Here is a 72,089-nt window from a genome sequence, read left to right as displayed (position 1 = left end):
TGGATGGGTGGGTGAGATTTGATAGGTGTAGGGAAAGCCTATCAGAAACAGGTAATTCCTAGGCCATTGAAGAATAACAAATATTACAGCCCAGCAGGTCCGATTATGTCATTCTGGATAATAATGTGCCGCTGAAACAAGGGGACCCCCAAAATAAAGGCATGCCATCATTAAAATGTACTTACACAATTTCAATTGGAAAACCTTGAGAAGTTAGACATCATTCGTTTTCCAATGCATAAACACATTTCTGAAATTATTCTGACAATTTTTTTGTGAACTTCAATAAAGTAAATTCATATTGGGTCTGAGTTTGTCCCAGTCCCTCACATGCTGACATAATTGCTGATAATTGTTTCATATAAATTGGTATTAGCTGTAACAAACTGAACTCCTTCCCTTCCATTTATTCCTTTCCTCCTGTGTGTGTTTGCCTCAGGACTGTTTTATGCCGCAGCCTCAGACTATCTAGCTCTGTCACCCAGCTCCTTCTCTTTATATCCTTGTTTTTCCCTCTCTCCTAGTTCTCCTCTATTAGGCAACTTTTGGAGCAGTTCAAACTCTGTCCCTTCCTGCAGGTACAGTGTCGTTCGTTTACTCTGACATGTCATTTTCCAGTGTAAAACTAAAGTAATTATTCTGCTGAAGCAAAGGTTATAGGAGGACACGGCTAATATCATAATCTCATTTTGTAATGTCAGCAGAGCAAACAGCACGAGTAATGTGTACACTACAACTTAACCATTGGCCTCCAGCTCGATATCCCTCGCTGGTGAACTTGAAACTTGTTTTAGGACACAAAATCAAGTCTTAATTAAAAACCTATTTTACTTCCCATTTCGAGAGGCATTTGTAAGTCTTTCTTAAAGGCAGTTTAGAGATGATTCAAAAATAAATTACTCAAACTGTGCTTGATGGAAGACATTGGTTGTTTTAACAAACAACTAGAGAAGTTGCCTGTATTGAATAAAAGACTGGGTGTCTCGCAGTTGAGTTGAATTAAGGCTTCTGTCTTTTTAATTGCAATTTAAGGAACCTCGGCTTGCTGAAGTTCCATGAAAATACTACATTTTAACTTGATTGATAGCTTTTCTAATTGTACGCAAACACTGTGTCTTTCTGCCCCTTGAGATCTTGCTAAACCAATTAGATTATTTCTTCTTCCAGACAAGCGTAAGAAATATTTGCTTTAGTAAACTCAAACTGCCTACTGCTCCATGTGCTTCTGTGTTGGATTTGTTATCTCTCCCTCCGCAGAGTCTTCTCCATGCATGCGCCAAACCGTACATGCAGCCTGTTGCAGTTGCTCATGCTAGGTTTCTACTGCTGTCAGCTCTTAGCTTTTGAAACGACCAAGCCTTTTTAAAGGAAGGATAGCAACACAAACCAGATGTTCTTGGTAAAATAAAGGTATTTATTGAAAAACTCTAACTAAAAGGATACAAAAGGTAGTGCTCTTGTAACAGAAGAAGGGCCTGGTGGGTGATCTTAAAAACAATGCTCGGAATAGAACAAAAACAGCGCTACAAGGTACTATTTATTACCAAATAAAGAAATACAAAAACAAACAATACAAATCCCATTTAACAAAAAATACATTCAAAACATTACCCTTGCACCTACGGTTACTAACTGTGCAGTAAAAGGTATGGTAATAACAAATAAAACACAATCTCGCCCTAATGTCTAGTACTTAATTAACGAGGTAACCTAGTTACCAATGAAAATACAACACGGGAGGTGTGTGGCGTCTGAATCAATGTCAGCGCCCACAAGGCCCAGATCAGTGCAGTATGTATAGGCTCAGTCTGCAGGTGCGTGCTGGAATTGTAGGGTTGAGCCAATTAGCGCACCAATCAGGATCCTCAACTTTTCAGGTGGGAGGGACTGGACACACGTCACCATAGGATGGGAGTGAATTGTATCACAGGGACAGCACGTCCAATATCGATCCGATACCAAGTTAAAACAGGGGCCAGTACTGCCGATACTTTTTACTTAGAAAAGCAGCTTATCTACTTTTGAGTAGGGGAGAGCAATGCGTCATCATTTATGAAGTGAATGCATCACTGCGGTATCTCTCCGTGAGACGGCGGGGGTGCAGCAGCCTGTCGCTGAAGGAGCTGCACAGTGAGGACAGGGTGTCCTGGAGGGGGTGGGACACATTGTCCAGCAGGGAGGACAGCTTGGCTGCCATTCTCCTGTCTCCCACTACCTCCACAGTGTCCAGAGGACTCCTGTCTCCCACCACCTCCACAGTGTCCAGAGGACTCCTGTCTCCCACCACCTCCACAGTGTCCAGAGGACTCCCCAGGACAGAGCTTCCTTCCCAGTCTGTTCAGTCTCGTCCTGTCAGCAGCCGAGATGCTGCTGCCCCAGCAGGCCAAACCATAGAAAATGGCTGATGCCACAACAGAGTCGTAAAAAGTCTGAAGGAGTGCCCCCTGCACCCCGAAAGACCTCGAACATTGCTTGAATGTAAGGCACAATATCCAGTTTATATGATTCTTATTTTATTAATTATCCCTCATTTCATACAGTCCATATTAATTAGACAACTAGTGTATGGGGTAATACCTTATTTTCTTTGTTGTATTTTTTCAACAGGATGTCTCAGCGATGTCACCACTCCAAAACAAGTTTTATCAATGATTTTATTGTCTTTCCTTCGGTGTAGCCTTTTCTTAGTTTGTATCCTTGTGAAATTGTTCCTGTTTAATTCATAACACTTCATTTTGGACTATTCTCTCTGTGATTAGGACAGTTTGGGAAGATATGGGCCTGCAGGGAAGTGTAACTCGCCAGCAACCAAAGAAGAAGTGGGACAATCTAAAAAAAAGATAAAAAGTATGTGAGTTTTACAAGTTAATAAACACACCTGCTGACATTTGTTTAGCTGCTGATTTTGTTTGTATTGCCATGATGGTTTTACTCTACCTTAGGGTTGCAAATGCCCAGGGTCAGGCGGGGAGTGAGTGGGAAACCCACTGCTGCAACTTGGCCTTGGTTGTCCTAATGGATGAGATATTAGGACTAAGGCCCTCCATCTGCCCACCTGTCCTAATATCCTCTATTCCAGAGGACACGCCTCGCCAGAACACCTCATTGGAGATTTCTCTTTTTCCATTGTTTTCTTCCTGGGTATAGTGACGTATTTCGGGTATAGTGACGTAACGTCCGCGGGGCCGTTACGTTTGGACCAATCCGGACTTCCTCACATACACACACTCGGCGGGACGTTACGAGGCTCGCTGTTGCGAGGAGCGGGACAGTGTGAGCTGGCTCACTGGTGTGGGTTCGGCGAGACAGCGAGACACCACGGAACTCAGCCAGGGCACACACACACACTCCCAGCCAGGCTGCGGGTGTGTGTGTTGCGCAAGTTCCACGGGATGGGCCGTAGAGGTGGAGGGCGTGCCTCTCCCTCCGTTTCGCTGTCGCGCTGTGCTCCCTCGCCTGTAGGGAAACCCGTGGAGGAGCGTGCTGCGGGGCCTGAGGAGGGGCCAGCGGTAGCAAATGCGGCTAGGCAGGACTCTCTCCTCCTCCAGGCGGCTGAAGCGCTGGGTGACCAAGGAGATCAACGCAAAGAGCCCCTCCATGGACACGGGTGCCCCGAGGAGATCTTCTCTATCCTTTTTGGATATGGCAGTGACTCCTAGCCACAAGTGACTGGACGCCACTGTGGCCAAAGACATCACCCGCCCTGCTGCGGTGGCAACGCCATGGATTAGATTATTCATCTGACCAATAGTATGGTCCGGAAATCGCTCCCGTCCTGCTGCGGGAGGGCTGGGGCGTCTGCCTGAGGGTTTATCAGGGAGACGCCCAAAACGCCAAGATTATTGGCCACAGCCGCCATCTGTGTACCGAGCCTGAATATCTTATCAAAATATTCCAAGGTGTCTCGGTCCTGGGGCAGCGGATGGGCCCAACTGGCCGCCCGTGGAATCAGATGGGCAGCAAGGCTCTCATCAAGGGGGGGCACACCGGGACACGCCGTGTCCGAGCGGCCCACCACCTTGATGATGTCTGTCATTGCGGCTACCGGATGCACCGAGCCGTAAAACCCCTGTCTCAGGCGACTTACAGGCCTCGGTGGCAGCGGTGGGTGGAGCGGTAGGCCTACGCGCTCCGCCGCCAGGGTCATCACCGCTGTAAAGTCCAGCCGCGCAGACCTGAGAGTTGGACCTCCGGACAATGAGGCGCCCTCGTCGTCCTCCTACTCCGGGACCGGGGCCATCTGACCCCACGGAAAGGAGAACCGGAATGGCAATTCCTCATCTTCCAGCTCGCCCATCTCGACGGCGTTGAGGTCCTGATCCTCTGGCTCTTCCTGTGGGCCGCATCTCTTCAGGAAATGATCCCCACGGTGCTGATGTGTCAGCCGCGGGATCACCTGACACGCTGTGCAGGCCGGTGACGGGTCCATGCCGCTCACGGCGTGGTCCGGTCCAATGCAGAGGAAGCAGAAGGGGTGCGGATCAGCCCCTGCGATCAGGTTTGGGCACTTCGTGCAGGTCCTGTGTTTGAGGATTGACTCAATACTCTTTCTTTCTCGTCTCAATGCTCAGTGGATTTCACTTCCGCCGCTGAAGAGAAAGGGATGATAGTCAGGAGGCGAGGCCTCCTTTTATACGGTGAGATGTGAGCGCATTCAGGTAGGCCCGCCCCGAGGCCGGCTACGTCGATAGAAGTCTCAGTAGGAGAATGCTCGCAGGATAAGGTAGTACCCATAGAGTCCAGTAGATGGCGGAGCCTGTGGGAGATATAACCAAGTTTCGACCTGTGGTTAATAAAACATTCTGATTCTAATGCACTTCGTATATTTAACACAAATGGGCAGCTTGCTGGAGGACAAACACAGACGCATAACTACTAATATAAATATAGAGGAAGAATAAAGAGGATAAAAGAAAAAAGAAAGATATAAGGAAGGAGGAATGAGGAAGGGATGGAGGGGAAGGGGAGAAAATAAGAAAGTGAGCGAGAGTCAGAGTCTCATAAACTGCTTCAAATTGGTCATTAGTGTAATCGGGGGGAAAAGCATTGCACAGGCTTGCTCCATTAAGGGGAATGGTGACTCCCTCCCCCTCTCTCTTTCTGTCACTTCCTCTCTCATCATTTCTCCTCTGCTCCCTCTCCCAAGACCCGTCCATCTTTTTAGTGCTGCTCGAGCAGAAAAAAGGCAGACACTTGTCGTTGTAAATCTCCCTACATCGTCAAAACTCTGGGTGTGGGTGTAATAGGTTTATTGGCATGGGAATGTGGTAGTGCTGCCACCAATGCATTGCAAACATTTTGACAATGATATGACAGCCCGAGGAAGACGTATACATCTCCATAGTAAGGAAGCTCTGTAATGGCAGTAATTACCAGAGGTGGGAGTAAGTCTTAAGGCCCTGACACACCATGCCGAAATCAGCCGTTTTCGTTAGTCGGACGACGAAGCGTGCCTTGTCGCCCAAACTCAATTTGGCGCGTCCCGCACTGTCTGCCGTGTCACGCCTTATTTGGCCTTTCATGGCCGACGCACGGCCTATTCAACATGTTGAATCGGCCAAAGGCAGTCGGACAAATACATCACTCTGATTGGCTGTTCAGCTAGCAAATCAGTGCACGAGAAGCGAAATGGTTGCTTGAGAATGTCTTCCACAAGCAACACTCCAATGGCTGATAGCTCCAGTACCGCACGAAACATGTTTTCGATGGACGAGAGTGAAAATGGAACGCACACGCTATTTGTTGTTTGTTTATATCACGTAGTCTGTTCTTCTTCTCTGTCTTCCGGTTGTTGCCTCTTTTGAATGACGAATACACACTACCGCCACCTGCTGGTAAGGAGAGTTATTGCCACTCACGCAGGCGCAGTTCGTACGTACTCGGCTGAATTATTTGCGGTGTGTTCCAGTGCCACACATGGTCAAGACGCAGGAGAACACGGCAACGCAACAGTCGGCGTCAGCGAGTTCTCTGGTGACTGCTTGGTGTGTCAGGGCCTTTACATGTGCAAGTCATGAGCAAGTCTCAAGTCTTAACTTACACGTCTCAAGCAAGCCCCAAGTCACTGTGGTGAGAGTCAAGCAAGCAAGTCAAGTCATTGCTCAGGTCAAGCGAGTCACAAGTCATTGCTCAGGTCAAGCGAGTCACAAGTCATACGAAATTCTGATGAATAACCCCAGTTTCCGCATTTAGATCAATTACAATTAGGGCTGTCAAGTTAACGCGTTAATAATGCATTAACGCAAAAAAAAAATAACGGCACTAATTATTTTAACGCGATTAACGCATGTGTATATTTTGTCCTCGGCCGCCCCGTAGTTTCAGAGCGCATCGAGTTTAAAATACCATCTACAAGCTGAAGCTGACAGCCCCGCTCCTGCCGTCCGCTTGCGGCAGACCACACTTCCACGCTCACCGGCAGGCACCGACTGGCCATCGGGAGGACCGGGAGGGTGTGTGTATGTGTGGCGCGAGAGAGAGACCTTACGTGTATTGTTGCTGTTGTTGTTAGCATCTGGTGCTAGCTAGCTGCGCTAACGGATATAAGGAGCTGTTTAAATGAAAACAGAGGAGTGACATTTCGCCGACAACTGCGCCGAGCACTTGACTTTATGCAGGTAGCCAGACAGTGGGACATTGTACGAAAAGTCAGCACAATGATTGCAGCATCCAGGCAGCTCCCGTTCGAGCATATGCCTTGAGTTGCACATAGCTCCAACGATCCGATCCAACACACACACACACACACACACACACACACACACACACACACACACACACACACACACACACGTATTGTATTATTGTATGTCATGGTTTGTGAAACAAGCAGGACCCAAATGCAGATATAAACTGAAAACTTCCTTTATTTCAAGGCTATGATATCTCTATACAATGACAAACAGAACACTCACCGCAGAACTAGTCAGGGAACACGACGAACCGACCAAGACAGAAAGACAACCCAGAACTTAAATACACACAAGACTCAATCACACAACAAGACACAGGTGAGGAGGGAGGAGAAAACACAGGGGCCCAGGTGAACATAATCAGACAATTAGACACAACAGGAAAACTAATGACAAGAGGAAAGCACAGGGAAAAGGACCAGACAATAACCCAAAGGAAAACATGACATGGAAAACAGCAAAAACACCCAAACCTACAAAACTATAAACGTGACATAACATGAGAATCGTGACACAACCCCCCCCTCAAGGTATGGATTCCAGACGTCCCAAAAAAACTAAAATCCAGCAGGGTGGGTGGAGGGGGTCTGGAGGACGGGTCTCGGGCGAACGGCCCGGGGGCAAGGCAGAGTTCAAAAAGGGGAATTCGGGCGGACGGCCCGGGGGCAAGGCAGAGTCCATGGAGGGAATCTCGGGCGGACGGCCCGGGGGCAAGGCAGAGTCCGAGGAGGGGTGAAGACCAGACAGCTCCGGAGGCCGGTCAGGAGCCGGTATCGGCAAGATCCCCCATGGAAGAGGACGCAGGACCGGCAGGACCCCCGGCAGGAGAGCAGTCGGCGGAATCCCCAACGTGACAGGACATGGAGTTGGCAGGACCCCCGGCGGAAGAGTAGTCGGCGGGACCTCTAACGTGGCAAGACATGGAGTTGGCAGGACCCCCGGCAGAAGAGCAGTCTGCGGGACCTCCAACGGCTCAGGACATGGGGTTGGCAGGACCCTCGGCAGAAGAGCAGTCTGCGGGACCTCCAACGTGACAAGAGATGGAGTTGGCAGGACCCCCGGCAGAAGAGTAGTCTGCGGGACCTCCAACGGCACAGGACATGGGGTTGGCCGGACCCCCGGCAGAAGAGTAGTCTGCGGGACCTCCAACGTGACCAGACATGGGGTTGGCCGGACCCCCGGCAGAAGAGTAGTCTGCGGGACCTCCAACGGGACCAGACATGGGGTTTGCAGGACCCCCGGCAGAAGAGTAGTCTGCGGGACCTCCAACGGGACAAGACATGGAGTTGGCAGGACCCCCGGCAGAAAGGCAGTCTGCGGGACCTCCAACGACACTTGAGTGGGTTGGTTCGCCAACAGAACACGGGGAGCTGGCGTCGGACAGACAGCCAACCGGAGACGAGGTGCTGGAGTCGGCCGGTACGCCGACAGGACTCGGGGAGCTGGCGTCGGACGGATAGCCAACCGGAGACGAGGTGCTGGAGTCGGCCGGTACGCCGACAGGACTCGAGGAGCTGGCGTCGGCCGATGAGTCAGCAGGTGACGAGGAGCCGGAGTCGGGACCATGGTTACTGGAGCCGGCACTGAAGCCGGGACCATGGCTGTAAGATCCGGTTCTGGAGCCGGAAACATGGCTGTAAGGTCCGGTTCTGGAGCCGGAAACATGGCTGTAAGGTCCGGTTCTGGGGGCGGAACCATGGCTCTTGGGGCTTGAGCTGCTAGCTAGGCCTTGCGACTCCTCCTCTTAGCAGCCGCCTGAATACTCCGTGGACCTCCATAAGCCAGACGAGTTCCAGAATATGACTCCTGGACAGGAGCAGGAACTGGGGCAGAAGCACGGGTTGACTTCAGCCGGAACCCACCAAGGCGTATGGTGCCAGGTTGGGAATTGGGAGGCCGGGAGCTAGCATGCCTGGGGCTAGCAGGCCGGGAATCACACACAGGGAGGATCTTTGAAATCCAGCCAGGTAAGAACTTCACCATACCTGGTTTCTCTCTAGCCATCTGGCGCGCCTCCGACAACACAGCCTCCCGCTGCTGAACTCCGGGTGCTCTCTTCCATCTATCCGAGCAGTTAGCCAAAAAAAAGGAAACATTTAATAATTCCGACTCGAACGGATCTGCTGGGCCCATTTCTTGGTCGGTTCGTACTGTCACGGTTTGTGAAACAAGCAAAACCCAAATGCAGATATAAACTGAAAACTTCCTTTATTTCAAGGCTATGATATCTCTATAAAATGACAAACAGAACACTCACCGCAGAACTAGTCAGGGAACACGACGAACCGACCAAGACAGACAGACAACCCAGAACTTAAATACACACAAGACTCAATCACACAAGACACAGGTGAGGAGGGAGGAGAAAACACAGGGGCCCAGGTGAACATAATCAGACAATTAGACACACCAGGGAAACTAATGACAAGAGGAAAAACACAGGGAAAAGGACCAGACAATAACCCAAAGGAAAACATGACATGGAAAACAGCAAAAACACCCAAACCTACAAAACTATAAACGTGACATAACATGAGAATCGTGACATTGTATGAGAGAGGTTCAAGGTTGAATTGAGGCGAATATTTGTAATGTTCAGAGGTTGTTGTGTTTAATATTCATGAGAATATTTGTCATTGTTCAAATGATAATAAACATTTGCATAAAGCATTTGTCCACTCATATGTTGATAAGTATGGAAGCCCATTTCCGCCACTTGAAAAAAATAAAATCCCCATGAAAAGTCATAATTATGAGATAAAAAAGTCGAAATTATGAGATAAGAAATTCGAAAGTATGTGATAAAAAGTCATAATAATGAGATAAAAAGTCATAATTATGAGATAAGAAATTCGAAATTATGAGATAAAAAGTCATTATGATATAAAAAGTCATAAATATGAGATAAAAAGTCATAATAAGGAGATAAAAAGTCATAATAATGAGATAAAAAGTCATAATTATGAGATAAGAAAGTCGAAATTATGAGATAAAAAGTAATAATAGTGAGATAAAAAGCCATAATAATGAGATAAAAAGTCATAATAATGAGATAAAAAGTCATAATAATGAGATAAAAAGTCATAATAATTAGATAAAAAGTCATAATTATGAGATAAGAAAGTCGAAATTATGAGATAAAAAGTCATAATAATGAGATAAAAAGTCATAATAATGAGATAAAAAGTCATAATTATGAGATAAGAAAGTCGAAATTATGAGATAAAAAGTCATAATAATGAGATAAAAAGTCATAATTATGAGATAAAAAGTCATAATAATGAGATAAGAAGTCATAATTATGAGAAAAAAATCCATAATTATGAGATAAAAAGTCATAATTATGAGATAAGGAAGTCGAAAAAATGAGATAAAAAGTCATAATTATGAGATAAAATGCCATTATGAGATAAAGCAGCTCTTTGGCTCGAGTTTTCCTATTTATCTTGACACGGAAATGGATTGTGAGTACATTGAGGACTACTTTAAACGTGGATTTACAACAGATGAAATACTGAATTTGCTTGCTGATTCACATGGAGTTGTACGAAGCAAACGCACCCTTGAAAGGATTTTTAGCAAGAAGCAGCTCTGGCGTCGAAAGAATAAAACCGATGTGGCTGAGGTGGCAATCTTCATTGAACAGCAACTGGAAACATCTGGTCAGTGTCATGGTTACAGATGGATGCACCAAAAATGTTGGTTACATGGAATTCTGACTGACAGAGAAACAGTGCGAATACTGCTACAGTTATTGGATGGTGAAGGTGTTGATATCTGAGGTCAAGAAACAGACTGCGAAGGCGCATCTACCACAGCTGTGGTCCAAACGATGTATGGCACATTGATGGTTACGACAAGCTTAAGCCATTTGGAATTGCTATCAGTGGATGCATTGACGGGTTTTCAAGAAAGATGATATGGCTTGAAGCTTACAAAACAAACAAAGACCCCAAGATCATCACTGGCTACTTTGTTGATGCTGTTATCAATGCTGGTGGGTGCCCTGCCAGACTCAGACTTGATTTAGGAACAGAAAATGGCCATATGGCTGAAATGCAGCAGTTTTTGCATTTTCCTGAGAACCAAGCTGAAACAGACAAGTTAACCTTTGGTCCAAGCACTGGAAACCAGCGTATTGAACCATGGTGGCTGACCTTGCGAAGTGAGTGTGTCCAGTTTTGGATGGACCTTTTTGACAAACTGAGTGTAGATGGCTACTTCTCAGACAACTTCTTGGACAAGTCCTTGATCCAGTTCTGCTTTCTACAAATAATACAGGTACTTGTCACATTATGAAATAAATAAATGTTGAATGTGGTCAATATTTTTGAAAGAGCCACAAATGACCATGTGTAAAATAGAAATTGCCTGTTTTCCGTGGATAGAGTGAATAATAAGTTATTGTTTCTGGCTAACAAAAATATGTGGGTATTCAGAGTATCTGTGTCAAATAAGTAGGTATTTAAGAATTTTTATTTGCGGGTTTATCCACCACATTTGAATAGCTGTTAAGATATAACATTAGTTGCACTGCTGCAATTTACATTTTACAGGTATTAATATGATTGTGCCAACCTACCATTATAAAACTGGAAGACAAATCTCACAAATATAACAAACCATGGGTCAGGACTATACTTGACTAAGGCAGTAATCACCACTGCCCAGTATTTTTATACTTTCTATTTGACTGAATATGATTTGCCTCCTAGGAAGAACTTAATGAGGTTGTATTGACTTGGAACAATCACAGAGTCCGTCAAGTCCATAACTCACGATCACCCCATGGACGTCCCTCCATATTGCATTAAGTCCCTCACCTGTATGGAGGCAGAGATTGTTTGCACCACGTGGACCTGGAGAAAGTTCAAGTCCGCCTTGATGAGTGTGTGTTCAAGGACTTCCCATGTGATGAAGATGTGTTCCATATCTGTGTGGATCTAATGTCAGAGTATAATCTGAAATTAACAAATGATGTGTTTGAAACTGTTAACCTGTATATCACACTCAGACAACTGATAAACAATGAACTGGATCATTAACTTTCCTGGGGCAGTGTCACAATTTATATTTCAGAAATGTGTTTCCTGTTTCATTCCAGGACAAATTGAAATATATATACTGATTGCAATTGTCAGAATCATAATATACTTTAACCTGTGATGAAGGAAAATATAATTGTAGCTGTTTGAGACACGTCAAAGATGTACCAAATATTCTCAGTACATATATTTTTATGTACACACAAACAAAGTCATGTGTTGCCCTTTGATTGACTATGTGTAAAAACAGGATACAAATGCAAAATACACACATGTATTAATATAATTATTTATTCAATTATTTAAACAGGTAGCATACAAAATTGCTGTTTTCATTTTGACTGGATATAATTGTTTCCAAGCAGCTCTTTAATGGCTGAGTCACTGAGCATGTCCTGTATCATATCACGATAAGAAGAACATCAGTTTAAAGGCAGCAGGTGTTTCCCTTTTCATCCTCTCTCCTTCTGCATCCCTCCATCCTCCCACTGCTTTCACAATGGTGTGCTAAGCCAGGGAAGAGCAGGCAGCAGAGAGAGTGAGACAGAGCGAGTGACTTCCGCAAACACTCCTCTCTCTTTTCTCCCCTTCCATTTATCTGAATCCAACCAATCAGCTGGCAGACTTCAATAAACCTCTGAAACTAAAATTGCTGTTTTTATTTTTGACTGCATTTTAATCTAACGTGCTAAAGCATCAGCAGCCTTTAATCGTAATCCATCGATACGTTTATGAGTGGTTTAAATGCCAAACTGTCTTTTGGTAAATAACAAGAACAGCACCTGAATAGAATAGTGCTTAACAAAGGAAGATATACATTGTTGTCTGAAATAACTGATTTCAACTCACGTTATTAGTGAAGTCTAGCAATAGAAACCATCAATCTTAAACTACTTCCTTAACTGAGGTATTCACAGAAAGTTATCTGCATTGAAACGTAAACATGTTCTTAAACTGAAAACAATGTTCAACAAAAGTTGCTAAAAGCAGTAAAGAAATATTGACAAGATGTTGATGCGGTGGCACTCAGTAAGGTTAAACAAGCTGTATTACTTCCTTCACAATAATCTGGAAAACCTACAAATTCTAAACGTGAACCTCTGATTGCAGTCTCGTTGCTGTAAACTGAAATCTTTGTATCTTAGACAATATCCATTACCCACACGTTGCTATCTAAGACTTTGTTCATTTCATGTCGGAAATCTGGGTAGTGGTCGTCACTGACTGGCAACTCCAAGTAACAGCCAGATGTATGAGCAACAGGTCTTCTTTGAAATCCCTGAAGTTGTGTGAAGCTGACAGTGATGCTCTTTCCTGTGAACAAATTTGATCCTGTGCAAAATCTGAGGAAAAGGGAGAGGTGCTGGGTGTCTGACTCTCTAAGATATGCACTAACATACTTGACCATTTCTCCTGGGCATTCTGTGTACTGGGGTAAGTCATTGATCTCATGATCTTTCTTGATGTTGGTTGTAGCTCTTCATAGACTCCTGCAATCCCTTTCAGCTCTGATCTAAGAGGTGCAAGTGTGTTGTTCCACTGTTCAATCACAAAAGCAGGCTCTTGAATCAGTTTTTGGTGAGCAATCTCCTTCAAGATTTGCTCAAAGTTATCTGCTGTTGGAAGCCGCCGGCAGTTGTGGATATCCATGATTTCCAACAATTCTTCTTGGTCCACACTAGGCATGGGCGGTATCATTTTTTTCCTACCGTCATAACTTGCTGACATCATACCGTGGTATACGGTATATGACGGTATCAGTCCCAATTGAAGGGGTAATTTCTCCCCCCAAAAATGTTTTTACTCACTATATCAACAGCCCCACCAAAAATATTTTCCACCAGCCGCCACTGACGGTATGACTTGGGTCGACTTGATTGTGGTGGCGTTCGGCGGAAAATAGATGTTTCGAAAGGTATATTATATGTTCGGTGTAAAATGCAGCCCGAGCGGTGGACGCTTGCAAAGTGCCGCGACGTGCGCGCAAGTGCAAAACAAGGGCTGCATACATGACACATTGTGCAAATGGCACATTTTGAGATCGGATACAGGACGCGTTTGTAGATGTCCGACGTTGTTTCCATAGTGAGCTAAGTTAACAATATATCACAGCCTGTCCTCCTACAAAAAACGACCAAATAGGTCGATTGTTTAAGCAGCTTACATTACGACCCATAGCCACGTTTTAAAGTGTAGCACCTCTAGTGGTCGTGTAAGAAACAACATGCTCCCGTTTATTCGTTTATTCACAAATAACCCTCTCTGGAAAATTCTAAATTGTAGAATAGTTTGGCCATTAAAATGCATTTTGATTAGATTTCTAGCGAGAAGTGTATATTGTACTCTTAGAATCCACGTCCAGTGGATGTGTAGGATCTATAGTTTGATAAATATTTACGAAGATGATCTGAGGTCTCATCAGGATAACTTGTATGCAGCTTCCATGTAAAGTTAGCGTGGGTTAAAACAATTTTTCCGGTCTCGAAGTTTTCATAATAAAACCGGATATATTCCCCTCACTGTCAAATGATTACACAGTGATATCTGCATTACACATCCACTAAAAAACATCAGTTTATCCTTGTTGATTACACAATATGAATTGGTTTAAATTGTGTACAATGCTTTTGTGTTTATAACCTGCGATTCAGAGAAACAAAATAGTTTTTTAGGAGTTTAGACACTACAGTTTCCGAAGAGACTACACTACCCAGAATCCCCAGCTATCGTTTGGGACTACAAAATCCGCCTTGCTTTACAAACCCCGTGATTAGTCATCAAGCCCTGTGATTGGATGTTGGAGTGGCAGTGCGACAAGGTTACGCTGAGCGTCAACAGCTCTTTGAAATGGAACGGAACCACGGCATACTTTCCAAAACTGGAATTTGACGAGTCCAGCCCCCGGGTCCAGGGTTATGGCTAGAAAGGATCCGTCTAGTGTAAATATGACGTCACGTTCTCGTTGTAACTCTCGTTGTAATCGGAGCGGCTCGGAAACACATCTACAGCAGTAACATGATGCAACATAGACATTAATGCAGCAGCAATATTAATAGAGAAACATCAGACATAATAGTAAAACACTGCAATGGAACATTTTATTGCACCAGGAGCTATCTTGGGACTTTTACTGCGACAACGTTGACTTAATTACCTGTGAATAAAAAATAAACCATAGTGTTGGTGATCTACAGTGTTGTCATTCTTCTTTGAACACCAGCAAGACCGCTAACACCCTATTTCAGCAATCACACTCCCTGTAATTGACATAATTAATAGATAGTTTAGCTTCTCATCATCATTTGCTGTGGCCCACTGATGTTAACGATCGTAACTGAAAGGCTGCCTGCCAAACGTAAACATTCAGCCACGTGACATTCAGCCAAACTCTCGCGAGAGTTTTACACAAGACGGATCCTTTCTAGCCATAACCCGGGTCCAGCCCATACAGCCATGGTCCAGCCCCCTACTAGCTACACATGCTGGCTATTGTGTGTTTCGCAACATTATATGTGCTTAATAAAGAAGAACGTCTTATAGAAGAAGTCTTATAGAAGAACGTCTTATAGAAGGTGACGACTCTTTATAAGACGTTTTCGTATTTCCCACAATTAGAAGTTGCCAGTATTAAACTGTGTACACCCTGGAGGTTTAGGGGATACGAAACACAGTGGTGTTATCAAATTTAAAACATATAATTAATAAATGGGTGAATTAATATACCCACATGACACCTACTGTAAGGTCAGAAGAGCTTTATTTAACAGCTGGTCTTATGTCTGTGACCCCTCCTGTTGTTCATTGATAAGCCTGAAACATGCACTTGTCAATGTTCAGAGGCAAATTTTGCAAATATGGCAGTAGCCATCGATCATGTTAAGATAAGATAAGATATATTTTATTGATCCCAAGTTGGGAAATGTTTTTGTTACAGCAGCATACTACTTTCGTTCTACTCCACTACAATTCAGAGGTTAACCTGGTATTTTTACTCCACTACATGTATTTTAGTTACTTTGCAGATTCTGATTAATGATGTGAAATATAGACAACCCTTAAATTAGATTTTAGTTACACCTGAATCAAATTCAGGGAAGGTGATTGTCAAGTGCCAAAATAAACTATGCAATATATTGGATGTTAAGTACTTTGTCAGACTTCATATTTATCTGTGGATAACCCCAACGTTTTTTTCTTATTCAAAAGAAGACCTTAACTTAAAGTAATCTTTAATGTTTGAATAAAGCCTTATTAGTTTGTCTGTTTTGCACATCCTCCTGTTAATATCTTTGGATGTCCTGCACTAAACTGTTTTATTGTAGAGATCACTACAGTATCTTCAAGAAATATAATCAAAAAGCGTTTTAATGGCCAAACTATCCTACAATTTAGGATTTTACAGAGAGGGTTATTTGTGAATAAACGACCATCTGTAATGTTTGCATTCAACGGGAGCACTAGAGGGCGAAAACTTTAAAACGTAATTATAGGACTTATTAAGCGCTTGAACAAACGACATATTTGGTCGTAATAATTGGGCCTGAACAATCGGCCTATTTGGTCGTATGAGTTGGAGGACTTGTTGATATATCATCATACATAAACATTTTCCGGGAGTAAATACTTGACTTATTGAATAAAGTTTGCTATATTCACTAACTAGTTTGGCAATATTATTCCGTGCATGTGTTAAAAACCTTATTTCCATTTGATTCATTGGATTACTCGCGTGAATGTTTAGCACGTAAATGCTTTCGTTTTTAAAACCGTCCGACCTCGACTACAAAACCATCAACCAGTTGCATAGGATTAAAAAATGTCAACACTCACTCACCCCGTCTTAAACATTCCCAAAGAAGTGCATCTGTCTCTCGTTGTGCTGGATGAAGTCACTGGCGACGAGTAAACCCAAAATAGTCCCAAACAGGCGCAGAGGTATTTTTCCTTTTAACTAGTTGTCCGAGTTCGGGGCCGGCAAATGCTGCCGCCATCTTGCTCAGCTCAGCTCTGTGCTGAGCTCTGAGAGCGGGAAAGACGGACTGCCCTCCCCTGCCCTCTGCTGGCGCGTGCTGTGCATTACAACCAATGTCGTCCCTGTCAAAACTCTGTGTCAGTGTAATAGAATGAAACGCATCTGTGATTTGGCGCACAGTCTGTGACGTCACGGTATTGAAAATCATACCGACGGTATTTCGAAATACCCTGGTATACCGTAATACCGTCATACCGCCCAAGCCTAGTCCACACCTTCAAAATCTGAACGACAAGATTCAAAGTTCACCCCTCAGACTCTGACACATACTTGAGAAAGCTGTCCACAAGAACACTCTCAACAAAGCCCAAAAGAGCTTGCTCCAGAATTACAGGTGAAAGTTTAACAGGAAGGTACTTCTCTTTTTGCAAGCCAAATGTGATTATTCGGCCTACACTTTCCCATTCTTGTTTACCAAAATCATGACGCAGGTATGGCACTTTGAAGCCATTTCCCATAGTGCACTGCTCATAAAAGTCATTCCAAAATTTGGACAGTATATCCCTCATAACACCTCCATAGTCCATAGCTTTTTCAAGCATTCCATCGGGAAGAATAACTTGGAAGTGAAAGTCATTCTCCATTATATTTTCCTCAGCTTCATCAGCTGCATGCTGGGAGTGAAACAGATCCGCCTCACGTGCAGTATCAGAACTCTGCGGACAAGAAGACAAACATACAGATTGTTAGAAGACATGCTTCATACATTTAAATCAAACAGTTCACTTATAATCACTGTGAAGTAGGTCACTCACTTTGGCAGCGTCTTGAAGGCCGGCTGCTGGACTGATCTGTTGGAGCCGCAGTCACACCTGAAGTCCAGCTCTGTCTCCTGAACACAAAACATGCTGTCAGATACTGTACACACAAGGACTGTGTGTGCGTGTGTGTGTGTGTGTGTGTGTGTGTGTGTGTATGTGTGTGTGTGTGTGTGTGTGTGTGTGTGTGTATGTGTGGGTGTGGTGTGTGTGTGTGTGTGTGTGTGTGTGTGTGTGTGTGTGTGTGTGTGTGTGTGTGTGTGTGCGTGCGTGCGTGCGTGCGTGCGTGCGTGCGCGGGCGGGCGGGCGGGCGGGCGGGCGGGTGTGTGTGTGTGTGTGTGTGTGTGTGTGTGTGTGTGTGTGTGTGTGTGTGTGTGTGTGTGTGTGTGTGTGTGTGTGTGTGTGTGTGTGTGTGTGTGTGTGTGTGTGTGTGTGTGTGTGTGTGTGTGTGTGTGAGCATACTTGCCAACCTTGAGACCTCAGAAATCGGGAGCCTTATAAAATGCAAAATTGGGGGGGGGGGGGGGGGGGTGCTAGTGGATCGCCAGAGCTGTTAGATTAACATTAACATGCTTAAATGTTAAATAAATGGTAATAAAGTGCACTGCCTTGCAGCCTGTAGCACCATCCTGGATGGAGCATATGTGTGGGCTGGACCTGTATTTTACAGGAAAGGAGTGAGCAGAGAGTAGAGTAGTTGTCGATTCTTGTTCTGTTTTCTGTGACTATCTGCCTCACCCTCTCAGACTTTGAGTTGCGCGCGCTACTAAAGAGACGTGTTACCATGGAAACCAAACAATGGTGTAGCTGTATTAAAGTCCTAGTGGAAACAGTCCTGAGTAAATCTGATTTTGTTGAGGTGTGTGTGGTTAAAGCGTAGCAGCCTGCGGTCGCTCTTTAGCTGTTCTAATGAAAGTACACACAGTGAAGGCGTTGCGTAAAAGGCACAGTTCTTTGCGCGCTGGTGCTGCACTTCTCAGAGGCGGAGTTACACGTCCCGCTGCCTTCTGGTGCTGTAGCAATTTCATGAAGTGGAAGTGAATGAGAGTCCGAGTTCGAAATATATCTAAAATAATGTATGCACTGCCATTTTCCAACATAAACATTACAGTCTGCAATGAGACGGTTGTCTCCTGTGTGCTCCACTTCCTACTTGGCGCTCCAGTAACTTTGTTGTGCGAACGAGATACAGTATCTTTTTTTCTCAGACTCCTTTTCATTGGGGCTCCCTACAATAAAAAAACAAATGCAAATATTTAATTAAAAACAGTGAAGGCCTTCCGAGTCATCTGTCTCAAGTCATGAATACCAAGTCAAAGTCAAGTCTTTTATCAATGTTAGTCAAGCAAGTCTCAAGTCCAAAAATATGCGACTCGAGTTTGACTCGAGTCAAGTCATGTGACTCGAGTCCCCCACCTCTGCTAATTACTCTATTGTAAAATATATTCTAGTCAAAGGAAGTTCCTACATGCATGCATTATTTAGACCCTCCAGAAAAACGCGATTCTGCGATCGCAGAATTTACCGCATAATCAGCTAATCCGATTTTTAAAAGGCAGCATATTTATCAAAAGGCCGCATAATCCCCGCATTTTTCCTCACAAAGTTGAGAAAAAAAAAAGTGAACTCGTCTTGACGTGAAGTAGTGATGATGATGACGCGACGTCATCAGCCTCATCAGCCATCATCACAGAAGGTAAACAACACCGTAGAAACTCACACGAGAGAAAAAACACCAAGATGAAAAAATCTGATCCATCTCATTTACCGACGAACATTTCTGCTAAAGACCGGGAAAAGCAGTACCCCGATGTCTTTCACGAAAGTGGGGGGAAACTATTCTGCACCCCGTGCAACTGTGTGTTGGAGCATAAGTCTCAGAGAAAATCGAAGGTGACGGCCCATTTTATTTAATTCAAACATTCGAAAATGTTTTCTGCTGCTGCGGACAAGAAAGCCAAACAACTCACGTTCACCGAGGCATCAACCTCCAAAACCCTTTCGAGGGCTACAAGAAACGAAGTGAGTAGCCTACAAGATTGAAGATGGTCAGATAACGAACGAGTAAATGAAAACAGAATGAGGCGTGAGTGAGTGAGTGAGTGAGTGAGTGAGTGTGATTAAAGTAGCCCAATTGCTTTTACAATACATACAAATTGAATGTGTTTAATTGAATAGGAAAGGGGTTTAACGTTAGTGGCAGGTTGTGTGTGAGAGAGAATAAATAAGACAGCCCAATATTTAAAAAAAAATCTATTATTTTTCGCAACTTTCCTCATATTTCGCAACTTCCCGCAATTTCACCGCATAAAATCACATAAAAACCCTGCATGTTTAATCGCATAATCAAGGATTTTAGCCCGCATAATCAAGGATTTTAGCCATAGACTGTACATATAAATGGACTTAGTGTCCGTGACGTCACCCATAGGATTCTGCAGAGTTGCCGAGAAGCCCTTAGTAGGCGGAGTCGGCCACTAACGGCTTGACAGCGAACTGGAAGTAAACAGAGCTAGCTCAGGCTAAGAAGCTAAGCTAACATGAAATACATGCATACCAAGTTACTGCTAACAGTGTAGTTCCCTTATATAAATGTTACATTCATAATCAAATGAGACAATCTGCAAGAGAATTAGCTATATTTTGTTATTCTTAATGCTTGTCATTCACACGTTAAGAAAATAAGTACCGATACATAGCAGAACAATTGTGGCGATGTTCAGCTTCATAAGCCTTGTTCAACATAATTTATTTAGCTAATACTACAATAGGTGAACCAAGTCTGCGTTTCGCTGCATTCCTTGATCTCCAGTTATAACGACGGACTCCACCGCCCGGACCTAACGGAGCCGCTGTGGGCTAGCTCCGGGACGCCGGCTGGAGCTAGCCCCCTGCAGCTCTGTTAGCTCCAGCGGCCACTACTGGGATAATTGAGTCCCCTATTAACATTTGCTCCCATTTAGCATTATGGGCGTCATAGCCATAGACTATAAAAGTCTTACCCAAGGCTGAATCATAAACTAAAATGTATATGTATGTATAAAGGGTTACGTCCTTAGCTGGCTAATAAGTAACAAGCTAAGCTACCAAGCACACAAACACCTGCAAACGGGGTTAACATGTATAATATTATCATTTTAGACTTCTTGGAAGTACTGTTAGTACATTCAAGCGCACAGCACAACATTTTAATTGTCTGGTATTTGTAACAATATTCCCTAAAAGGCACCATCACCACGAACACAGCTAAAGCTAAAGGGTCAAGTACAGTACTATGACTAACTAACGTTGTAGCCTCTATGGTTGTATCCTAGCAGAGTGGACAAGTTATTGTTAGCTGACAGTGAGGGATGTACATGTCCATCAAAGTGACCACGCCCTAATTTATGCAAACACTTTAAGACCTAATATAAATAAAAGGGTTGTGTTAGAAAACAATTCACTCACAGATTCATAATCATGAAGGTGGAATCTAACTATATCGATAATAATATTTATTGCATCCATGGGTAGAAACATGTTTTTTTGGGCATTTTAAGTTGGGGGTATATGGAAATTGCCCCTTTCTGCAGTCACTCCCTAGCGGCCCATGTATGAACTGCAGTGTGTGGCACTTCCGTATTGGCATCCCGGCTGTTCCCCAGAGTTCGCCGCTTGATTTTAGCCCGCATAATCAAGGATTTATGCCCGCGTTTTTCTGGAGGGTCTAATTATTTACCAAGACGTTACTGGAGCGAAATAAACCATCATCATTCTTACAAAAAAGCTAAACAAATAAAATGGGACAATGAAGTTCATCAAAACGACCAAATAAGTCAGTGCAAGCAAAGTTGAACTTTAAGCTAGCTGGCGAGCTAACCGCTAACTCATTACGCGCCAAGAATCCTTCCACTTGATAGTTACAGAAATAAATTGGAGAGTGTAACCCCATCAGTGGCGGTTCCAGACCAATTTGACTGGGGGGGCCACTGGGGGGCCAGTTATTTTCTGAGGGGGGCACAATAAATGCAGGACGAAAAAGAGAACTAGACAGTATGAAGTAATAGTGCATAAGAAAACAATGCAATACAGTTATTGGTATTTGTTTCAGTACACTTATTTATTTCAAATATATCTTATAGTTCAGGGGTGCCCAACCAGTCGATCGCGATCGACCGGTAGATCGCGGGGAGATTCCCAGTCGATCGTGAGATGTGTTTAAAAATAGAACAACAATATTCTGTTTTATCGTAAATCTTTTCTGTAACATAATCTTCCTGTGCCAGAATAATGCACTTGAACGCATCAAAGCTTTGTGATTGGCCAGCGTGACCCCATATATCGGGGCGCAGCTGGTGGGCAGTGGACAGTGCACTAGTTCGCTGAAGTTGACCGTGTCAACAGGAGTGACACTCCGCACACAATGGCAGAAGCAAAAAAGCCCAAAATATATAATTTTCACTCCGAGTGGGAGGATAATTATTTTTGTATCTATTCCAATTCAAAGTCCATCTGTCTCATCTGCAATGCGAGCGTGGCTTTATCAAAGAAGGGTAAATTAGGAGCGGCATTTCAAAACAGTGCACAAACGCTACGAGACGGAATTCCCTCCTAATTCTGCCCTACACTCCCAAAAGGGGAGGGGCCTGAAAGGACAGCTAAATGCACAGCAGTCCATTTTCACCAGGCCCAACAACAAGAGCAAGGCTGCTACCATAGCATCTTATTGTGTCAGTCACGTTCTTGTGAAACACATGAAGTCTTTCAAAGACGGCAAAGTTGTGAAAGAAGCATTCCTGGAGGCTGCCGACGCGCTTTTTGGGGACAGTAACAAATAACAGTAGCATTTCAACAGGTTTTTGATATAATAAAAACTCAAGTTAGATACCGTTATTAATCAGCTGTAACTTTTAGTTTGTTTGAACTTATTCATTATAATTATTGTACACAATGGTATAAGAATGCAAACATTAAGATCTGTTCTGTTTAAATTGATTATAGTCTATTATCAATTCAGGTTAAGAAACTAGTGTTGCTTGCATCCTATTTTAAAGGCATTTCTTTTTATAATCTACTAAAATGCAACAAAAAAAGGGTTTGATTCCATTAATTTTGTCTTTTTTATAGCACTTTGGCAGCAGATTCCTGTGTAGCTTCAGATCTGAGTTGTCTTATTAGTAAGCCTAATTTATACTTTTGTAGCAACACTATTTGTATATAATGGCAAAGAAAGGGTTCAGAGTATTTTCTTTTTTTCCTGTGTCATATGTGGCAGCACTGTTCAATGTTTCTTGAAAACATTACCCACTGTAGTATGTGACGTGTGAATAAAGTCCAACTCTGTATTAGTGTTGTCACGATACCAACATTTTGGTTTAGATACCGATACCAAGTTAAGAATTGCGATTCCGATTATTTTTCGATACTTTTTCTTTTATTATTTTCATGATCAATAAAATTATAGTTTATCTGTTAAGTGTTTTCTTACAACATGGTCTCTTCTTTATACTTGAGTTTATTTGATAGTTAACTTTATATTTTATTAACATGTAATAGTTCAGTAATATAAATAATTATTGAATAAATGTACATTGCAGATGTTAGCCACATTGGTAAGTTAGCTAAAAAGATAGCCATATTAGACAGTTATCATTGCCATTAATTGCCTCGTCAAACTACAAAAACGTTCGTTTGTCACAAAATAAATTACACTTGTTTGACTTCGATTTGAGGACATTGGCTTGAGCATGATGTAATTATGTTATCTATCACATTCGCTAACCTGCCTGTCTTTAAATTCTTTAAACAGCTCTGGATGCCGGTCGGCGAGGTGCTTAGCCAGGTTTGATGTGTTGGCTCCCTTGGTTTGCAGGGATCTAAAACATGTCTTACAGACAGGCCTCGTGGTGTCCGTAGGCTTGCCCTCACTGTCAGAGATATAGCTAAAATACTTCCAAATTTCGTTTCTGGTGTCTTTTTCCCAACAAAACGAGGCGCAGCAGCAGTTGCACTCCCACTCACAGCCATGCTTCTCGTTTTCTCACATGCTCTGGCAGCTAGCGCGTGCACGAGAGAGGGGAGGGACTTAGAGCATGCTTGAGAGGGGAGGGACTGCAGGCCCGGCTGCCGGGCTGCATTGCAGGGAGTGGAAGCAGAGCGCTGAATACACACGACTCTTATTAAAACAGCGCTTTCCCCCATCATTCTTAAAGTACCGATACTAATGAAACGGAGGAATCGTAACGTTTTTAACGGCAGGGTATTGCGGTACCTTTCAAGTATCGGTACACCGTGCAACACTACTCTGTATCAACAACACTGTTGTGTAACTTCAGTTAAATACTTGTATGTGTGTAGATTAGAAAGAGGTAAGATAAATGATCTGCAGTATTTTATGAAGTATTAATCGTACAAAGATCAGTTTTATACAAGTAGAAGTGTGTATTTACCTGGTAGTAGGCGGTCAGTAATGGCTACGCCTCTCTATTTGGACTGGTAGATCTCGGCAGACTGGCAACTTTAAAAGTAGCTCTCGGTTCAAAAAAGGTTGGGCACCCCTGTTATAGTTATTACTGTTAGCTTCAGCTTAAGTTATAGTACACTTTTTTGCACTAACACCATATCATATTTATATAAAAATAAAGGCAATGAACAGTTACATCTCTACTTTACATCTACAATTACACGGATACAAGAGTTTAAATCACCTTCAATTATCGTGGTAGTCTCTCGAAACGTAGTTTTCAATGAGTCTTTCTTGGATGCAACAGCCTCTGATGATCCGAGATGAAAAGTGTTTCTTTTTCGCGCGCTTCAGCCGGACAGTGAAAGTGAGTGCACCGCTCTAATGGGTCCAACTAGAATGACGAATAACGTTAGTTCCTCCTATTCCGTCATTCAATAGATCGTGTAATAAATCATAAATTTTTTCATCTTTTTCACTTTTCATTTTTAGGGGGGCCACAGGGGGGTCAGAGGTCAGTGTTAGGGGGGCACTGGCCCCCCTGCCCCCCCTCCTAGAACCGCCCCTGAACCCCATCAGAAGGTTTCAATATTAGCCAAATATTGGGTCAAAAGAACCCATTTGTTTTCTCACAAAAGTTGAACACATAAAAGGATTCTTTAAGAAGTTCTGCTAGTGACGACTGACAAGATAATGAGGGTGTTCAAGAGTTGCTCACATGTTATTCGATGCATTATGTACATTTCCCTTGGTTCAACATGAGTCATCAAAAATTACACAAAGAGAATAGAGGGCAATTTCGCTATACTGTAAGTACTGTATATGAAATACATTTATATAACAAGAAGTAACTAAACAATCTAGATTATTGTGAACATTGAGTACACCACTGCTCTTTGTTTGATGCTATAAATGACAATCTCTGTATATTCAGAAACGTTCATATTGATTGGGTTTGATATAAGCTGGTTGCTTCTTATTGGTGTATATACATGTGTAGAAAGAACTTGCATAAGACTTAATTCCCAAAGTATTCTATTTTCCCAAGGTTACAACAGAACCAGGCAACAAAGATGTTCAATCCGCCGCCCTTTCTTCCTGAAATGACATACAGAAGGAGGGAGCATTGTCAGAATGTATCGCTGTGGGGAAGTTAAGTCCATTCCTGTTTAACCCCTGACCCCTAGATTCCACCGGGTCCGTCTGCGGCGCGTTACGGCAGCGCCGCGGTTTTGGTCCGGCCTCCTCCGGCATCATACCCTACCGCGCGCGTTTCAGAAGCATTTCAGAAGCATTTCAGAAGCGGAGCGTCTTGCCTGCCGGCTCGCAGTTTTTGTTGATTTGGGCATATTTCCTGGACAGGCTACTTTGTACAGACAAAGTTAATAATAATTGTAATATTCCAGATATAAACGAAATTAATCGAAGATGTGTTGCTGTATTTTAGTTGTAAAAAAATTCATTTATTATCATAATTATTCTATATATATAATTTACACAGTGCCTGTGAACCGGAAAAGAACGCTGACATTTCTCCTCCTACTTGAAAGACTACGGAGGGATAGGATCTGCAACATTAGTTTGTGTGTGTGTATCTATGCTCTGACCGTTCCAATTCCTTCCTGCCCGACCTTACGTTACGGCTGCGCCACGTCAAAAATAGGATTCATCCTAATTTTAGAGGAGCCCTGCGCCGAGGCGCTTCTGGGACGCCTCTGAGCCGTAACGCGCCGCGTCTGGTGGAATAGCACCCATTGACTAGAGTGGCCGCGATCACCGCGATCGCCGCGAGCACCGCGGCGCAGCCGTAACGCGCCCGTACCTCGCCCGTAAAGCGCCACAGACGGACCTGGTGGAATATAGGGGTTAGCCTGTTTTCAGGCCTCAGGCTCGAAAATGACCTTCCCAGAACAATTGACTATTACTTCAATTCTCAAATGGGTAAATTAACAATCTTTTTTCTCAATGTAATGATAAATCTGTGAGTTGGATGTAGAAGAGTCAGAATCAATATAGATTTCTTTTATTTTAAATTAAATTCAGATTGAACATAGTAAAAAAAGAATTATTATAGTGTCGGTCAAAAAAAACAACATTACTTATAGTGAAACCACCCTTGAATGATGGGATGGTAGACTAAAAGCTTTTGGAATCCAAAGTATAACATATAATAAGTACCCTTTACCAAGATTGATGCAAACAAAGTGAAATTTGACCTTTTTAGAGAGATTTAGCAAAAAATAAAACACTTCTGGGGTCATTTGGGTGGATTTGACCTATCTCTGGCCCCCCTTGCTCGATTTTGATGATTGACATCTCTTTTTAACCGTTAGAGCCAATGGAATCGAGGGGAATTACCCATTGGTGAACAGTGTTGGGCAAGTTACTTCCAAAATGTAATATATTACATATAACTTATTGCTGTATTTTGAAAGTAATACGTTACATTACAATATTATTGTCTCTGAAATGTCATGAGTTACTCTACTTTTGAGTTACTTTTGAGTTACTTTCACGAAAATAACTGCTAAAGAATGGCTAGGTATTTTAAATGCTAAAATGTAGTTCAGTACAGCTCATTATACATCCAGTGAAGGGCAATGTGGGATAGCCAAACAACTGTGTAGGCCCTTAAGGCTACTAACAACTTGTATTACACGGCTTCGTTAAATACTCGATTCTGAATGTAAATTCTTAACATGTGACACGTTGTTAATACAGCACAGACCACTGTCAAGGACTATAATGAAGGTTGCTAAGGAGCATCAAGAAAGAGAAAGGAAAAGAGGTTAAAAGACGGAGCGCTGGACGTCAGATAAATCACCAGAAGAAGGCAGACAGGAAGTGAACAATAACAGGAACACGGAATGGGCTCTGTATTTTGTTTAGTATATGGCCGTGTACAGGCCCGGTTCAAGAACAACATGAATCAGGGTGCCTCTGAGATTACAGGGGGCGCAGCAGTAGTAGGTTTACATGAACAATAGTGGCCGGCAACAGCAATGAAAAATAGCATTGATAGTCCCCAATGAGATTATGGCATTTGTTATGTTTTGAAACCAAGCAAGTGAGAACATTTCAAGTGAGTTAAAAGTGCAATCCTGAAATATTTCATATATTCCAAAGTGGACTATGGCAAATAAAAGCACAAAAGCTTCAAAATTGTACTTATAAAACAAATGAGAAGATATTGTAAATCAAGGCAAATATTATTTAAACCAGCTCATGGTTTGAAATGGCAAAAGTATTATTAAAACCATGTACTAAATCATCACTTTGGTCCCATCATATACTCTGGGAAGAAAACATTTACTGTCCTTGAAAACTGGTATCACATCATCATGTGAGGTTGACTTTGTGACCTGGAGAACATTTCAGCTGCAACATTAGCTCGTTGATAACCTTGGGATATGAGATCTTTTTGTAGCCATTCGTGGTGAAGGCATCTGTGCTATTGTATGCATTATCGTTGACCCAATAGTTCTACAGGCATGGCAGAATATGGCACTATTTTCTCATGAATATTCTAGCCATTGTCTATTTGTATACCACGAGCTGCAAAATGGCCGCCTAACCCCCCTGTACAGGCGGGTACTTGTTAAGATATACCTGGGCAGGCTCTGTTTTGCCGTGGTATCCTGGCACCTGCGGGCCGCCGAGGGGCGGCGTAGTTTCGGGCGACGAAGACTGCTGCTCCCAGGGCGAGGGTGGCGAGTCAGGCGGGAGTAAGCTAGTGTCCACAACGGAGGATAACGTGATGTCCCCATCTGACCTGTTGCTACTGTCTGCAGTAGATGCAGTGGTGCTGGCATTTAGTGACGGTTGCTTTAACCATTTTCGTATAAATGATTATCCACAGATGTGTGTCACTGCTGTGGAAGCACTTTGGAAATGATGCACGCGCAGCGGAGCAGGTCACGCGCACCTGACACAATTTGTTGTTTGTATTTTTCGCTCCGTTCTCTTTTTTGAATAGAGGGTGCATAACATTCAACTGGGGGTGCAATGCATGCCTATGCACCCCCGAAGATCCCGACGCGAAGCCTGAAGGGTAAACACACCAGGTTTACTAATCTACCCGCACAATTAGTCTGTTGTCGGAATGTCTCGCTATGTTAGTACATTCTTAAAAAAAAACATTTAATTTCGGGTTAAAATGTGTTGTAACTGCGTTACTGAGCATTGTAACGGGTAATATATTACACACATTTCATTAATAATGCGTTACATTACTTCGTTACAGCAAAAAGTAATATATTACTGTAAGGCGTTATACCCAACACTATTGGTGAATGAGTGTGCGTAGCCAGAATGCCCAAGACCGGAAGCTGTCATACACTCTCATAGCAGCTAATATGAAATCTCCGTTATTGACATAAATATGAAGATGGATTATCAGTAATCATTTCAAAGGCTTTAGCCCCGAATGTTTTGTCTGTAACCCCTGATGATTCTCCCTCAATAATATAATACATTAACCGTGCTTTACCTGAACCTCATCATGACACTAGAGAGGACGGCAGGATTGTAATTTCCCGTGTTCAGTGAATGCAACAGAGGCAATACACCAGACCAACCAGAGAGTTGAATGGAAATAAATATCTGTCTTATTGGCTGACAGGTACCCTGTGAGCTGTGACAATGTTTAAAATGAACTGTCAGTAAGACTCTGAGTTTTTGAAGATGGACATAAGAACATTTTCTCTTAAAAAATAGGAAAATTCTCAAGTGGTGGCTCACACAACAACCCCAGAGCCACCACTTGAGCCAGGTGAACAAGGTATGTAAATGTCAGTAAACTTCCAAGTTATGCGAACATGTAAGCAAAGCATAAGTTACAGCTACGTTGACATTACTTTGAATCGCGGGGTAAGCTAAACCGTTAGCAAGTAGCTATAGCTAGCCAGATATATTACATTACATGTAGCTGACCCTTTTATCCAAAGCGACTTACAATAAGTACATTCGACAGAATCATATAAGTAAATCAGGTTTCATAGAGCCAAACATTTCAAGTGCTACTCAACAGGTTTTAGATAAGCCAGTCCTTTATTAGTATATACAGTGGGGCAAAAAAGTATTTAGTCAGCAACCAATTGTGCAAGTTCTCCCACTTAAAAAGATGAGAGAGGCCTGTCATTTTCATCCTAGGTATACCTCAACTATGAGAGACAAAATTAGAAAAAATCACATTGTCTGATTTTTAAATAATTTATTTGCAAATTATGGCGTAAAATAAGTATTTGGTCAATAACAAAAGTTAATCTCAATACTTTGTTATATACCCTTTGTTGGCAATGACAGAGGTCAAACGTTTTCGTTAAGTCTTCACAAGGTTTTCACACACTGTTGCTGGTATTTTTGGCCCATTCCTCCATGCAGAGCTCCTCTAGAGCAGTGATGTTTTGGCGCTGTCGCTGAGCAACACAGACGTTCAACTCCCTCCAAAGATTTTCTATGGGGTTGAGATCTGGAGACTGGCTAGGCCACTCCAGGACCTTGAAATGCTTCTTACGAAGCCACTCCTTCGTTGCCCGGGCGGTGTGTTTGGGATCATTGTCATGCTGAAAGACCCAGCCACGTTTCATCTTCAATGCCCTTGCTGATGGAAGGAGGTTGTCACTCAAAATCTCACGATACATGGCCCCATTCATTCTTTCCTTTACACGGATCAGTCACCCTGGTCCCTTTGCAGAAAAACAGCCCCAAAGCATGATGTTTCCAGCCCCATGTTTCACAGTAGGTATGGTGTTCTTTCTCCCCCAAACACGTCTAGTTGAGTTTTTACCAAAAAGTTATATTTTGGTTTCATCTGACCATATGACATTCCAACCCAGTCTCACGGCATTTCTTGTTCACCAACACGATTTTTAATCTATTGATTCGTGTTCACCAACACGATTTTCCCCTTTTTTTCGTGTTGCACAGCACGATTTTAAAAGCAATGTATTTCTGTTGGTAGTCTTTCCCCTTTTTTTTCGTATTGCACAGCACGATTTTAAAAGCAATGTATTTCTGTTGGTAGTCTCACGGCATTACGTGTTATAGGAAGACCGGAAGCTGTGTGGTTCATAAAAACATGTTCTTACTCAATATCAAGCCACGATTATTGCTTTTATTTAAAATCGTATCATTTCTGACTTTTGTTGCTGTCTGTGAGGAAAATAAATGGGGCTCATTTTTCCTTCTAATTTGTTATTTTTTTCAAAATAACACACTGTTATTTAGTCAACAATAACACACAATTATCCTTGTTTTTATTTATTTGTTTAATTCTATCATCTCAGGCTTTTTTGCCGTCCTTCAGGAACTGAATTTCAAAATAAAAATAACCGGAAACAGACGTAGGCCTATAAGGGACATTTCGAGCATCATCGAGTTTAGGATGGCCGAAGACACTACACTACCCATAATCCCCAGCTATCGTTTAGGACTACAGTCCCCGTGATTAAACTTCAAGTTGGGATTGGATGTTGGAGTGGCAGTGCGCCAAGGTTACAGAATCGAAACTGGATTGAACGCCGCCCCCCCCCCCAACAATTAGAAGTTGCCAGTATAGAGCTCCTGCGGATGATGTCACATATGCTGGTCACGTGATGAGAAACGAAGGGGGCAGCCATTTTGGCAGTAATCGCGTCAGTAAATTCATTGGCAGGCACTGGCAGACTGTCGAGGATGGTGGATAACTGCTGTGCACCAGGTTGCACAAATAGGCGTGGGAAGAAGAAAGGTGTATCTTATTATCGCATTACAAAAGACGCGGAGAGGAGGGAAAAGTGGATCGCAGCGATTAAAAGAGCCAGGAGCCGTCTGAACAAGACTGAAAGATGGGACCCCCCGGCCGTTTGCTTTCGCTTATGCAGTGATCACTTCATATCAGGTGGGTGAAGGAATACAGTACAATGCTACAAAAAGTTTTCAAAAAGCAAAAATACAAACTAGTTTCAGACGCACTGCAGTAGCTATCCAAGCTAATAAACAAACATGCTAACGTGACACTGCCGTAGCTAGACAAGCTAATAAACAAACAATGCTAACGTGACACTGCCTATCAAACTGGAATAATTTAATACTTACCCTTGCAGTGATGATGCCGAAGTTTTTGGATGTAAGACTCCACAGTTTAATGTTGTTTACGAAGCCGGACTGACACCATTTGTAAGCCTCCAAGCTTTTGTAAGCTCTGAGGGAGTCTCCTGAGTACACTGATGGAAAGCTTACAAGATAGCTGTGGATGTCCGCGTAGCGCAAGTCGGGTACATCGTCTTCAGAGCAGGAGGTTATGCTCTTGAAAAGCACACCGGGTGCATTATATGGGTCGCTTATATTTAATCTTTCTAATGTTGTACTATAAAGCCGAATTTCACTTGAATTAAAATGAGATGTATACTCGCACGGTAGGAAAACGCTGGCGCCGGTCGTCATGTTTACTGCCAAAATGGTGGCTGATAACCAAAAGTCACGTGACCGCAGGAGCTCTATTAAACACCAATTATTAACCAATTAAAATGAACCGATTAAACATCTCTCTGACACAGTTTAAACGCATTTCAAGTGGAAGAATTGTTTGTGTCTCCTCTTGGTGTTTCGGGAAGCTGGAAGCTGTATTATTTTCAAAAAATAAAAAAATATATTCTTTAACCATAACGGGTACTTTACACAACATTGAGTCAAACTTATCCTTGTTTTAATCCTTGTTTTATTTATGTTAAATTGTTGTTGTCGGTTAATTTTCCATTTTATTTATTTTGGTTTAAGATATCATTATTTTGTATTTATTATTATCATGTTAGATGTTTAAACTTTTCTGCATTTTATAAGGCAATATATACTTTTTTGTTTTTGTCCGTAGGCTACTTAGGTTATTAAAGAGTTATCGTGTCAAAATATAGGAAATGTATTAATATTTTATTGTATAATCGGTACAGGAAATTACATCATTCAGAGCACCACCTATTGGCCAAAGACGCTGCCACCGGCATTGCGATCCATCCTCTGACAAAGTAAGTTGGGTCACTAAAGTCTGATACATGTTTTGCTTAGATTTAATAATTGGGGCTTTTTTTTAAGCCTTTACTCGCATGGTTCATCATACATACTGAACTGTTCTAAGTCTGAGAAATGCTTTCGCCATAATCGGCAAAGCAACATTAATGTGAAATTATTCTTGCGGGCGGCTAGCTAGCTAGCTCACGTTCAACATAAGCTTAAACTAGTTTAGCTACATTTATATCAGCTCATAAGTGGTGTGTGAAAAATATTTGTCTTAATTACGGCTACATACGTCGGTGTTAAAGTGTGAGTTATACGTTATCTTAATCGCTTTTGTTTTACACATGACAGTACTAACGCTGGCCGACATTTTAATATATGTTTGGGGGGAGGGGCATAGTCCACGTCCATGTGCTTGTTACGCGTATGAAACAGGAAACACGTAAATGAACTCAGTCTGTCTAAAGTAGTTAAACCGTCACAATGTGCATTTAGAAAGCTAGTTTCACTACATAATTCACTTTTTCTGTTCTCTCCTGCAGCTCCTGTACCCACACCACAAACCCATACACTGATCTACACCATCATAAAACCAACGGCACTTTTAAGAGCCAAACTCAACCTATCTCCCTATCTCCCTATCTAGCTCTCTTATATCTATCATCTATTTCTTTATTCACCCTTCTATCTATGCTGTGTACTTCTCTACTTTCCTGTGTTTGTCAGTATGTCTGTCTGTTTGTTTGTAATCCCGTGTTAATCATGCCAGGTGGGTCTACAAAAAAGACATGTCCCTTCTGTCAGAACATTTTATTTTGTGCACAGAAGATCTGTGGACATTGCCTTAAAGAGCAGCCAAAAAAGCCGCGCCTTGAGAAGAAGCTCAAGAGGTTTGATGAGAAGCGAGGGGTTTGGGTGTCAGTGCGGAAGAAGAACCACAACATTGCTTCCATCAAGGATGAAGCCATTGTCTTGGTATGTACACTTTTTACTGTATGTTAAGGCCCGGACACACCAAGCTGACACCAAAGAACTGACACAGACGGACCCTGACTGTTTGCCAATATATTGGGCAAGGATCAAGTTGAATGTTGTTTTTGTATACATTTATTTCTTAATGATGTTTGTATCTTATTAACCAATATACACTTTGATATCAACTTCAAATATAGATATTATTCCAAAGGTATTATTTAATATGCTCTTTTCTTTCAATTTTAAAACTACTCTTATCTTAACTTTCACAGCCAAGGGACACTATTTTAATTTAACTACACATTTAAATAAACAGAGCACTTCCTTCACTTCCATGTTGTGTTCCATTCTTGCTTATGTACACACTTTTAGACCTTAAAGGTAGGGTATGTAAGTTTGACAAACCGGCTCGAGATCGCTAGAATTTGAAAATACACAACCGGAGAAAATCTGCTACTTCCTCATAGAGCCACTCCTCCAACACACACGAATGCGCACATGACCAATGAGGGCACAAGATAAGTTTGTGCACAGATGGAAGGCTGACAGGTAGGTAGGCCATCCAGTTACTTTAGCCGGGCCGGCTCAGATGATTGGTCGTGCTTTTTACAGCACTACGGCTTCCACAGATGACATTTTTTTATGGATTTTTTGTCAAAGCACTTAAGATATTCATTGATATCGGGATGTTAAGAGCATTCCATGGAATATAACAAAAAGTGTATCTCGAGCCGGTTTTTCAAACTTACCTACCCCACCTTTAATAAGACTACATAATTGTATGTTTACACGATATTACTCTTACGACTGCAGCCACAACATACGGGAACGTTTTACATCGTAGCACTCAATTTCAATTTCAACAGTGTCAAGCTATGCTTGGATTGTGTTACATTTTGTATTATGCAATAGTCATTGTAAGTGTTAACTGTTGATTGTTGAGTGGTCACACATTTGTATCTTATTGTACTTTAACTTTAAGATTATCAGGGTTTGAACTTGGACTCAGGATACTGATTTATTTGTATTTTGTGTTTGTCTATAAAACATTTTCTGCTTCTACTGTGTAACCCTTCCTGGTAAATACATGATTCTGCAAAAGCTTAACTCAGCATCTAGGTTTATGAATGGCATACAACTAGATGCTGTCATCAGTAATGTTATAGTTGTAGTTATATAGTTCTTGTTGATGTTTCCTTTCCATTTCTTTAAACAGTAAATATATTATTTTGTCATTACAGCTTGAGAAACTCCATGCCATTGGCTTTAAACCAGTGCCATTTCTTGGCAAGGAGACCAGGAAGAAGGACGTCAAATGTGAAATCCTAACCCCTCGCTGCACGCTGGCCGCCTATGCCCAGGATTACCTTGACAAGATAGGCACTTTTTATTATTACCGTTGTGAAGGTGAGATGCTTGCACTATATCTTCACAGTTCACAGTATTGTGTACACAAAATGTTTGTATCAATGGAGAGCTTCACATTTCCTTATAACCAACACAGTTATATGGAATGAGTTTGGATCAACTCATTTAATAAAGTCAGTTAAGTTAACAACAACTTACAGCGACTGTTTTCAATCCATCCAAATCTCGTGGGACAACAACTTGATCCAGTATTTATCCTTTGATACAGCCAGAAAGCAGTCATTCGAGCCATTTATTTGGGTTTGGCAAACTATATTTTTGTGAGAAATCTAACACACATCCTTTCTACCTGTTAACTGTCACTATTTTTAGCTGCAAAGTATTACAAAAGTTGAAAGTAATTGCAAAATATTTAGGGTTATGGACAACGTTTAACTGTTTATTATTTTAGCAACCTACATACAATAAATACATTTTTAAACACTGAGTATGTAGCCTAATGAGACATGGCTTACTCTGCAGAGGGGACTTGTGGACATTTAACTGTTATTTATCAGGAAATAGTTAGGCAAGTTTACGTGAATTTGAAAAACCATTTTGGGGTATTGTGCTACCACTTGCGCATTCATTGTATACAAATTGAAAGTTGTAAAGTTGTTAATGTCAAGGTAGTTAGGTTTGATGACTGAAATGTATGTTTAGGCTTGAGCCATCCCTTAAGCAATTTCCTTTTAGCAAACCGTTCCTAAACGGTTTCCTTTATCAACGCCCAAAAGGGAGAAATGTTTTGAGGTTAATGGTAAGAGCACAATACATGAAGACGATCCCAGTTGACCACATATTCAGTTTGGCAGTTCTGTATTAAGGTCATGTTTCTCGGGTTGTAAACAAAAGCAGTTATCCAGTGCATCCAGAGGTCCCTTTACATTACATTTATGTTTTTATCCAAAGCGACTTGCTACTTATTTGATTGCACTTATGCAAAACACGTTTGCGTCAGTCTCATCAATTCTGAACAAAATGTGTGGATGTAAATAATGGAAGGGAACATACATGCACACGTCTATATGTTGTCTACCGACAAATTGACATGTCACATCACATGGAATGTAGACACAAATCGGAAGAATAATATCGCAAAAACAAAACCATAAATGGTTGACTGGATAAATACCACTATTTCTCTGCTATTAACTTTGACTGCAAACAGTCCAATGACATGACGAGTATATTTTTGGCCCTGTCTGGAAACATTAAGCACGCTGTATTTCTTTTTTCTAGATATATGAGTTAACCTCTTTGTCTTAAGCAAGTCAAGACCAACATTTGTTTAACTTGCACAGGTTGGACACAGGACTCCACTGGCCAGGGGGTCGCGGAAGATCCTGAGGAAGAGACAGTCACGCTGAACCTCACACCCTGTGACCCATCTGAACCAGAAAACAACTGGCAGGAGGCAGGGACCACAGAGAGCCAGGTGCCAGAGACAAGCACCGTGCAGGTGGAGGTGCTGAAGACCCCCCCCGTGAAGCAGTGCAATATCATAGAGGTGGGGCAGGAGGAGCAGCCCCAGCGGGATGATGTGAGACAGGCTACCACCACGGAGGGGCCAGGTAATAAAATAGATAGATAGAATCGGAGGGATGAAACCCTCTTTAATGGTCACACATGCAGAGCACACAGCACACACAGTGACATTTGTTCTCTGAGATTTGCAGCTTTTATATTTATAAAAGTCAAGAGTGTTTTCCGATATTTTCCTAAAAAATTATTGTAGGTAACTTGTTGACAAGTCATGCTTCTACAATATCTCAAAACACCTAATTGCACTTCTTGCATTTTTGGGAATAATGATTGTTCCAATAGGTAAATAATAATAACAACAATAGCTTAATCTAATTTCACCTACAACTTCATAAATATGAAAGGAAAATGGGATACTTGGGTATGTGTATATCCTTAGGTACTCGGATATAAATAAATATTAAACGTTTAGAAAAATACAGTCTTTCATTCCTGAACAGACATGTGGTTACTATATGGTTATACCTTTTTCACACAAAAATGCAAAGCAACAGCAGGCTTACTTTACATTTGATAAATCACAAAATAAAACTCCTATGTGATTTGGTTTACACACAGAAAGGGTCTTACATTGTAGCGTTGGGCAGTAGGTCGATTACATCAAAATGATTTGGCTCATGTCCATATATTGTACGAGAGGTTGATATCATTAATATTGTGGTCTACCTAAAGCAATCCCTGACCATAGGGGTAAACTTCGAAGCAACTCATGCAACAACGTCACGCAGCATATTTAAACTTTATACTCAAGAACTGCATTTAGATACGACACTGTCCCATAATGAACATACATATAAACATATAAACTTAGTTTTTTTTTTCATTTAACGTAACAGCACAACATGTTAATATTTATCGAACTATTCCTTACACATAAAGTATGGAGTCAATTATATAGGCAAGACAACAAAACACCAAGACTTCACAGATCAACCTCAATTAAATCGCAATAACAAAAACATATCTGTTCCTAACACCTATTGCATCATGTGATGCTGCATTTGTGGACAGGGTCCGTGAGGGACACAGTACTTGTTCCTAGACGCAAAAAGAAAAAGTCAGGTATATTAACAGTATTAAGTATTTTGACTGATTATAAACATTTGCATGAGTCGAATTGATTGGTATTCTAATAAATCTATCAACATGTACTTTAGCAAAGTGCATGTAAACGCAGTGATTGATGCTTCTTCAGTGAGTTAACAATGCTATATTGTGACTAATAACTATAAGTGATACATTTACCAAACATCCAAAGGGCTTTAATTGTCTAATTAGACTAACATACATACAGTCATAGTTGATAAGGTGGTGATGAAAATGCTAGGCAGTAAAGGAAGCAGCAGTGCAGTATTTTCTTTGGTCATCTCAGGCTCAGCAGTGGTATGGCCATTCAAACAAGCATCCCATGTTAGGACTGAGAGCAGCTTGGTTCCATTTCAATGATGTATACAGTAACTTTTGACCAGTGATAACAGTGTGGTCACTTTTCATTGTGCAAGTCTGGTTGCTACTTAAGTGTTCATAGTTGTATTTATTTATTTCTAATATGACTAATACTGTATGTGGAACCTGCTTTGATGTTCACAGATTGCTCCTACCACACTCGCCTAGAAACTTTCCCCATCAGGAGTGTAATAAAAGAAAGAATGAGAAAGGTTAGACGGGAATAAAAGTAATGCATAGGGTGTGCTTTAGGATTTACAAACTTCCAACACAATTGTTTGCTAAATAGCTAATATGCGTTTGGTCTTTCCGAAATTAGAGATTTGTTTTCTTCTCTTGATGGGGAAAAGCAGAAATGTTGGTGGAGTGGGAGCCCTGTCCAGTATGGTATATATCTTCCAGTTACTTGGCTTCATGTCATCTGATGTAGTCCCATGTTGGAGAACAAACACATGATATTTAACAAATGCAAAACATCCAAATCTACCACCAGTCTTCTTATATTTTTCACTGCTGTTATTCTGAAGCAGCTGAAGTAGTGTAGGAACAAATGATTGTTTAACTTCATTGTTGTTAATGTATGTGTTTTTGTTTGTTTTTATTGTTTGTCAGAACATTTGTTTTCTATGTTCACTTTTTCTAAATGGTAAATGAAACATTTACTTATATAAATTGAGTTATAGGATTTTTGCTTCACACATGGTTTATGCTTTTCGGAAAGACGAAACCAGCAACTGTAACTAACATTATTCCATTCTGTTTTCAGTGGCAAGGAGTGGGCTCATTCCTAGCAGCCGAAGAATTCTCCGGGATAATGCATAAAAATAAAATCTGTTATTTGAACACCAGTTTTGTTTTTGCACGTTTGTTCTCTTGTTTATATGCTCCATTTGAGTCATATTTAATATGTTTCTATTAGAAATAAGATGAAAACCTCGACCAAAATGCATTTGACTTTTTAGGAAATTACAGTTGAAATACTACATGATTTCATTGTCAGTAATAGGAACACCATAACCTATTTTAAGCATATTCATGTGTGAAATCTGGTACTTTGCCATCCACTGCCTTATCTAATTTGTTTAACTTCAGAAGTATAATGCTTTGGAGGTAGGCTTGCATATAAAGCGTCTTTGGGTTTCAGAAAAGCGCTCTAAAAATAAAATGTATTATTATTATATCATTTAATTATAGGCCTAATTAAAATGATCCTGATCTGGATCACTGGTTTTGCTACTACATTTGAAAGCTTTTGGGGACAAATGCTTGAGATATTAAAATGGTAGTAATTACTTTGAATTTTCTTTTTCACTTATTGAAAACCACAACTCGAGTATCAGGATGGTCTTTATCTGGAAAGTTATCCACATCTCATCATCACGTTGTCACGGCGACCCTTTGTCACATCAGAGATACGGTACCCGAACTCAGATCGCCACCCAAACGATACTGCCGTTGCTAAGGACGCAAAAGTGCAAATTTGTATTTTATATTTTTTTAAACAAAGGGTTTGGTTTCGGATCGCGCCCGATTGACGGATTTCTGAAAGGGAATGGAGCCTATACGGCCGTCAACGCAAGACAAGTCGAACGAGTCCACGCACACACGCCGGAAGAACCACAAATATGTCAGCTCTGTGTACTTCGTAACGATTGTTGGGCGCGTATCTAATGGGAATTGTAATTTGTAGCACTGCTCTCATATCATTTCAACGGGTTAACTTTCTATTCTTCTGTGTTTTTGTATGTTTTGAGCTGAGGTGCCAACTCAACATACAATGTTGATGAAATGAATGAAATTTGGTGATGATCCATGGTTTTTGTGTTCATGTAATAGCAGTTAAAACAGGACCGGTCAAATTTGACCGCGAACACCAAAGTAAGGGGGGGAAACGAATACAATAGGAGGTTTTTATTGTAACCATTGCTTATGACATTGATGATATTTTAAATCAAAAAACATATTCCCTAAAATGTGGAAGCTCTGGATGCCATACAAATGAATAGTTGATATTTTTTTCGGACCACAACTTTGGCACTAGAGCACCTAGTGTTATCAAACGCATTACAATGGTGAAACTATCCAAACATATTGCATATGACAACATTTTCCACTACGATGAAAGGCGTGTAAGCCAAAAAAAACGTATTCTGGTTCCATCATGGGTAACCCCACCCATCCTCTCCACCTGCAGCTGGACAGACAGATAACCCCCCCCCCCCCCCACCTGGACAGACAGCAGCTCCTTCTCCAACAGACTGCTGCAGCTCCGCTGTCACAGTAACCGATACAGGAAAACATTCCTGCCCACTGCAATAACTCTGTACACAACACGTTCTCACTCCCAACCGGTCACATGTTGACGGACGGTCAACTCCTTGCAGTATCAATACTAATTCGGCTGACTTTTATATTTGATCCAATCGGTATATTGTTATATTTACACCATAACAGTGCACAGCTGATAGAAAGGGACACCTAGTGGTTAAAGCACGTTATTGAAATTATAATTGTTATCATTAGATATTAATAGGAGACACAGACAGACAAACTAATAAGGCTTTATTTAAACATTAAAGAATACTTTAGGTTAAGGTCTTATTTTGAATAAGGTATAAGGTAAGGTATAAATATTAAGCCTGACAAAGTACTAATATATTGCTTTCCTGCAATGTTAACTACTGTATGTTTAACCACTTATTTTAACTGATATTATACAAATGTATTATACTCTTATAAGATGTATGTAGATAGTATAAGAAATGTGCAGAATGTGAAAGTTTAATGGTGGAGGTATACACACATATTGATAGATGTCTTGTAATGCACTGTTGAGGAACCTGCGACCCAAGTTGTTCATCTCCGACCTTGTCAGGTATTGAACATTCAATTAATAAAGAACACAGAATTATTAAATATAAAACACAGAATTTGTGGGATTATACTAAATGATTTACAAATAAACACCACTGCATATTTACAACTGTTACACATGCTGATGTAACGCAAATGTTTCCAACTTGGGATCAATAAATTATATCTTATCTTAAGATGATCGATGGCTACTGCCATATTTGTAAAATGTGCCTCTGAACCTTGACAAGTGCATGTTTCAGGCTTATCAATTTACAACAGGAGGGGTCACAGACATAAGACGAGCTGTTAAATAAAGCTCTTCTGACCTTAGCTGGCATGTGGTATACCCACATGACAGCTAAGGTCAGAAGAGCTTTATTATTTATATTATATTATATATATATATATTATTTATATTATATTATATTTATTATATTTATATTTATTATTTTATTATTTATTAATGCTGCCCATTATGGGCACAAGCAATTTCTCCCCATGTATTAATTATATGTTTTAAATGTGAGTGTTTCCTATCCCCTAAACCTCCATGGATGTACAGTTTAATACTGGCAATTTCTTATTATGGGAAATATGAAAACTTCTTTTAAAACTACAATTCCCAGCAGAGACGTGCCATAGAACATGTTGTGAAACACACAATAGTGTGTAGTTACTACACAGTTACTACATTTGTAGTTCTGGGGACGGGTTGGGGGAGGGGGTGGACCCGTTCAAATCCAGTTTTGGACAGTCTGCCGTGGTTCCATCCCATTTCAAAGTGCTGTTCGACGCTCGGCGTAACCCTCGGCGCACACTCAAACATCCAATCAGAGCTTGAGGACTATCACGGGGTTTGTCCATGGATGGGTTTGTCAAGCGAAGCGGAGAGAATACTTACTTCCGGGTGTAAAATTCTCTAAAGTAAATGACCTGCTCCGACCCTCGATCCTGACAGACTCCAACTTGTGTTTATTAATCAAACAAATAAATACACACAAGGATACTTATGTGTTGTTGAGTAAATAACAGTGTGTGGTTTAGAAAAGAATACAAAATTAGAAGGAAAAAACGATGAAACAATACAGATTCCAGTATTCTGAGCCCCTACTCTCCCCATAACTGACGGCAACAAAAGTCCTACATCATTCAATTAAAATAAAGAAGTAAAAACAATAAGTGTGGCTTGATATTGAGTAAGAAAAAGGTTGATAAACGCTGTGAGAATGGATCTGCGGAGAGCATTTCGCCGCGATCCCAACGTGTCTATTACCAACGTTCAGGGAGCTCTATGCAAGTCGGTGACGGGGAGGGGCCCTGACCGTCCGTCAACATGTGACGGGTTGGGAGTGAGAACGTGTTGCTGTACAACAAATCACCTCTGCCTGGAAGAGAACTCTCTGCTCCATAGTTTCTCTCTTCACTGTACATTTGACATATTCAGTGTAATATTTAATATTCCATCTGTCACATAGTTATGTAAATATAATACCTTGCATATCTTGTTATTGCTTTTTGTAAATTCAACATGTATATTTTCTTTATTTCTTGTCTTTTTATTTGTATTGTATAATGCCATGTGTTTTAATGCTGCTGCAACGCAAAGATTTCCCAAATTGGGATCAATAAAGTTCTATCTTATCTTAAACCAACAACCAGTGTTCCGGATGAGGATCATCTCTTTACAAAAATATTCAAGTGCTAACCCATATTGTTACTTCGAAATGAATTTATTTCCAAACGCATTATAATGCAGTGTGATGTAAACAACAAAAAGTACCACAGACGTATGCTTAATTTATATTTATTATTCAACCAACCATATCAATAACATTGTTTTTAAAACAATAAAATGTTCCTCTCTGGCAATGGTTTACTTATGTGTTTCACCACAATACAAGTAAAAGGCCACCATAAGGGTGTATGTCTTGACTCTAGAGCGTTGGGGTTAGTCTAACATGAAAAGCATGGACAACAGAACATAAAATCAAGTTATGCAAACGGTTATAACATACAGTATTAAGAAATCTTACAACACAACCATTTTTTTATGATTTAACTATGTATATTAAACATGTATATTCTATGTGTAAATCAAATATAACAATTTATAACAATGTATTATTTGGTTTTGAGAACAACAATGAGGTGATTCACCAAATAAACTATTTGTTGTTTATCTCAATGTCCCTAATTATACATCCTAAAAGACTTGCATTGTACCTGTTGATTGAAGTACTTCAATCAATCAGGTTAATAGCTGGAGACCAAAAAGGAAATATAACTGACAAAGCAATTAAAGCAAGTAACGCAAAAGAAACAAAAATGAACAATTAGAGGAAAGCTGCTATTGGCCTGCGGTGTAACAGGTGCAGTCATATAAAGTTAATGACAGGTAAATTCTATAAGAGATCGAAAATAATAATGCATAGGCATCCCGTTCTGGGGAAAAAGGGAGAGACCTCCTGCTCTTGGACAATGATGTGCTCACCAAGTTGTATGGTAACCAGCAAGATATACTTGGAGATTTAGGAATTTACATTCTAGTGTTTTAAAAAGGATCAAAAGTGAATGGTTCATTGCTCAGGATGCATTCCAGGGACGCTGAGCATTTTCTTCAATACAATTTAAGTTGTGTACAAGTGAAATGTTTGGCCTGATGCTGCGGCATAGGGAAAAGTCATATGGTCAACATATTCAAGGGTGATCTTCCATTGAGGAGTATGAATACAATCTCTAAATATAGAGTCAGTAAAGTATTTACATTTCTGATAGCACATCAAGTCTTGGCGGATATTCGTGCTTGAGAGCAGCAGCAATCTGGGGAAATACAGAGAAACAAAAAAGAGGGGCAGATCAGAAACCAAATGTGAGGCTTTTGAATACACAATGTATGTTTAGCATTAATGAATACAAAAGTAACAGCAACATGTCTAGGTTGAGGCTAAATCAACAAAGATACTGTACATTAATTCATAAGTAAATTACCTAAATTATGTTTCCTTCTTCATCTTCACTGGTGTCTGGACTGCTTAGGCCACTTTGAGTTTCCTCTTCATGTTGAAGGAAACAAGCATCAGGACCTAAAGCAGTCTTGTACTGCTGCAGTACCACCTGCAACCTCTCCAACGCCTCAGCATGCTTCCTTCTTAGGGTGCACCCAAGTCCTCCATTCCCCTTGTCTACATCTGAAAATACACAAAATATTGTTATATGGACATACTATAAAGTAAGATTGCTTCACGAGGCCAGAGCACTTCAATGGAGTATATTCTCTCCCATGTACATATAAAGATGATTGTCACTGTCAAGGGACTTCATTATGTAAAATGGCCTGGTCGAATGGGCAAAGGCCATTATACTCCATCCAATTTCTGTGACCAAAATTGATTTGGGCTGACTTTTATTTCCTTTAAAACTCATACTTTACAAGGTAGGTTAAGTTTTGCTTTCAACTTACCATCCTCAGCCACCTTATTTTTTAGAGCAACTGCCATGTTCTGCAACCATGTGCAATGCTGTGCCATCTCCCACAATAGGATGCCTTTCTCCTCTTGCAGTCTCCGTGTAAGCATGACTTGATCAAGTATCTTTTTCTTGGCTGTAAAGTTAGCTAAAATCCAATCAGTTATGTATATACATGAATCACATTTTCATTATAGCATAAAAATATGTTTAAAACTCCAAACATGTACTTTCAAAATAATCAAATGTATACACAATAAGAAAACTTAAGATATACCCTTAAACTAAATGAACGTTCTAACACTCTACTTGATATGTGCATAACTCAGCAAGGTATACCTTCATATAACAGAACTTCAAATTAATTATTATGAAATATCTGAAAACTGACCCATGCCATGAACTTCCCACGGCCACAGCGCGGACATGATGCTCCCTCCAGAGAGGGAATGCTCCACCGCAGCAACATCTATGCCTCTGGCAGACTGGTGTACCAGCTGGTTGTACTTCAGTACCTCCTGGTTAAGGCGCTTTTTGTCGTCTGCAAGCTTCCTTCGAAGTCGATGGCGGAGCTTGCTGCTGTCGGAAAAAGACATGAAGTAGTGGGATAGGGATATGCGACAAACTATATTTGCAAGTGCAAAAAATATATATAATTCAGGAGGTTGAATCTGCAACCTAAAACATTATATTGTTATACCATTCTGTCGGTAAAGGGATTGCTTCCGCCGCCTCACACTTAGGTAAAGCCCCTCAATGCTTTGCTGCAGTGCTGTTTGAAGGATGTCTTCAGAAGTACCCGATGTTTCTGATGTTCCTGTAGAAATAATATTGGCAGTAAAATGTACTGTTACACAACACGTAACGGTTTTGAGAAACAAAATTGTGTAACATATTTAACACCTTTTAACACAAATTGATGGGACAACTATGGAAACTGGAACATATCAGAGATAAACATGGGCACATAGTTGGCTTGCTATTGCTTGAAGATGATGTCCCTGTCTACTGAAATCCAGTGAGGGTCCCATTACGTGGCATGAAAAATCAGCCTTATTGCCTTAAAATTGGCTGCTCTTTAGGATCAAATCTGTAAATTCAAACAGTCATGGACAATGATATGTAGCTGGTGTTATCTGGTCGTGCTTACCAGATGCCCATTCCTTCACGTCGGATATCCACGTCGACACCATGTCATCTGAGACACAATGTAGCTCCGTCTTGAGTTCCTCAAGACTTGCAGTCTCTTCCAGGAGACTCTTACTAGTCTGATAAACAGTAGACGATGGACATTTATCAAGATTAAAACTTGCTATGATTAACAACAAGCCATGTGCAAATGACAAAGGACACAACAACACCTTTAATAGGAGGCTCACCTTCACATATCTTGTGGAAAGTGCCTGATGAAGGGAGTCAGCTTTTTTCCTGTTCCATCCCATTGCATGCACTGTGAGCATGTCAAGTCGTGCTTTTGAAAGCAATAATGAGGTTATGATGTGTCATCTAAAAAAGTATGCAATAATAGGGCAAAACCTTCCACTCACCTGCTTTGGACATGTATTTAGTTGTCAGGGCACAACGGGACAGGTAGCTGTTGACCTGCTCCACCTCTTCCCCAGCGGTCATCCCTGCTCCCTCCTGGTTCTTCCCACTCCATATAATCTGATGGTAAAAGGTTGCTGGAATGGTTGTGCAAAAAGGCTACATACTACTTAGGGCTGAACGATATACCGTGTCATGGCGATAACCGCGATATGCCCATGCGCGGTTTTCACACCGCAGGGACGTGCAGTTTTATTAATCTTTGATAATGTAAAAAAAAAAAATATTAAAAAAAAAATCTTTTAGGACCTGCGATATTAAGTAGGTATATTAACTCAAACACGTCATGTTACAATTATTTTGCTGCTTGCTACAAAAGGAAAACTTGCGCGGCTCTCATGTCAGGGGTCCTTGAGTGAGTGACATGCAGGCTCTGCATCACAGCAGGCCCCGCCCCGCTAGTTTGCAGACGATCGAAAACATGGTAAAAAATGAGCACGGCACAGGAGGACGAGAATGAAGATTTAATTCGAAAAAGAAAAGCAACATCTGCCATCTGGGATTATTTTGGTTACAAAAAGCTTGATGTTGACCAAACAAAGGTACTTTGTAGACAGTGCCATGCAGTTGTTTCGGCAGCCCGAGGCAACACGTCGAATTTACTTGCCCATTTGAATAGACACCACAAATCTCTGTATGACGAGTGCAGAGTCAGATCTGAATGCCTCCCACAGCGAAAGCAAAAAACTATTTCAGATGCCTTTGCCGGTGTTACACCATACGAGAGAGATTCAAAACGGCATAAAGACATCACAGATGCCATAACATTTCACCTGGCAAAATACATAGTACCAATTTACACCGTTACCAAAGAGGGTTTTAAGAAAATTATCCGCTCACTTGATAAGCGGTACGTTATACCGTCAAGCACCTATTTTTCTCAAGTCGCCATTCCCGACCTGTACGAGAAATGCAGGGCAAAAGTTGAAACAGAGCTGTCAAAAGTGGAATACTATGCTGTTACAACGGACTTGTGGTCCAGCCGGACAACGGAGCCGTACATAAGCCTGACGGTGCACTTTATTGATGAGGACTTCGAACTGAAAAGTCGCTGTTTGCAAACGGCATTTTTCCCAGAAAATCACTCAAGTGAGAACATCGCAGCGGGGCTGAGAGAAGCGGTGGCTGCTTGGGGCCTGGATGAGACACGTCAAGTCTGTATAACAACAGACAATGCTGCAAATATGGTGAAGGCTGCCTCCCTGAACGAGTGGAACAGGCTGCAGTGCTTTGGCCACAGACTTCCTCTTGCAGTTGGTAAGCTACCCCCGCCCACGCTTTATTTACTAAGCTGTGTCTGTATCGAGTGTTTTTTTTTTTAAGTAACCTTTATTCAGGGAAGTGTAACAGAGTAATGCTATCTTTTTCAGGAGTGCTTAACATCCTGTCCTGAAATGCAACAGTTTTCTTAATTTTAATCAGTTTCATAAATGTTACGTTTTATAAGCAATTCATTGTTGAAGGCAGCTAATTTCAAACTGGACACACACACACACACACACACACACACACACACACACACACACACACACACACACACACACACACACACACACACACACACACACACACACACACACACACACTTATAGTTAATATAAATGTGTATAATATTTAATCAAATATCTATAATATAAAATAATAATTTAATTGTCATACTGATATTCTGTACAAACTGTGAAGACCACTGAGACAAATGTAACATTTGTGATATTGGGCTATATAAATAAACATTGATTGATTGATTAATCTTTACTTTTTATTTATTTATTCCCCCTTAGATAATGCAATGAAAAAGGATGGCCGCATCAACCGTACTGCAGGTGTGTGCAAGAAGCTGGTGGGTCACTTCTCTCACAGCTGGAAGGCCAGAAGTGCTCTTGAAAAAGCCCAGAAGGAACTCAATCTGCCATCACATTCCCTCATGAATGCCAAACAAGATGGGGTTCCAGGCAGATGATGATCAGCAGGATACTGGAGCAGCAGAAAGCTTTAAGTCAGGTCCTGTCTGTGGACAAGAAGCTGCGGCATCTAATTCCAAACTGGCAAGATATAGATGTCCTGGAATCTGTCAGCAAGTCCCTGGGCCCATTGCTGGAGTTCACAGACGCACTTTCAGGGGAAGACTACGTTAGTGTCTCCTATGTGAAGCCAGTTCTTCACCTCTTCAACTCGTCAATGCTGCTAATGCGAGAAGAAGACACAGACCTGAGCAAGAAGTTGAAGAAAGAGATGAGGGACTACCTGAACGAGAAATATGAAGATGAAGATACTCAGAAGCTGCTAGATATGGCATCTTGTTTGGACCCCCGGTTCAAGATGGACTTCATCACTGCAGACAGCAAGCCCCAAGTCAAGGCCAGATTGACATCGGAGATGATGACGACAATCATGACATCCCAGGAGACTGCAGCTGCAAGCTGCAGCACTGAAGTGGAGTGTGAAGTGGCTGGCACGTCCCAGGCAAAGAAAGGCAAGAGGTCTTTGGGAAGTTTCTTTAAACAGAGCAAAGCTGCAGCAAAGGCTGATTCGTCTCAGTACCTAAAGGATGCTGTGGAAGCAGAGTTAAACAGCTACCTGCTAACACCTTCAATAGACAAAGAGGAAGATCCACTTGCATGGTGGAAAACGCACAAAGCAGTCTTTCCACAACTCGCCAAGCTTGCCCGCAAGTACCTATGCATAGCTGCTACAAGTGCCCCCTCAGAGAGGCTTTTCAGTACAAGTGGCAACATTGTCACATGCCAACGTTCTTGTCTCAAGATAGACTAGTATTCTTGACCAGAAACCTCTAAGCCTGATTGAGCAATGCATACAGATGCTTAAAAAGTCAAATTATTATATTTGACTACATTATGCAACAGTTGAAATTGTGAAAAAGAAATGTTCAGATTGATTTAACTGCTAGGTGCTCTGTTCAGAAAGAAAGCAGATCTTTATTTGTTTAGGCTAGCCATGATGACCAAGAACACTTTGTTTTACTTTGCACTGACTGTTGCTAAGACATTTTGATTTAAAAAAAGGTTTGTGAAACAAAATGGTTCACAAGTTGATATTGTTATGAAGTAGTTAAAGTTATTTGTTTTATGACAAATTATATTTATTTTAAGTTGTAATTTTGTAAACCACTCAGGGAGCTGGTGTATAGCTGTTCTTAATTGTATTTGTATAATGTTGTTTAAAAGATGTCGACTACTTTGCTGCTATTTGCACAAAAAAGGTTTTCATTGTGGAATAAAAAGTTAAATGACCTATTTTGTCACGTATGTTAATTCCCTAATTTGAAAATGAAGCTTCCTATAGTTTAATGTAATACGTTTAATCTCTTGGATCCCTTCTTGAACCCACTCTTCTTGATTCACAGATGAACCCCCTTATTTGAGGGTAAGGAACCTGCATTATCATGACATGTTAGATCATGACTTAAGGTTTGATGAGTCAACCAGTTAAGATCCAGACGTACGTGACTAAAATCCTTCATCCGGTTAAATATAGTTAAAAAAAACGCAATATCAAAAAAAAAGTATGAATGTATCTTATGTGGATACATTTTTATGCTATAAATTGTTATGCCTTAATATAAATAATATATAGATGAACTCAGACGATTCCTAAAAAACATCAGGTAGGATTTTCTGTGAAATGGCAAGATGGGTGTGAAGAGGGAGGGACGGGGTGGCATGGGAAAGGGATTCCCTATATTTTTGTCTTTATCTTTTCTTTTTGTATTGTCTATATAATTTGTATCTGTATAAATCCCTTTTGTGAGGGCAAAAAAAAAAAAAAAACACTAAAAAGTTGTTCACAGAAAAAAAAAAACGCAATATATACCGCAGGGGAAAAAAAACCGCAATGTCAGTTTTTTTTCAAAACCGTGCAGCCCTAATACTACTATACTAAACAGTATAGCTTAGATATTTACTACTTCAGTATTATAAATATAAAAATATAAATGTACATGATACAAAAATATTTCACATACCTCGCATTTGGTAGCATGGGCTCGAGCATGCATTACACTGAGGAATGGCTTCATGGTGGTCAGCTCCTGGAGAGCAGGAAGGACACTTGCAGCTTTCTCCATGTACGGCCAGTACTTGCAAGCCACATCCATGGCGAAGAACTTGGCTTTGGCTGGCATGAGTTCCTTTTGAAGATACAGGGGGTAGGCGAATATCTCCCCCCTGTACATATTTAAGGCCTTCAAAAGAAACCCATGGTGACATACAGCCACCTCAATCCCTTCTTCATCCAGCTTCGAAGCCCTCCTTGACGTCTCCCTCGCTGCTGTCCACTGGGAGTCCCCACATGTGCCTCTTCCCTGGGTCTAAGACACACATTACATCATGACAAATCAGTTAAAAGCAATGGAATCACGATATACACCATTTGTTCTAATTATCTGATTTTGGAGTAGATGGTAAGGAGAAGTAGCTGAATTTGAAGAAAGTCGGGGTCGGATATACATGGCTATTTTTGTGATATACCTATAAGGTAAAATGACGAATAAAAACTTGCATTTTTCAGTGATCTCTGTATTTTGTCGACAAATGCAGCCACCGCGCTGTCTTCTGCTACAAAGGGCCCATTAAAAAAGGCGCTGCCATCAGAACTGAGGAAAAAAAGATTAGCAAATATATCCATGAAATATAAACAGTAATCAAAAAAGTTAAATAACAACATTGTAAAAACAGCACCTTCCACTTCGCCGAAAGCGATACGGCTTCCTATTTCCATCGGCAGAAACAGCCAACATCTCCGGCGTGCAGGCAGGGCAGATGAAAGGAGCACCACAGCATAGCTGGTCTTCCTCATACGAGGCATAGCTGCGCTGCATCTCCGTTGACAGGTCCAGACTGGAAGATAATTACATATATTGCTGTGTCTATTTATGGAAATGTTATAATGTATAATATGGTAAAGAATATTTACACTTACTCTTCCTCCACACTTTGTGCGATACTCCAGCAGCTTTGCAAAGGCCTGTCTGGAGAATCCCGGAGAGATGACCTTTAGCTCTTCAAAGGAGCTCAGGAGGTCCAAGGTGTAAAGTGTGGAAATACTGACCGAAGCTGGCCAGTATCCACTCTTAAGGAGGACTTTCAAGTCGGGGGTCCACTGCTGCTGGCAAGTTTGACAGACATATAGTGGCAGATGCAAGTCATAACGCCCTTGGAACAAGTAAATAAACATAATTAAGACACATTTTACAACAGTTCCATCTACAAATAGTCAAAGATGAACAGATATTACATGAAGGTTTTACTCCAAGTGGAAGCACAATGCCTCAGCCCACAACAGTAAACATAGAACAACAATTCAATAGAAATCCTAATATATATATATATATTTGTTTACCATTGATGGTAATTAAAATCACTGGTTTGCCTGGTACCACAGTGAAGTTTGTGCCTTTACAGGAGCAGTTGGGTGCCTTCACAGTTGGCAATATGCAAGCTGTCAAAAAAAGAAGAAAAGCACTAATTACCATTATATGCTGGCCGAAGAGACATGTGAACATCAGAATGCAAGTATGAGAGAGCATACCTTGGTCATGGGTGTCATATCCACCTTCCACTCTAACAACACACGTTGTTGGACTAATTGGTTTAAAAAAAACATTCATTAAACTGTCCCTGTTGTGGAGTGGCTGGTTCTTGTGATGAAGTCCATCACAGTCTCCACAGAACCACTCCTCGGGGAGACACTCTCTACACCTTGGGAGGAAATACAAAATTATTCTAATATCCTAGAATTACTTTCATTTTCTCTAGGTTTTCTCTAGGTATCCAGTTTTCTAACATCCCAAAAGTCATGCATGTTAGCTGAAATAGCAGGGCACTGAGCATTAATACTGAAAAATTACAATTAGGTAAAGTAATTTAAATAAAGGTAAATGTTATCTCACCTAATAACAGCCGGCTCGTGGCAGAGGCCACACAGGGGATGACCAACAGCCTCTTTTTCTAGAAGGGATTGTAGGTGGTGTGGTCTCGCTTCTTTCCAGCGCTCTGAGGCTTTCTGCTGCCGAAAAGACCAGGATGAGGCAGAGCTTCTTTGAGGCTCAGGAGGAGGACATGAGGAAAGAATGTCAGAGAGTCTCTCCATATTCTTTTCTGTGAACAGAATGGGAAACTTTAACTGTAAATGAGTATATTTAAGATGAACACTAAAAATCAAGGATAATTTCTTTGCTCAGTATGGAACTGGCCAATATCTTTACTGAATTACATTCCTCGTTCGAGTCCTGAACTGTCAGTTGTGTATAAGGTTATTTTCTCTCACTAACACAATTTATTTAAACATTGATTTTAGTTTTAAACTTAAAGCCATTTTTGTGATTTACCAAATTCGTGTTGTGCTGAAGATTCAGTACGCAGAACCTCCACACTGGAAGACTGGAAGCCCTCAGTCGGGGGGGATGTGACTGTAAAACATCACACAGAGGGGTTAACAACAGATAACTGATGATTTTTATTATCTACCTATTGTTTAAAAGCTTGTGAAATTAAATAAAGCATAGTTCTTATGACACCACAGTGGGACTGTCTCCGACTGTAGTGTCACTATGCGTTTATATATTGGAATTATTGTAGACCCTCAACAAGCAATTACTCTGTTTCAATTCGATTTTCCAACCATTTACTTAGTAAATTCATAACAATTTAAAAATAATTGGGATTTCAACCTGTAGCTGAGCCTTGGCGTCGCCCTCCACGCCTCCCTCTCGGCCTGCCACCTCCTACACAGCCCCTTTTAGGGGACTGTAAAGTGTCTCCTTCAGAGCGTGCCCGTTTCCTCTCCTCAGCTGCTTTCTGTGACCAAGTAACAACTCATGTAAGGTTGATGTTGCTGATAAACTGATACCATATGACAGTGGACAAATAAAAGTAAATTCTTTCACTTGAAGAACATTTTTGCTTCAAGTTTTTCCGACCATATACAACTAATGAAGTAAAACAAGTTGAACAAGCTTTATTTAGTAAGCCTCTGCCCCCCATGTTGTAATGATGAACCGTTTTGCAAAGGCCCTATACATTGATCCAAAATCCAGTTACTCTTGGCCTGTTCAGCATTTTTTGGATAACAGATAGTGCCAAATTCAAGTGGGAAATGAATGAGTTCATATGGGTTAAAACACGAACCTTAGCTTCAGCTAGCATGTGTTCATGCTTCAGCTCAAGAGCCATGCGTTTCCCTTCTTTGGGTGTGGGATTATTGGGGTCTGGGTTGTGTTTTGTTGCCATTGCAACACAGCCAGCCAGCCAGCCAGCCAGCCAGCCAGCCAGCCAGCCAGCCAGCCAGCCAGCCAGCCAGCCAGCCAGCCAGCCAGCCAGCCAGACAGACAGCCAGACAGACAGACAGCCAGCCAGACAGACAGATAGACACAACAGATATGCAACAGCTGCTGTATGAGACAAACAGAGATAGAGAGACAGATTGTAAGATTGAGATGGATAGATGAAGAAATAGATAATGAAAGATAGAAAAAGATAGAGACAATAACTATAAGAAAGGTAGGTAGATAGACAGAGAGATAGGTTGAGTTTGGCTCTTAAAAGTGCCGTTGGTTTTATGATGGTGTAGATCAGTGTATGGGTTTGTGGTGTGGGTACAGGAGCTGCAGGAGAGAACAGAAAAAGTGAATTATGTAGTGAAACTAGCTTTTTTAAATGCAAATTGTGACGGTTTAACTACTTTAGACAGACTGAGTTCATTTACGTGTTTCCTGTTTCATACGCGAAACAAGCACATGGACGTGGACTATGCCCCTCCCCCCCAAACATACTGTAACGTCCACCCGGACGTGTCGGAATGACGAGTGAAGCGTTCTCAAGTTAAACAGGTTTATTAACAACCAACGGCTCTCATCCGTCCTTTCTCACTCTCTCTCCTCTCGCGCCAACCTCTCACTCACCTCCACGCGCCCACACAGACACACACACACCAAACCCTCTGCTCCCCAACCCCGCCCCTACCTGCTCTCCTCACAGAAGCCTGACACAAACAGTTAACAGAACACTTGAACAATAAATGCAGATCGCTACATTGCCCCCCCCTTACTAAGTCCCTCGCCCCAAGGGAATGCATAAAAAGTCTCTGAGGTGGCCCGGGGCTCTTCTTGGTCTCTGAGGCCGCCTTGGAGTGAACACAGGCGGCTGCGCTTGCCGGCTTGGAACATCCTGTCCCGGAACAGGGGGTGAGTTTGGGGGTGGGGGTGAATGTGGGGGGTCAGCAGGGGACACAGTCAGTGAATCGGGGGAAGTGACTGTCTGGTTTCTCCTAGACGATGCTGGGGGTCTAGGCCGCGGATGTGCATCGCCTCTGTATGGGGCCAGCCGGTCCCTGTGGAGGGCCACCCGTCTCCCTCTAGGCGGCAGCTGGACCCTATAGACCACCTCTCCCAGCTTTTCCAGCACCTCACAAGGGCCCACCCAGTGACAGTCCAACTTAGGGCACCGGCCCTTCTTTCTTCTTGGACTATACACCCACACCAGGTCCCCGGCCTTGAAGTCCCCCCCTCTAGCCCTCGTGTCATAGTTTCTTTTCTGTCTCATGCCCGCCTTCTGCAGCTGATCGCGGGCAAAGGCATGTGCTGACTCCATTCTATCCTGGAGCCTCCTGGCATATTCCGGTCCCGGAGGAACCGCTGGTGTGTCGGGGGGTCGGCCAAAAGCCATTTCTGCTGGTGTCCGCAGCTCTCGCCCCAGCATGAGCAGGGCCGGTGTGCATGAGGTGGACTCCTGCACAGCCGATCTGTAGGCCCAAAGAACAAGAGGGAGGTGCATGTCCCAATCACGCTGATGCTCCGCGGTGAGGATAGTGAGTTGTTTTCCCAGAGTCCTATTGAACCGTTCGACCAGTCCGTCACTCTGCGGGTGCAGAGGAGTAGTCCGCGTCTTTTGCATGCCCAGCCGGTCACACATAGCGGCGAACACCCTCGACTCAAAGTTTCTTCCTTGGTCGCTGTGAATGACCTCGGCCGCTCCAAATCTGGCAAACATGCCCTCCACCAGGGCACCTGCAACGGTCACCGCCTCCTGGTCTGGTATAGCATACGCCTCTGGCCATTTTGTAAAATAGTCCATGGCGGCCAGGACGTAACGGTTCCCCTTCTCTGTGCACGGGAATGGGCCCATTATGTCCACCGCCACCCTCTCCATCGGGGCCCCCACCGCTAGCTGCTGAAGCTGGGCACGTGACTGATCAGTGGGACCTTTGTACGCCGTACAAAGGTCGCAGCGGCGGCAGAAGTCCTCAACATCTCTCCTGAGCTGGCCCCAGTAACAGCTTTGGCGGAGTCGACGCAAGGTTTTGGAGACCCCAAAGTGTACTGCCCCAGTAGTTCCATGGGAGGCCTTAAGCACTTCTTCCCTCAGCGCCCTGGGGACCACCACCTGCCACCTCTCCTCCCCCGTTGCAGGCTCTTTCCAGGCTCTCTGCAGCACTCCATCCTTCGTCCGGAGAGCCTCAAACTTTGCAACCAGTCCTTTGGTGGCAAGCGAGCACCCAGCAACTTCATTCCACAGTGGCTTTTGTCCTGACTCCACCCACCTCAGCACTGGCTGTAGGTCAGCATCCTCTTCCTGCCGCGCTCTCCATTCGGGTGAGTCGATGATCCGTGCACCTCTGCAGACCGGCTCGGCTGGTTTATGCCTGTGGTCTCGCTCCTACTCTGCACAGAGCTCCTTTTCTTGGTCCTCTCTCTTTTCACAGTACCGACAGCCGCTGGGAGCACAGGGGCGCCGGGACAGGGCGTCAGCGTTGGTATGGCGAACCCCCGCCCTGTGCTCCACTGTGAAGACGTACGGCGCCAGTCCTTCAAGCCAGCGTGCAATCTGTCCCTCGGGCTCCTTGAAGGACATCAACCACTGGAGGGCTGCGTGGTCAGTCCTCACTGTGAATGACAGGCCACACAGGTAGTACCTGAAATGGCTGATTGCTCTCACAATTGCCAGCAACTCTCTGCGTGTCACACAATAGCGCCGTTCAGCTTTGTTGAAGGTTTTGCTGAAATACGCCACCACTTTTTCCCCCCCAGGCCCCACCTGGCTCAACACCGCCCCCATCCCGACGTCACTGGCGTCCGTATCCAGGACGAACGGTAGGCTGAGGTCTGGGGGAGTGAGGATGGGAGACTCCGTCAAGGCCTTCTTTAAAGAGCTGAAGGCCAGCTCACACTCTGGAGTCCAAGCAAAATCACAGTCTTTCTGTTGCAGGCGGAACAGGGGTGCAGCTATGCAAGAGAAGCCACGCACGAACCGCCTGTAGTACGACGCTAACCCAATGAAGCTCTTCAGCTCCCGCAGATTGATGGGGGCTGGCCAGTCCTTTACTGCCCGCACCTTCTCCTCCAGCGTGCTGATGCCCTCTCCTCCGACTCGGTGCCCCAGGAACTCCAACTCTCTCCTCAAGAAACAGCACTTGTCGGGGTGGAGCTTCAACCCCGCTGCTGCTATCCTCTGTAGAACCCGCCGCAGGGCTCCTAAAGCCGCCTGGAAGGAGCTACCATGGACCAGGATATCGTCCAGGTAGACCAGGCACTCCTGTCGGGGAACGTCAGCGAGCACCCTTTCCATCAGCCGCTCAAACGTGGCCGGAGCTTTGCACAGGCCGAAGGAGAGGACTCGAAACTGCCACAGCCCCCTCCCAGTGCAAAAAGCTGTCTTTGGTCTGGCTTCTGGGCTGAGGGGAACTTGCCAATACCCGCTGCGCAGGTCTAAAGAGGAGAACCAGGATGAGCCAGACACCAAGTCCAAACACTCATCTATGCGGGGCAGCGGGTATGAGTCTTTCTTGGTCACACTGTTCAGTGGTCTGTAGTCCACACAAAACCTCATCTTTGAACTCTTCTTCTTATTGACCATCACAACCCCCGAGGCCCAGGGGCTGTCAGAGGGCTCAATAATGCCAGCTGACAGCATCTCATCAATAGCGCTGTCTGCTGCTGTCTGATGGGCCAGGGGAAGGCGGCGGGGGCGTGTCTTGACGGGCCGTGCGTCGCCCGTGTTGATATCGTGCTGCACCAGGTGTGTCAGGCCCACTTCCTCTTCTGTCAGAGCAAAAATGTCCTTAAACTCCCACAGCACTTGCCACAGTTCCTCCCGCTGCTCGGGTTTTAAGTCATCACAGCTGCGTTTCCACACCTCCTTCACTGCCTCCCGTCTGTCCCCCTTTAGAGCTGCAGGTTGTTGTTCCGGGGCCGGGGGCCTTACATCAACTGGAGTACGGCGTGTGGGGTTGGGGCTGGGGTTAGCATTGATGACAGGGGGCATGGCTGCAGGGGGGGGGGTTTGGGGTGGGGGAAGTGTTTCAGTCACTCTTGATGTAGGTGGGTGTGGTGTCGTGGCAAGTGTGGGGTGCACCATTTCAACTGTGGGACCCCCTGGAAAGGCCAGCGTGTTCCTCCCCAGGTCTAGCACACAGCGTGCAACCCGCAGAAAGTCAAGTCCTAATATGCAGGAGTCCTGTACTGCCGCAACCCACACCTTAACAGACACTGACAGCCCCCCCACCTGTATAACCACCACCCCTCTCCCAAGCATAGGGGCTAGCTCACCGGTTACTGTTCGCAGTTTCACCAGAGTGGGTGTCAACCGTGTCCCCGCTGGGACCACGTCCGGTCTCATCAGTGTCGCTGTGGAGCCGGTGTCAACAAGGGCCGTCCATGGGGCCCCTGCCAGGGTGACGGGGACATGGCAGAAATCCCCCGCGTGAGTCCAGCCCACCACCCTCACAGACTCTGCGATGTCATTTGCTTCTGGGGGAAGCGGAGCCCCGCTCCCCCCTCCGTGCAGCTGGGCTCTGTCCACTGGAGACCAGGCAGGATGGGACCCAACGGCGGGGGTCTGTGACGTCCCATTTACACAGACCCGGGGGCGTTTCCCTGAATATCAGCATTCATGGGGCACCTTGTGCTAATATGGCCGACCTGGCCGCACCCCCAACACACCAGAGGACCCCGACGAGGACGGTTGCTGCCCTGCGGCGATTGCAGTGCCATAGCACGGATTAGCTCAGTCAACTCAGCCGCCCATGCTGGTTTCTCTTGTCCTGGCTCCTCCTGTCTCACCGTTCTCACAACCGGGCCGCCTCCCGTGTGCGTGCTCTCTGCCGCCCCTCCTACAACCTCTCTCTCCAACGCCAGCTCCAGTGCTTCCTGCAGAGAGCGGGGATGTGCCAGTTGTGTCTGGACGCGCAGCTCCCTGGGGGTTATGGCCCGGATAAACTGGTCCCTAGCCAGCTCGCTCTGCACCTCAGGGGACATGTGGCTGTATGCCCTTCTCGCCAGGGTTTCAATGTCATTAGCCAATATGCGGAGCGGCTCACCCGGCTGTCTCTGTCTGCTTGACAGCTCCGAACGCAGCACCCCAGGCTGGCTGCATTGTCCAAACCGCCGCTTCAGAGCCCCAACCAAGGCCCCATAGTCAGTTCTTTCAGCCGGGCTGAGCAGTAGCAAACAGGATAAAGCTTCATCTGTAATACACAGGACCAGCTGGAGCGCCTTATTGTCCTCAGACCAGCCCACAGCCCGTGATAACAGTTCAAATTGGGCATGGAAGGCTTCCCAGTCGGCTTTACCGTTGTATTTCGGTGTTTTAACTTGGAGCCGGGCGCCGCCATCATTGTTTACAACCGGCGCCGCGCCACTCCCGGGGGAGGTCCCTGCGCCGACGTGCCGCTTCCCGCCGGCCGAGTCGAAACCGGCAGCAGCGTTTAATTCACGCCATAAATTGTCTTCTGAGTCACGCCATAAGCCATCCATCTCCTCCTTGACTTTCGGACGAGCTCCGGTCCGGTTCATCTGTGCTTCCATTATTTACCGGCCGATGAAGCAGAGCTAACGTTAGCCGAGTCAGTGCTAGCTGCGGCAACCGGCGATTAGCGGATAAAACTCTGTTTTTTTTGTTGTTTTTTTTTACTTCTGACACCAATGTAACGTCCACCCGGACGTGTTGGAATGACGAGTGAAGCGTTCTCAAGTTAAACAGGTTTATTAACAACCAACGGCTCTCATCCGTCCTTTCTCACTCTCTCTCCTCTCGCGCCAACCTCTCACTCACCTCCACGCGCCCACACAGACACACACACACCAAACCCTCTGCTCCCCAACCCCGCCCCTACCTGCTCTCCTCACAGAAGCCTGACACAAACAGTTAACAGAACACTTGAACAATAAATGCAGATCGCTACAATACATTAAAATGTCGGCCAGCGTTAGTACTGTCATGTGTAAAACAAAAGCGATTAAGATAACGTATAACTCACACTTTAACACCGACGTATGTAGCCGTAATTAAGACAAATATGTTTCACACACCACTTATGAGCTGATATAAATGTAGCTAAACTAGTTTAAGCTTATGTTGAACGTGAGCTAGCTAGCTAGCCGCCCGCAAGAAAAATGTCACATTAATGTTTCTTTGCCGATTATGGCAAAATAATTTCTCAGACTTAGAACAGTTCAGTATGTATGATGAACCATGCGAGTAAAGGCTTAAAAAAAAGCCCCAATTATTAAATCTAAGCAAAACATGTATCAGACTTTAGTGACCCAACTTACTTTGTCAGAGGATGGATCGCAATGCCGGTGGCAGCGTCTTTGGCCAATAGGTGGTGCTCTGAATGATGTAATTTTCCAATAAAATATTAATAAATGTCCTATATTTTGACACGATAACTCTTTAATAACCTAAGTAGCCTACGGACAAAAACAAAAAAGTATATATTGCCTTATAAAATGCAGAAAAGTTTAAACATCTAACATGATAATAATAAATAAAAAATAATGATATCTTAAACCAAAATAAATAAAATGGAAGTAGTAAGATTCATCCCGCTTTCGTCTCATTAGTATGCATAAAAAAGTGACAGGTCACACCTCCCTCCATTATGCAAATGAGCTAAGTCCCGCCTCCCCTTTGATCGAGGTGTGAGATCTCAAGTAGGTGTGATATCCCAAGTAGGTGTGAGATCCGTCGATAGGAGGAGGTTGATGTATATTCACAGGTGTGAAAAGCCCCCACTGTTGCGCCTTATGGTGTATCATAAAAAATGTTTCAATCACATTAGTATGCATAAAAAGTGACAGGTGGGCCCGCCCCAAAGTCTATTAAAACTAAATGCCGCTTCCATCACATTAGTATGCATAAAAGTGACAGAAGGGCCCGCCCCAATTATGTGATGTCAGAAGACCGAGGGGGTGGAGTGAGATTAAAAAAAAAGAACCCCGTGCAGATAAAAAGCCAGTCATTTCCAATCATCAAGTCATCTTTCGAAAAAGAAGAAATGGCCAAGAGACGCCTCGATATGGGTTTAATCAGCGAGACGCCTGTGACAACTTACCGCCGTCCGTCCGGAGCGCCAATCAAGAAACGGATGCAGTATCTGTGCCGGGTTCAAACACCTCCGGTCGAAGATCTTGAAGAGAAATGGCTTCTGGAAAATGAACATGTTTGGGGATACGTATTCAACTATATGGCGAATGAACTGCATTTCTACAATCTGAAGAATGGAGAAATGTATGGACCCCACAGTGTTAAAGCGACGTTGACCTCAACAGATTGGGCTGTGTTAACTCTGGTGTCTTCCAGAGATCTCCACGCAACCATTGTATCGGAAGAAGTAGTGCATCAAGAAAATACTGTGAAACCAGCGGTGTACAAGATATTTGCAACAAAAAGCAAAGAAACGCAAACACAAAGCGAGATCAGAGAAGAGTTTTCACCGTTACCCCCCAATGTGGAGGAAGAAGAAGGAAATATTCCCCCGCCGCCAGAAGTGAAAAGAGTCCTGACAAGCACCGTCTGGGAAACTAAAAGCGGACCATCTGGGCGATGGTATTACCGCGCAAGCCGTTTGCTGACGCAGGGGGGAGGGGTTCTCTCTAAAACACAGTGTCCTGCCATCTCTCTCTGTTTCTGCTGATGTGTAAAATATACAAAATAACGTTTTATATACTTACTCTCTTGTTAAAAGGTGATGACGTTTGTAGCGTAAGCCAGCCATCAGTATTCTAGTGTTAAGGATCGAAGGATCCAATGTATTTTTAAATGGAGCAGAAATAGAACTAGTCTCCCAGTGCAAGTATCTTGAACAGAGAGTGTCATATTGGACTCGCACTTGACTTTTTAAGAAACATATCCAGAAAGTAACCAATACCATTAAATTCAACTTGCAACATTTTAAACAAATTAGACCTTTTTCTTAACTGTCAATGCTGCAAAGTCATACCTCCACTGTATGATTCTATCCCACATTGAATACTGTTTTACAAACTGGTCGTTTGCTTGTGCCACACACCTGAAACCCATAGAACAGCTGTTCAAGAGAGCTATCCAGGTGTTTGACAGAAAGCCACAGTCATACCACCACTGTACCATCCTTGAATATGCTGCTCATGCTCTTTCTGCATATCGTGTATTTATTTTTGCTGTATGTATATATATAAATGTCATGTTCTTATATGCTGTATGTGACGGGACTATAGATGGAAATTAGCTCAGAGCTAAAATCCGGCTCATTTACACTTGTAAGCATTATATTTGTTTTAAAGTGTTCATCAATGTGCACTGCGGTAGCCCTGAAGAAAATTAAACATTAAAATATGTTATCGATGTCCCCATTCCCAGTTTGTTTTGGGAATAATTGCGATGTTTACTATGTTTTTGGTAGCTCTTACCAAAACAGAATTTGTGTAAAAGATTGCGACTCTAAAAGGCAAGTTTGTGATTTTAACACTGTTTCGAAGAAACAATACATTATACAATATTACGACTTTTTTGCCATATTTTTAACACAATCTTTTTTTTGTGGTTGTAGGGCTTCAATATATTTTGCATGTCATGCATAAACACGGTGTCATCTTTTCCTTGAAACTGACGTGCTGCCCGTTTTACAAAACAAGTTATTTTTCTGCTTCTTCATCCTCTGAATTTTCCTCCCCCGTCCCTCTTCCTTCAGCCAGCACAACAAGAATCAAGGTGGATCTGTGAAATGAAACACCTCTTCCCAAAGCGTGATTTCCCTATTGAGAGCATGCGTCTAGGGCAGTAGGGTCTAAACCAATTGGCCAGATATACTAACATGCAGAACGTATGGTATGTTTGAAGACTAACCATTTATCCAGTTCAAGCTGTCTTTAAGATGTGACATTGCGCTCTGACTATTTCCCGTAAAATGGTGACAAACTATTACTTATTCTTAAATTTGACCTCTTGCTGCTTGGTTGAAAATGATAGTTGAAAAATAACTTTAAAAAAAAAAAAGACTCAAACAGCGAGGGACATTATACTGGTGAAAAAAACTCTCAATTATACAGATGACTCCCCCTCCACTCAACGCAATAAGTCCCTCCCTCCACTCAGCAAAGCATCTAAAACTAAGGACCCCACTAAGACGACAGTTTGAAAACTAGCTATGGATCTGAGAAAAACCAAGTCTCCCCCCGTGAGTTGCAGCCAGGAACAAACTCCTGGACTACCATCATCACCACCATTCTGGACACCCTAATCTTGCAGTACTACTGCTGCTTATTTTGCTCCTTGGGCCAAGACGTCTCTGTTTATGGACACAGTGAAATCAGTGTTGGTTGATATTGTGGAGGGGGTGATACATCGGTACAGAGAAGAAATATGCAACGGATGCCGAGTCATTCACCCCGGCCAGAGGCAACACGATTGTCTGAATGACATGCCCGATTTTTTCTTCAGAAACAATTACAACACGTTAATGAAAAGACTCTGGCTCACCGACTTCATTACTGAGATCGACCAGACTCTTATTGATAAATACATTTTCACGGATGATTGGAGGATCCAAGGCGCTTCGGAGGCTTTTCTGCACAATCTCAAAAATTGTAGATGCCTCAAGGAGAGACTTGAAAAGATCCATGCCGAGTTGGATGGAGAAGAAGAAGACTAATAACCTGCGGTTGGTTGAAGCCAGGGATTTTTTCTTTTTTCGATACATTGACTTTTTCTTTAAAGTAAAATAAAAATGGGGAACTACTATGCAAACGCTCCGTATATATTGATCAGAATGTAGTCAATACCCTTTTTAATAAGTGTGGTGATGAGGACGATTGAAAACAGAGTGAATAGTGATCCCCGTGTAAACAGAATGGCTGAAGTTTGTAAACTAGAAGACATTTTGGATATCGTTCGTTCTGGCAGTACTATTCCTGGTCATTGGGAAACGATTGTAAACGAAACATTTAAAGTGGTCCTGGAATCTTCATTTTCCGAAACATTCTGTAACATTACCGACGAAATGAAACAAACATCAAAAGTGTATCATGTGCTCTCATAGTATGCTCTGTTTGTAGATGTAATGCATCTTTGTGTCAAAAACAGCATACACATGAATATTTTGACTGAAGTGAAAAAACTCCATCATGATATTTCCAGTAATCTGGGGAATTCTAAGCTGGAGACGGTCCTGGGGATGTTACAATCAGTATAACTATTGATTTTGTGTGTGAAAATGTTTAAATGTAAATAGGAAAAAAAAAAAAATTAAATAAAAAAAAAGTGTTTTTTACATTTTAAAAACTGTTGTCTTCATTATAGCAAGGGGAGCGTGTCTGATACATGTGTATTACAGTCCTTCACATGCACTGTTGTCTTCATTATAACAAGGGGAGGGTAACAGTGAAGATGTATGATACATGTGTATTGAAACGTGCGTATTATACCCCCACAGAAACACAGAAACATGGAAACACAGAAACACAGAAACACAGAAAACACTGAAACCACTGAAAAAACACAGAAACACTGAAACACAGACACACAGAAACACCGAAACACAGAGACACAGAACTACAGAAACACAGAAACACAGAACCACAGAGACACAGAAACACAGAAACACAAAAACATGGAAACACAGAAACACAGAAAACACAGAAACACAGAGAAACACAGAAACACAGAAACACAAAAACACTGAAACACCGACACACCGAGACACAGAACCACAGAAACACAGAAACACAAAAACACAGAAACACAGAAACACAAAAACACAGACACAAAGAAAACACAGAAACACAGAAACACAGAAACACAAAAACACAGAAACACCAATACACAGAAACACAGAAAACACAGAAACACAGAACCACAGAAACACAGAAAACACAGAAACACAGAAACACAAAAAATACAAAAACACTGAAACACCGACACACAGAAACACCGAAAACACTGAAAACACAAAAAACAGGCTTGTGTGCTAGTATGGTTTTTGAATAAACACATCATTATTTTAAAAAGTCAAATAGTATCAGCCTCCCATCGACTTTTTAAAATACTGATGTGTTTATTCAAAAACCATACTAGCACACAAGCCTGTTTTTTGTGTTTTCAGTGTTTTCGGTGTTTCTGTGTGTCGGTGTTTCAGTGTTTTTGTATTTTTTGTGTTTTTGTGTTTCTGTGTTTCTGTGTTTTCTGTGTTTTCTGTGTTTCTGTGGTTCTGTATTTCTGTGTTTTCTGTGTTTCTGTGTGTTGGTGTTTCTGTGTTTTTGTGTTTCTGTGTTTCTGTGTTTTCTTTGTGTCTGTGTTTTTGTGTTTCTGTGTTTCTGTGTTTTTGTGTTTCTGTGTTTCTGTGGTTCTGTGGTTCTGTATTTCTGTGTTTTCTGTGTTTCTGTGTGTTGGTGTTTCTGTGTTTTTGTGTTTCTGTGTTTCTGTGTTTTCTTTGTGTCTGTGTTTTTGTGTTTCTGTGTTTCTGTGTTTCTGTGGTTCTGTGTCTCGGTGTGTCTGTGTTTCAGTGTTTTTGTGTTTCTGTGTTTCTGTGTTTCTCTGTGTTTTTGTGTTTCTGTGTTTCTGTGTTTTCTGTGTTTCTGTGTTTCTGTGTTTCCATGTTTTTGTGTTTCTGTGTTTCTGTGTCTCTGTGGTTCTGTGTTTCTGTGTTTCTGTAGTTCTGTGTCTCTGTGTTTCGGTGTTTCTGTGTGTCTGTGTTTCAGTGTTTCTGTGTTTTTTCAGTGGTTTCAGTGTTTTCTGTGTTTCTGTGATTCTGTGTTTCCATGTTTCTGTGTTTCTGTGGGGGTATAATATGCACGTTTCAATACACATGTGTCATACATCTTCACTGTTACCCTCCCCTTGTTATAATGAAGACAACAGTGCATGTGAAGGACTGTAATACACATGTATCAGACACGCTCCCCTTGCTATAATGAAGACAACAGTTCTCATTCATAACACTCCGTTCGATGTCTCACTATGGGATGCGCCTCATCGCGGAGCAAACAGAAGCATCAATCTCATTACGCCAATCCTGATTGGCTGGTGATCTTGACGTCAGCGTCAGGGAATCCACCCCCTATAAGTAGCTTGCGCTACGCCGCATGCGTCATTCAAACACCTCTTCTCGCTTCAGAGCACATCTCTATATTGGTAGCCGGGCTAGCTCACACAGTCCACAGACGGAACCAAGCTATCCAAGCTAACTTCGGTCGACGGGCGCTCGCCGGCTACTTCGATATATACTTCTGCAAGAAGACTGTTAATACTAACACACCAGTTAGTATTGCAAATCGACCTCGCCGTTTTCTCTTCGGGAATAAAGGTAAGATTTAGATTTTTTCAAGCTAGCAACACACGTGTTGCTAGTTTGTCTTCCCTCACTACCGACACCACGGTAGCGAGGACGTTTTTTCTTTTTCTCTCTCACACCAGAGGAGGGGAAGATAAAAAGGGTATTAACACACCAGTTAATATTCTTTGAGAATAAAATTCTACACCGTCGTTTTTTCTCCGGATTAACGACAGTTGGGGAAGTATTTTTTCTCAGCAACGTACCTGTTACGAGCGGGTCCTCTCCACGCCGTCACCACGGCGACCGAGATGGACGCTTCTCTCCCTCACACCAGAGGAGTCAGGGACTCGGAGGCTCGGCTCTGTGGCTGCGGGTTGAAGATATCAGGCACAGACTCACACCAGGTCTGCTCGTCCTGTCTCGGGCTGGAACACGCCCAGGAGGCTATCGACAACCCCGGCTCGTGCGGACATTTTGCCCGCTTCACCATCAAGAGCCTCCGCCGACGGCTAGCACGCCAAGCTAGCTTGTCGGGTCAGGACTCCCTCATGTCCTCTGATTTACCGGACGGAAATCAGGACACGGGGGCGTCCACCACAGAGATGGAGCCCCGCACTGTGTCGGTCTGGGGCTCATCAGTAGTGGCAGCTGCAGAACCGGAGTCCCGCGCCGTGTCAGGCTGGGACTCGGTGGCAGCGAGGGACGTGCGAGCGGAGCCCCGCGCCTGGTCAAGCTGGGGCTCCCAACTGGACCTCACCATGGTCTCGCCCGCGGATGATGTCCCGGAGTTGGACTACATGGAGGACGAAGAGGACGAAACCTCTGGATTCCTCCTGTCCGACTCTGATGAGCAAGACGATGATGTCTTCATGTCATCAGCTCAGGCTGCAAAGCCGGGAGCGATGGCTGCTCTCCCGGGCGATAGCACACCAGCTTCGCCCTGTCTGAGTATAGACCTGCAGGCCGTGTGTCAGCGTGCCGCAGCCAGACTACACATCCCATGGCCCGAAATGGCCAAGGAGACCTCCAGGTCCCGTTACGAGTGGAAAAATTTGCCCCAAGCAACGAGGACAAAGAGGCAACTCCTGCCGGTCTTCCCGGAGATGTTGGATGAGGTGTCGGTCTCGTGGAGAGACCGGCCCTTCAGCAACAAGGCCCCAATCCAGGGTGCCTCCTCCCCTAGACTGCGACGGTATGGAGAGGCTCGGCCTGCTCCGCATACCGCCGATGGAACCGCTGGTGGCAGCTCACCTCCTCCCGAGGATGGCGACTACACCGAGCAGGAACCCCACGCTGCCGGCAAAGGCGGACCGGTTCCAGTCAACCATGACTGAACGGTCCTACAGAGCCGCAGCATTGTCTGCCAGGGCTTTGAACATTTCCTCGCTGCTAACCGCTTACCAAGCGGAGCTCTGCGAGGATCTATCGAGTAATCCTGGACCGGCAGTACTGGACGAGATAGCCGCGATCACGGACATCTGTCTCCGCGTTCAACGCTGCGCCGTCCAGGCCACGGGAAAGGCAATGGGAATTATGGTGGTGCAGGAAAGAGCTAGATGGCTCAACCTCACCAACCTCCCAGACCGGGAAAGAGAGGATGTGCTGGACATGCCCATCGTTCCCGAGGGGATTTTTGGATCTGCGCTCGCTTCTATGCAGAAGAGATGCGAGTCCAAGAAGAAGGAAGACGAGGCCCTCCACCTCTGTCTTCCTCGATGGGTCCAGCCGCTGCCTTCACAGCGGCAGTCCCTCGCCCAAGCTACCTCAGCTGCTCGGTTTAAAGTACCGAAACAGCAGAGGTCACGGCCCGCCCCGAGTCCCCAGCCCAGGCAGGAGACGAAGGCGAATTGGCCCAGAAAGTCTCCGGTTCCGGCTGCAGCCCAGGCGCAGCCAACCCGGAATTTCGGCCAGCAGGCGAGGAAGAAGAAGCTGGCGGCCTGACAGCCTCCTCTTCTTCCCTCGGTGACGGAGCTGGAAGGTTCCCCAGCTCCAGATGTGTTCCCGCTGCCTCGAGAGATGCCTCAAAGCCATCCTCAAGTGCACCAAAACACATGTCACAATATTGCTCTGTTTTCTCGGATAAAGCATTTTCCGCTGACGCATCCAGGCCTCAGGCTGAGGGCGCAGCTCAGAAAAATGAAAGAGAAAACAATAAAGCCAATAAACAGCCCGCCATTTGTTCCCCTTTTGAGAGCAGCTACGGCCTCTCTCAAAAGGCGGACGATGAACGGGTCTGTGAAGGCACCGCCGCCACGCGCATGCGCAGTAACGACTGGGGCTGTGAGGCTACCACCGTCACGTGCAGGCACAGTGCCGGCTGGGGTTGTGAAGGCACCTCCGTCACGCGCATGCGCAGTGTCGGTGGGGACTGTCAAATCGGGGTACCACCGTGTTCAGACACTAGAGGGCCCCATAACACAACAAATAGAGACTCAGAGGGCAAAAGACGTGACATCTCCGCTGGCTCTAAGGAGCGAACAGTGGAAGATGCTCACAACGTCTGCTTGGGTGTTCAAGACAGTTACACGGGGTTACAGACTCCAATTCGCTGTCACCCCCCCTTGCTTCTCGGGCGTTCTGTATTCACAGGCCCGAGGGGAGTCAGCCCACATTCTAGAAAGAGAGATTCTCTCACTTCTAGAAAAGAAGGCTATATCTATAATACCCGCCGAGCAGAGTCAGAGCGGCTTTTATTCCAAGTATTTCCTCGTTCCCAAACGGGGAGGGAACGGAATTCGGCCAATACTAGATTTGAGGGCTCTGAACAAATATCTAAGAAGATACAAATTCAGAATGCTCACTCACACATCTCTGCTGCGTCTCGTGCGACAAAACGACTGGTTTACATCAGTCGACCTGAAAGATGCGTATTTCCACATCCCAGTATATTACCCACACAGGAAATATCTGAGGTTCGCATTTCAGGGGATCTGTTACGAATACAGAGTACTTCCCTTCGGTCTGTCTCTCAGTCCAAGAGTGTTTGTACGATGTACGGAAGCCGCGATAGCCCCGTTAAGACAACAGGGTATTCGCCTGGCAACCTACCTAGACGACTGGCTGCTTCTCGCACAGTCGGAACAGGAGGCTATTACGCAGACAAATGTCCTCGTAAAGCACCTGCTCAACCTGGGTTTCATAATAAACACAGAAAAGAGCATGTTGTGCCCGGCACAGACTGTACTCTTCCTGGGTTCACACCCGCCTGTCAGCGGAAAGAGTGAAAGCTTTCAGAGCTTGCCTCGCTCATTTCCAGCTGCGCAAACATGTTCTTTTCAGATCATGCCTGCGGTTACTGGGGCTCATGGCGTCAGCCATCCTGGTTGTACGGCTGGGACGGTTACACATGAGGGAGTTTCAGCGCTGGGTAGCCGCTCTAAAACTAGACCCCGTGCGTCATGGAGCACGGAGAGTGATGGTTACTGTGAAATGCGTAATGGCACTGCGCCACTGGCTGCACCCGACTTTTCTGGTACGGGGCGTGCCTATGGGTGCTGTCCTTTCACGGAAGGTGGTCACCACAGACGCATGTCTGACAGGCTGGGGAGGTATTTACGAAGGTCGTCCGGTGAGGGGTCTCTGGAGCAGAGACCTCCAGCGGTCGCACATAAATTACCTGGAGCTTTTAGCGGTGTTCCTCACCCTAAAACGCTTTCTGCCTTTTCTCAGAGGACACCATGTCCTTGTGAGGACGGACAATACGACCACAATATCGTATATAAACCGACAAGGGGGTTTGCGCTCTCTCCAGTTACACATGCTGGCATGCAAACTGATCTTGTGGAGCTGCGGCCGTCTCCTCTCTCTGAGAGCGACGCACGTACCGGGTGTGATGAACCTCGGGGCAGACCTGCTGTCCCGGGGTGTACCACTATATGCAGACTTGACTCTACATCCAATGGTTGTGAGCCAGCTGTGGGTGTGTTACGGCCGAGCCGCGGTAGATCTGTTCGCATCAAAAGAAAATGCTCACTGTCAGCTTTTCTTTTCAATGCGCGATCAAAACGCACCATTAGGCGTGGACGCGCTCGCGCACATTTGGCCTCCGGTCCTCCTGCTTCCTCCACTAGGTCTCTTTATGACTGTAAGTGGAGGGTGTTTGAGGACTGGTGCCTTCAAAAAGGGCACACCTCTTTTCAATGCCCTGTGGGAGTGATTTTATCATTTCTACAGGACCTAATTGATAAACACAGAGCTTTCTCCATGATCGAAGTCTACCTGGCTGCTATTGCTGCATGCCATGTGGGTTTTGAGGGTAAGACGGCCGGCCAGCATCCTCTGGTCTGCCGTTTTATGAAGGGAGCTCGCAGGCTCCTTCCTGTTTCCAGGTCACTGGTTCCCTTATGGGACTTGACAGTGGTTTTAGATGGGCTCACTCGAGCCCCATTTGAACCCCTGGAAGAAGCTGACATGAAGCACCTGTCACTCAAGACAGTGCTGTTACTGGCCCTGGCATCCGCCAAGCGAGTCAGTGACATTCATGCGCTATCTGTACATCCTTCATGCACTCAGTTCGCCCGAGGGTTAACAAGAGTGTTGCTGAAGCCCAACCCTGCCTTTATACCTAAGGTGGTTGGTTCATGTACCCCCTTTTGACATTGAGGCATTTCCTCCGCCGCTGTGTCCCTCCGGGGAACAGCAGCCGAATTTGCTATGTCCAGTCCGTGCTTTACGCACTTATATGGACAGATCAAAAGAGCTTCGTCATAATGACCAACTCTTTGTGTCCTGGGCTAACCCTCAGAAGGGCAAGCCTGTTACTAAGCAACGGCTCTCTCACTGGATTGTGGAGGCAATTGCTTTGGCTTACACGAGTCAGGGTCTGCAGGCACCTTCGGGTTTGCGTGCTCATTCGACTCGTGGTCTGGCTACATCCTGGGCTTTGTTCAGGGGTGTTTCCATCCAAGACATTTGTGCAGCAGCGAGCTGGTCCTCGCCGCTCACTTTTGTCCGCTTTTACAGATTAGACGTCTTTGCTCCCAGTGTGGCCCATGCAGTGCTGGGCCCCCTGCTGAGTTAGAGCTCTAACTGTTAAGTTCTGGTTGGTCTTGGTGACTTTTGAGATAAGCTCGTCTGGCAATACGGGAGCTACAATATCCCATAGTGAGACATCGAACGGAGTGTTATGAATGAGAACTATAGGTTACTTACGTAACCCCAGTTCTCAGAGTAACATGAAGTGAGATGTCTCACCAGACGGCCCTCCTTGCTATGGTGAAGCGAGAAGAGGTGCTTATTTTGAATGACGCATGCGGCGTAGCGCAAGCTACTTATAGGGGGTGGATTCCCTGACGCTGACGTCAAGATCACCAGCCAATCAGGATTGGCGTAATGAGATTGATGCTTCTGTTTGCTCCGCGATGAGGCGCATCCCATAGTGAGACATAGTGGTGTCAACAATAATCGATTCGGCGATGCATCGCAATGCGGGGCATGCACGATTCAGCATCGATGCGGCAAAGTGCCATAATCGAAACTGTGTTAAACTCCAAACTAGTGACAGAACAATTGCCCCGCGAAGTTTCAATTACTTCCGGCGGCATCATAACAACATTAATCAAGATGGCTGAGGCGGAGGGAGATGACCACGATAGACGGACCATTAAAAACGCACCCAAAGCGTGGAAAGCTGACATCTGGGCACATTTTGGATTCTACGAAGTAAATGGGAAACTAGACAAGACTTACGCGGTGTGTAAAACCTGCCACACTAAAATCAAACACGTTGGCAATACAACTAACTTCACAAATCATGTTGATCGCTGGCATCCTGAGTTGGCTTCAAAAGCAACACAAAAAGTTGATACATCCCAGCCAAGAATTGACGAGTCGCTAGTGTCAACTTTGCCACACAACTCTGAGAGAGCAAAGAGGATCACACGATCGGTGGCATGTTTCATAGCGAAAGATCTACGACCCTATTCTGTGGTAGAAAATGTGGGGTTTCGCCACATGCTTAAAACACTTGAGCCCCGGTATAAGCTACCGACAAGAGCTACTTTCACGGATTCTGCGCTTCCCGCAATATACAAAGAAACCAAAGCAAAGGTAATGGAATCCATGTGTAAAGCCAGTCGTGTAGCCATTACAAGTGACGCCTGGACTTCAGTCGCAACAGAGTCCTATGTAACCATAACGGCACATTATATTAGCGAGGATTGGCAGATTGCATCACATGTGCTGCAGACGAGAGCAGTTTATGAGAGCCACACTGGTGCTCATATGGCGAGGCTACTCTTGGATGTTGTTGAGGAATGGCAGCTAACAGATAAAAGTGTTGTGCTGGTGACGGACAACGCCGCTAATATGATAAGTGCTGCTGAAATTGGGAAGTTCCCTCATGTTAAATGCTTCGCGCATACGTTGAACCTCGCTGCGCAGCGGGCGCTTAAGCTACCGACGGTCTCCAGGCTTCTGGGCAGAGTCCGACGCATCTCAGCATACTTCCACCGCAGCACAAAGGCAAAGCACCTGCTTGAAGAAAACCAGAGGGTTGTTCTTAAACTGACAAGTCCACTGAAACTGATAACTGATGTCGCCACAAGGTGGAATAGTGCTCACGATATGATGGAGAGGTTTTTGCAACTGCAAGCTGCAGTGCATGCCACACTGCTGTCGCCTGCCCTAAATGTAGATGAAAGTGACATCGTCACTCTCAGCAGAGCAGATCTGGCTAACATGGAGGAAGCAGTGAAGACATTAAAACCAGTGAAGGATGCCACTGTTTTTATGTCAGAGGAGAGCAGTCCTACAGTCAGCCTCATTGCACCAGTATATGCCCAACTCCTCCATAACATGTCAGACACTATTGGAGACCAACCACTGATCCGGGATGTGAAGAATGCCATCAAAACAGATCTCCTTAAGAGGTACAACAGTGGGGCAGAGAAGAAGATCCTTCATACATCCTCTGCCCTGGATCCTCGCTTTAAGGGGTTACCTTTCCTGACAGAAGAGGAGAGATTAGATGTCTACGCAGGAGTGACTTCAGAGGCTGCATCCCTGGAGGTAATTGAATTTCTACTTGTAAAACTTATGGAATATCTTTCAATTCAATTGTAATAACAATGTAATGTTAAATAAGCAGCTGCATAGTCAGTAAAATGTTAAGACTGAGAAAAATAGTTATCTGTTGTGATGTGAGCTGCAGCATTGGCTGAGAAAGTGCTGCTAACTGCTGTTTTTTGCTCTTATTTATTTTGTTCAAACACAGTATGAGAGGAGACGTAGGACAGAAGATGAAGCGCCTGGCAGAACAGGAAGTTCAGGAACCAATGAAGAGTTGCT

The 72,089-nt window shown here is 43.5% G+C and overlaps 4 protein-coding genes across 5 annotated transcripts in view; 2 read left to right on the top strand and 2 right to left on the bottom strand.

The window, feature by feature from the left end:
* Window positions 1-35,523: 35,523 nt before the first annotated feature.
* LOC307032951 (uncharacterized protein) lies at window positions 35,524-43,761 on the top strand (the record flags this gene model as incomplete). The annotated part of the gene is made up of 5 exons (XM_079671224.1): window positions 35,524-35,530; window positions 35,648-35,917; window positions 37,479-37,546; window positions 38,101-38,197; window positions 43,751-43,761. The coding sequence occupies 5 exons, from the start codon at window positions 35,524-35,526 to the stop codon at window positions 43,759-43,761; spliced, it is 453 nt and encodes a 150-aa protein (XP_079527350.1).
* On the bottom strand, window positions 42,013-45,285 carry LOC307034173 (uncharacterized protein). Of its 2 annotated transcripts, none has more exons than XM_079672947.1 (8): window positions 45,203-45,285; window positions 45,035-45,126; window positions 44,806-44,923; window positions 44,356-44,472; window positions 44,047-44,234; window positions 43,651-43,803; window positions 43,179-43,378; window positions 42,013-43,010 (listed from the first exon to the last, which is right to left on the bottom strand). In XM_079672947.1, the coding sequence occupies exons 1-5, from the start codon at window positions 45,282-45,284 to the stop codon at window positions 44,164-44,166; spliced, it is 480 nt and encodes a 159-aa protein (XP_079529073.1). In that variant the 5' UTR covers window position 45,285; the 3' UTR covers window positions 42,013-43,010; window positions 43,179-43,378; window positions 43,651-43,803; window positions 44,047-44,163. The 2 variants fall into 2 exon arrangements, with proteins under 2 accessions (XP_079529073.1, XP_079529074.1); XM_079672948.1 differs by having other exon boundaries at window positions 43,651-43,791.
* Window positions 45,286-49,236: 3,951 nt separating this feature from the next.
* LOC307033352 (uncharacterized protein) lies at window positions 49,237-52,620 on the bottom strand. The gene is made up of 10 exons (XM_079671786.1): window positions 52,406-52,620; window positions 51,949-52,075; window positions 51,607-51,687; window positions 51,169-51,376; window positions 50,808-50,977; window positions 50,619-50,717; window positions 50,199-50,431; window positions 49,958-50,116; window positions 49,779-49,872; window positions 49,237-49,587 (listed from the first exon to the last, which is right to left on the bottom strand). Exons 1-8 carry the CDS (start codon window positions 52,505-52,507, stop codon window positions 50,072-50,074), a joined length of 1,065 nt encoding a protein of 354 aa, XP_079527912.1. The 5' UTR covers window positions 52,508-52,620; the 3' UTR covers window positions 49,237-49,587; window positions 49,779-49,872; window positions 49,958-50,071.
* A 17,672-nt stretch (window positions 52,621-70,292) lies between these two features.
* The window catches only part of LOC307032277 (E3 SUMO-protein ligase ZBED1-like), a 2,482-nt gene continuing 685 nt past the window's right edge, over window positions 70,293-72,089 (top strand). The window contains exons 1-2 of the mRNA XM_079670137.1: window positions 70,293-71,810; window positions 72,016-72,089. The exon at window positions 72,016-72,089 is cut by the window's right edge and continues 685 nt beyond it. Coding sequence (XP_079526263.1) covers window positions 70,365-71,810; window positions 72,016-72,089 — 1,520 coding nt within the window. The 5' untranslated portion in view covers window positions 70,293-70,364. The remainder of the gene's footprint in view (window positions 71,811-72,015) is intronic.

The sequence above is a fragment of the Notothenia rossii genome, assembly GCF_949606895.1.
Source record: "Notothenia rossii genome assembly, chromosome: 3".
Taxonomy (NCBI): Eukaryota; Metazoa; Chordata; class Actinopteri; order Perciformes; family Nototheniidae; genus Notothenia; species Notothenia rossii.
Note: the sequence above shows the minus strand (reverse complement) of the source record. Positions and strands in the feature narration are given on the sequence as shown.

Coding starts and splice junctions, on each gene's coding strand:
- LOC307034173 (XM_079672947.1), bottom strand. CDS start 45,284: ATGACCGCTGGGGAAGAGGTGGAGCAGGTCAACAGCTACCTGTCCCGT. Junction 44,924..45,034: donor TTTCCACAAGATATGTGAAG/GTGAGCCTCCTA, acceptor ACTGTTTATCAG/ACTAGTAAGAGTCTCCTGGA. Junction 44,235..44,355: donor ATCCCTTTACCGACAGAATG/GTATAACAATAT, acceptor TTTTTCCGACAG/CAGCAAGCTCCGCCATCGAC.
- LOC307033352 (XM_079671786.1), bottom strand. CDS start 52,507: ATGGCAACAAAACACAACCCAGACCCCAATAATCCCACACCCAAAGAA. Junction 50,978..51,168: donor CACGAGCCGGCTGTTATTAG/GTGAGATAACAT, acceptor TTTCCTCCCAAG/GTGTAGAGAGTGTCTCCCCG. Junction 50,117..50,198: donor GCACAAAGTGTGGAGGAAGA/GTAAGTGTAAAT, acceptor ATTATCTTCCAG/TCTGGACCTGTCAACGGAGA.